General features: G+C 42.6%; 1 protein-coding gene across 1 annotated transcript; it reads left to right on the forward strand.

Moving 5' to 3' along the window:
• Positions 1-2423: 2423 nt before the first annotated feature.
• Positions 2424-39851, forward strand: LONRF3 (LON peptidase N-terminal domain and ring finger 3). The gene is made up of 11 exons (XM_066356226.1): positions 2424-3626; positions 6313-6431; positions 8702-8824; positions 16296-16542; positions 17321-17411; positions 28363-28477; positions 30861-30982; positions 33848-34006; positions 34662-34824; positions 35806-35955; positions 38849-39851. Exons 1-11 carry the CDS (start codon positions 2819-2821, stop codon positions 39002-39004), a joined length of 2253 nt encoding a protein of 750 aa, XP_066212323.1. The 5' UTR covers positions 2424-2818; the 3' UTR covers positions 39005-39851.
• The last annotated feature ends 32238 nt before the right edge of the window (positions 39852-72089 follow it).

Raw genomic sequence — 72089 nt, forward strand, 5'->3', positions numbered from 1 at the left:
AGTTACTTGCTAGCTTCAATTCCTGTAACAACCAAAAGAGGGAATAGACTCCAATTTTCAAATATGCTAGCTTCAGAAGATATGTGGCCTTCAGTCTGTTACCTGGAAACTCTGAGTTAGTTTGCACTAGCCCCCAATGAAGAATTATCAAACCCCTCCTTTTGATTCTTTTGTTCTTGTTTTGCTTATTCCCCTTTCCTCCCCCCTCCTCCCCCCTCCTCATAAAATCCCCTGCCTTCACCAGAACGGGGAGATAGGATGAGGACAGGACCCCCCATCTTCTCAGGTGGCCTGCACTTGAATAAACCTCTCTCCTTTGCACCAACACCTGTGTCGTATCATTGGTTTTCACAGCAGCAGGCAGCCGGACCTGGGGATCATTTTTCCAGTTTCAAGTTCAGACGGGCCACTGAATCTGCCAGAATTTTGGTCTTGAACATCCCAGCCTCCAGAAATAAATTTTTATGAGAATTAAGTTTCTGTTTTTTACAAGCCATCCAGTCTATGGTATTTTGTTAAAGCAGCCTGAATGGACTAAGACACCACATTCAACAGCAGAGGAAACTGAAGGATGAAAGGGCTCACTTTAGACAGCGAGTCACCAGTAGCTCAGCCACCTTCCACCTCTTGGCCAATCCCATGACTTCCTTATCTTCAAAATCTAGCTCAGGCCTGACAGACGTCTGTCCACCCCTACCCTTCTATTGCTACTTCAGACTTCATGCCCTGTCCAAGTCCTCACCCGCAGTATCCAGCCTTATGTACCTAAGCAACTGAGCTGGTATCATTAAACCTGGTCTTAGGATAGAAGCCACTCAAAGTTAGGGCTGGAGAAAAACTTGGAGATTAGGCGAAACTAATGACTCCCCGGAGGTCTTACCGAAGGTTATGAAAAAAATAGGGCGAGGAGCCAAGTTTTCCTATGTGTGCCTTATGCCTTCCTGGCGACATCCTGAGTTCCTCTATTCCCTTGGTTTCCTTCCCCTGTGTGCCAGCTTTCCTTCTCCCCTCTTACGCCCCCCCCCCCCAGTCTTCTGGGCTCACCGGTGGGAGGTTCTAGGGCTTGCTGCACAGCACCTATTCTCTGTGACCCACTTAAAGCAGCACAGAGCCCTGAGGGAGCCTATAGTCTCCAGCTCTGAAGCATGACCTGGTCCCTATTAAGATAATCTCTGACATTGGTTCAGAACCCCAATGATGGCTCCTAGAATTCAGGTCACTTGCCCAAGGTCATTCGGCTAAGAAGTGGCCACAGCAGTTGCCAACTATAGGTTCTCAGCCCCGGGGGCAGTGTTCTGCACGTGTACTGCTCCAGGCAGTGCCCGGAGCGCGCAGATCTGGAAGCCCTCTCAGCCACAGGCAAGCCCAGACCCCGCCTCCCCGCTTCGAGCGGCGTGACGGTGGGGGAAGTGCGTTATTTCTTTAGGTCTCTAAACACTGCCTGCCTATTTGTGCCTGTGGCTCCCGTCTGAAGTGTGGGAGTTGGAATGAGACAGTGTGGGTGGTTCACACTGGCCTTCTGGAAGTAATCGGGACACCCTCGAAGGCTCCTAGCGTTTGTAAGCCAAGCCCCCGCAGCTTGAGCGCAGCCCTACCCCTTGCGGGAAACCCCTGACTGTGACGCGAGGTTGTCTGAACTCAGGGCTCTGCATCCGTGAACCTGAAGGCAGCTTGGCCCGTAGCTGAAGAGCGCCAGGACTCGCGGACTTTCTCCGGAGTAGCGCTCTCACGTCCTTCTCTGCTTGTCCTTCTCCCATGGCCCCCAGAGTACCCGGTAACCCCCGCAGACCGAGTTCTCGTGGCCACGACCATCTGGCCGGGCGTGTCTGCAGTGTGTAGCCTGTCCCAGCGCAGGTTCCGGCGTTGGGGGAGGGAGAGGTGAAAACCCGGGCTTACCGGGTGCCTCCCCCGGGCCGGAGCTGGCCAGCTCATCTTCTCCGTGCGTGCCCTACCGCTCAGCTCGCGCCGCCCCACTTCTACACCCGCCGGGATACTACTCCTTGTCGCTCCCAGAACGTTAGACCAAGCGCCCTCGGAGAACTGCATTTACTACTTTTGGAGAACACCCCGGGGAAGGTGGTCGGAGCCCCCAAGTGTGAGGAGCTGGGGCGGGGTTTCCAGGGTTCGCGGGCAGAGACTGGGACCAGAGTGGGGGGCTTCTTGGAGACCCTCCCAAAGTGCTCTCCTTAGCTTACAGCAGTGGTCACCCCCAGAGGGATGAGACTTGGGCGTCCCGAAAGACCTGGCCGACTGTGCTCGTCAAGGTACCGGCTTCGGGGGTGGTGGGGGGGTTGGGACGGGGAGAGGTCCGTTAGCGAACGCTGGCAGAGGGGACGGACCTGTTTGCTGGCCGGTTTGGAAGTGGAATGGAGTAGGGTTTGGAGACAGAAGAGCCCGAAAGAAGACACTGTTTTGTTTTGTTTTTTATCTAGTCCCACTCGTCCGAAAAGGAAGCACATTACAGGGGCAAATAAGGAGTGTAAACACAAACAACCTCAAAAAGAAGCCAAGAAAAGCGAAGCCAAAAGAAGCAAGCGCAACACTGTTACAAAACTGTCTGGTTTTGTAACAATTTCCCCGCCGCTGGCCAATGAGCAGCGTGACGGTGCGTCACGTGGTGCCGTTTTATATAACACTTTGCTGAGACAAGACAGTTATTAGGAGGCGCGGGGTGGCGGGCATGGAGCTCGCGGAGGCGCGGCAGGGACCGGTGTGTGTCCGCGCGGCCGCGGTGGCAGCCCCACTCTCCTCCGGCCGCCGCTCCCTGCTCCGGGTCCCCAGCCCCTAGACGCCCCTTCCCGCAAGTGTCCTCCCCTCTATGGATTCATTACAGACTGGACAGATGCTGAGGTTGTCCGCCGAGCTCGGCAGCAACAACTTAGAGCTGGCGGGGCCGGCGGCATCAGTGACCCGCGTAGATACTGGCCCCCACCCGGAGACGGCTTCAGAAGGCCCCGCACTCGTACCGACGCGGGAGCCGGAGCGGGAGCAGTCCCCAACGGCCTCGACGCCGGAGTGCAAAGTCCTGCTCATGCAGGCCGACGCCCTGGCGTCCGGGGGGCACCTCCGCGAGGCCCTCGAGGTGTACAAACAGCTGTCGGAGCGGCAGCAGCTGGTGGCCGAGCAGTTGGAGCAGCTGGTGCGCTGCCTGGCCGAGAACGTACCGCGAGGAGGGGCGCTGGCGCGGGCGCCCGCGGACGGCAGCAGCGCGGTGCTGGTGGAGGAAGAGGCGGGGGCGGCCAGGGCCGCCGAGGCCGCTGAGGTGTGGGACGGCTTCAAGTGCCGGAAGTGCCATGGATTTCTCTCAGACCCCGTGTCCTTGTCGTGCGGCCACACCTTTTGTAAACTGTGCCTGGAACGCGGGCGGGCGGCCGACCGGCGCTGTGCGCTGTGCGGGGTCAAGCTCTCCGCGCTGCTGGTGGCCACCGGGCGGGCGTGCGGAGCCCGGCGGGCGGGGCAGCAGGCGTCGCCGCCGCTGCGGGTCAACGTGGTGCTCAGCGGTCTCCTCGGCAAGTTGTTCCCAGGTCCCGCACGGGCGTCGCAACTCCGGCACGAGGGCAACCGGCTGTACCGCGAGCGCCAGGTGGAGGCGGCGCTGCTCAAGTACAACGAGGCAGTCAGACTGGGTGAGCCCGCCGCGCCTCCCGGCACTGAGCCCGCAGGATCCGGGGGAAGGACCGGCGCGGAGGGCCGCTAGGGGGATCGTGGGGCGGACCGGGCCGGAGGGGGGGAGGGGTTTCTGGAGTTCGGTCTGACTTTTTCTCCGTCCCTATCATTTTCTCTTTCTTTCTGTGTCTCCCTGTCTCTCTGCCTCTGTTGCTCTCTGTCTTTTTCTTTTTCTCCTGTTAACTTCTGTGTTTCTGCATCTTTGTGACACTGTTTCTTTTTCTCTGTCTTTCGCCTTTTGTCATTCCGTTTGTAGCTCGGTGTCACCAACTTTCTCTGTGTCTCCTCCTCTCTCTGACTCCGCACGCCTGGTCCCCCTCTTACACCTTCCTACACCTTCACTGCCTGGAGGGGAACTTCGCACCCTTCCCACCCTCTCGCCTGTTCCGTTGGGTTCCCGCCAGCGCGAGGTGTTCGCTAGGCGCCTGCGTCTGCTGTCCCGTCTGGCCCGGGGCGCCGTTGGGTGAGGAGGTGTCCCTTCTGGGGCCGCGGCTCCGGGTGGGGTGGGTCCGGCGTGGAATTAGGTCAGGAGAGCACTGGTTGCATAAGGGCTGCGAGCGGCCCGGGCCGGGCGGCCCCTCCTTCGCGCGGGCGGGCGGGCAGGCGGGCGGGATTGTGTAACCGAAGTGGGCCACGCTAGCCTCGGAAACCGTCCCGCGAGCCCGCGGGGGGGGGCAGCAATCGCGCCCCGCTGCCCTGTGACTCATTGTCACTGCTTCCTATCACACGATCCTCAGCCGAAATAGATGTCCCCCGCTTCAGCCCATTGCCTGTGCCCTCGCCCGGAACCCTAACCTCCCCAGCCGGGTAGGCAACCGGCCCAACGACTGCTCAGGGATCCCTGGGGCTGTGGGCAGCTGCGAAGAGGACACGTCTCTGTCCCGCTTTCCCGTGCTATCTATAGACAGATGGGTGGGATCTGTGGGTTCAAGGACAACGTGGGCAACCCCACTCCCGAGGCCCGACTAGGGCGCCAGAGTTCCCACAGGGAGAGGCTCCATCAGCTCTCCTCTCCCAACATCTGGACCCAGGAAGTGGCTGCTGTGCCTCGGGCCAGTGCTGCCTGGTTCGGGCCGGCTGCCAGGACGTAGGAGGACTGTGGGCGCGGTGTTTGGTGAAGCGTGCTGCCCGCTATGGACGTAGGAGGCCTCAGGGCTGGCACACAGGGCTCTGTGATTCTACGGTGCGCTGAGCCGGACTCCTGTGGGTGGAGAGGAGGGGGTGGCTTTGAGTCTCCACGTGTTGAACCTCCACCAGAACTGACAACAGGTAAAGGAGGGAGCAGAGGAACTAGAGCTGACTGGACGAGACTGGCATCTGAGGGAGATGGGGACTGCCCACACACACACACACACACACACATACACACAAACTTTGCTTGCACAAACACACTGTGAGCTGCCCTTGGGCTGGCACATGTTGCAAAAAGAAGGGACAGAGAAGACTGTAAACTCTGCTAATATCTTAAGAGCAAGTAGTGGGCACCCAAGCAAACTCTTAGCACACCCTCAGGGGAATAAAATCCCCAAACCAAACAAACAGAAAAACAAAGCCTGTTCCCTCACCAGAAGCTGAAGCCCAGTCCCTGGGGAAGAGCGGGACAGCAGGAAGGAGACAGGTGGAAGCTACTTAAGCCCAGTTCTCCAAGGGAAGTTCCGTAGTTCCATTCATTTCAGCCATGGGGGAGGGCACTTTGCCCTGGTCTTTTTTTTTTTTTTTTTCATTGTCAGAGTGAAAATGTCAAGACCACTTTACCCTTCTAGGAGGAAAAGCGCTTCCCCAACAAGGCGTATCCTTGTGCTGGAAGATGGCCAGGCTCTCCTTCTCATTATCTTAAATATCGTAACCCTCTTCAGAAAAAATAAACCTGTCCCCACAGCCCAGATTCGAAGTATGGCCAGTTGGCAATGCCTCTGGCCCCCTAGCTGTGTAACTATCACCAGGTACCTTCTTCGCTGTAGGCTTGATTCTCCTCACTTGAAGAATGGGTTTGTAGAGCCAGATGATTTCTAAAGGCCTGTCCAGCCTTGACATCTAGTGCTTCAGAGTGTTAGTGAGAGCCAGCCTCCCTTTATTCTCAGAAGCCCTGTCCGGGTTCATTCACATTTGGCCATCTGTAGTGAGGAGATGGAGCCTTGCAAATACATTTCCATTTTCTTGGACAAACTTCAGATGTGCTGAGTTTCTAGACAGAGATGTTGCTGTTACCACCAGCAAACTAACTTGAACTTGTCTTTCTGGTGGCCAGGATGGGGTTCACATCTGGCCACCTCCCTCCGCCCGTTCCCTGGCCTGTTTCCTGGTGGTTGATACCTCACTCAGTAGCCAAGCTGCCAGTTGCTAACCCCGCATAGCTATGAAGCAGGGTTTTCTCTATGTCAAAGTCATTGATGCACCCCTGACACCACAGGCCTTCTAAGGAACTCCTTGAGAAAAGGGGTAAAACTTACTTCTTTATAGCTGGTTCATCTCAAATCCAGAGTGGCTGGGGATGGGGGTGTGGGTCGACAGGACAATATTAGAGCTAGAAATTGCTTAACCTTTTGGATCCCAGAAAACTTGCCGTCTGCCCAAGATCCACCCTCAGACACCTATTTTGGCTGGGGGCCACTAATGAGGTTTTTTTTCCCCCTCTCATTTTGGCAGCTCCAAATGACCACTTGCTTTATAGCAACCGATCTCAAATTTACTTCACCTTGGAGTCTCACGAGGATGCACTGCATGATGCAGAAATAGCATGTAAGCTCCGCCCAATGGGTTTTAAGGTGAGTGTGGGATGGGAGGGATAGGAATCGGCAGGAAGGGCTGCCACCCTGGGGGTCAGGGCACTAGAGCTCAAGCAGAGCCAGCAGAAGGCTTTGCACAGGACTGGGAGTCCCTTGACAAAGGTTGATTTAGGGGTCTTCAAGGGAAATGGAAGCAGACTATGACTCCACAACATGGACTTGGGAGCCTAAATGCCTGAGTTTATGTCCCAGCTTTACTACTTTTATAAGCTGTGCGACCTTGAGCAAGTACTTAGCCTGTCTGTGCCTCATCATCTTATCTATAAAATGGGGATATTCAAAGCACCTACTTAACAGAGTTTGTTGTGGAGATTACATCAGCTAAAACATGTAAGATGCTTACAATGCCTGGCACATGGTAGCATTGTGTGTTTGCTGTCATCGTTATCGTCATTAAGTTCCAGGAGCAATAGAAAGTGGAGGGTAAGAGAAGTACTGCTGTCTGGTTGTGCCATTTCGAGTCCTTAATATACTCGGTCAGCCTGCCAATATCCACAAACATTTAGGTCACATGGAAGGGTGGGGAGAAAGATAGGTTAGTATCTCTCGGGATGCCAGAATTGCAAAGTGTCCCTTTTTGCATCTCTATCTGGCCTCAGGTCTGGCCCTCAGCCACATGTCAATATTTGATTTAGAAGATTAGATTTGAGCTTGGGATCTACTACTTGCCAACTAAGTGACCATGGGGAAGTCGCTTCACTTTCTGGACCCCAAGTGTCCCTGTTAGCAAAATGAAACTATTGCTACTGTCCTAATTGCCACAGAGGCGAAGCAGGGAGGCTCACAGGTGAGCATAGCCAAAGGGTCATTTTGTCAGCTATAACACTTGAGTACTGGTGTGGTGCTCTCCCTACACAACCCCAGGATGGCTTCTTCGGACGCCCATCTTATCCAAGTCCAGGGCCATGACCCCTTTATTAATTTCATGGTGCCTGCCTGATGTGTTCAGAATCCAGAGTGTTTCCAATTTCAGAAAGACCTTATATGAAGTAACATTCTCAGTGAGTTTTAGACAGGTCCCTATAATCAAACACTCATATTTCTCCAGAATATTACATGAAAATGTATACTAAGTGGGATGAAGGATATATTATACTTTATATTATTTTAAGTCAGGTTTTGCCACCTTGTGACTTTTAATATCAAGCTTAGGAAAATATCGTATTATCAGACATTTTTGGTTTTGGGAACTTCAGATAAAGCCTTGTAGACCTGTGTACTGGACCACTGCTGTCTAAGTGAATTTTGTATATTCTTTCATGGGAAGATTTTTCAGGGGTGATGACAGATTATTATGTTCTCTTTTCCAAGGGACAATTTACAGTTTACTAAAAAGTCACCAATGTCTTAACCCAAAGGAGCTCCAGTGGGAGCATTTCAGACTTTGTAGCAGTGCCAGTCAGGGAGCTTCCCCGGGCGAGAGGACTTTTCTTGCAACTTTTCTGTTCCCACCCTTAACCTAGGGCCTAAGGGTGGGTGCCTTGACAAGCAGTGGTAAACAGGGCTGAGTAAGCAATGGATCCTTTTGGATGAAATAGAAAAAGTGACTTCCTCAGTGAAGGAAGAGTTGATGGAAGTATTAAACGGGGGTTTTAATTCCCTACAAGTAAGTGGACAGGCTTACGTCTCCACCCTTGGTTGGCCCTCTGAAGGCCAATCTGCTTTGTGGGGAAGAACTTTCTGGGGGTCCTAGACCACAGTTCTAGTTCTAGCTTTGCTGTCATGGTCTGGGAGAAGTCTATCCCTTTCATTGGGTGTCTTCTGAAAAATAATCAGTAAGTATAGGTGGTCACTTAAGCCAGTAATGTGGACTAGGCCTCTTTGACAGACTAGTTAGTAGGAAGGCATATCTAGGTGGGTCCAGAAAGCTGGTTAGTGTATGTTCCAATGGAAGTTTTTGCTACTTGGTGATCCCTCCAATACAATGATGAGGGTGGGGTGAAGATGATAGTACTACGCAGTGGTAAAGAATTTGGACTTTGATTTCACTTAGTCCCAAACTCCAACCCTAATTCCAGAATTTATCAGCTGTGTTACTTTGGGCAAGTCACTTTTCTGGCTCTTAGTTCTGTCTTTTTTAAAAAAATGGGTTTTGAAACACTTGCCTACATTATAGGGCTGTATAAAAGATAATACTTTGAAATGCCTGAGACACTAGTAAATACCCATTAAGTCTTTAGCTAGTGTTAATAAGAGCAGTGTCAAGAAGGTGAATAAGAGTGGGGCTGAATGCTAACGTTTTCTTCCAGGCACACTTCAGGAAAGCACAAGCCTTAGCCACCCTAGGCAAGGTGGAGGAAGCACTAAGGGAGTTTCTATACTGTGTGTCCCTGGATGGAAAGAACAAAAAAGCAAGATCTGAAGCCCAAAGGGTAAGTTGAGATGACATCAGGTCCAGCTGCTCAATGGGCTCCCATCTCACTGTCTTCACCAGAAGGGGTAGTGAGGGAAGTGCCTTCCAGGGCATTTGAGGTTTTGAGTGGGTGGCTCCCTGGGTTGAGGTTACATAAGGGAGATACAGGTGCCAGTTGATTACCCCCTTAAATCACTGTCTTGTTGGTGTGCACAATCAGATTGAGCAGTTGCTGCATTTCTGTAAGCGCCTGTGAGGAATTTTCTTGCTTCTTTGACTCAGGGTCTGGGTTGTTAGTGGCACAAAAACAAACAAACAAACAAAACAAAAAACAAGACAAATTAATTTAAACATATTAACATGGGGATGGAGGCTCACTGAGGAGATTCTGGTTGTTGAGAAGAGGTCAAGGATGTGGACGGGAGGCTGCTTGCAGTTGTAGAACTTTGTTTTGACCGAATCACTTCTTCACCAGCCAAATAGGGAAGCCAGATCCTCAGAAAGGATGCTGGTTCCCACTCTCCCTCACCATATGCACAACTCCAACTCTCAGCTTTTTGCTAGAAATAAAACACATACACTGTCTCACAAATGTAAGTCAGGGGCCATTAAAATATAATCTGAACAGGCATTCTAACTCTTGAGTCCCAGGAGAATGTGGTTATTTTAAAAAGCTGCATGAAATACTGAGAGTATTAATGAAGACTCAAGCTTTCTTCTTCTGCAATGTGCTCTCAGTGTGTCTGGCTAATTGGTCTGAAGTTGGGTGCCAACAGTCAGTAGTGTGGTCTCTGCTCTCCTTGGGGTCACCCCAACTTACCACCACACCCCAAGTGCTTTTGTTACAGTGTGGTTTGGCGGAGCAGCAGGTTAAGAAAGGGAGTAAGAGACAGGACTGTTTTTGAAGGCTCTAGAAGTGAATCCTTAGCAAAATCAACGAACTAGGCGAAGCGGAGCTTGAGGGGTTCTCTTAATGAATGTAAACGTAGTGCATGGTGTGGATCAGGCTTCCCCAAACTGCGGCCTGTGGGCAGCATTTATCCGCCTCCCCCCCCCCCGCACTTCTGGAAAGGGCACCTCTTTCATTGGTGGTCAGTGAAAGGAGCACTGTATGTGGCGGCCCTCCAACGGTCTGAGGGACAGTAAACTGGTCCCCTGGGTAAAACGTTTGGGGACCCCTGGTGTGGATAATGATAATAGCTAACATTTACTAAGAATTTCCTAAGTACCAGGCACTGTGCTAGGGCTCTCTGTGGAAGGTATAATTTAATTCCCACAGTATTTCTATGGGGCTAGGTATTGTTATTCCCCGTGTTACAAATGAGATGAATGAGGATGCTGAGGCATAGTGACTTTCCAGAGGTCATGCAGCTAGTGACTGGTGGAAGAGCATTCAAACCCTACTCCACCTACTTTCAGATTTTGCCTTCTAGCCATTTCACCATCTTGCTGTCCTTGGAGGACATGTTAGGAGTCTCGCTTAGTATTCATTGCTGGGGCTGGGTGGAAAGTAGCAATAAGACCGTCCAGTTCTGGACTTGGATGGACAATGTCAGTTATAACACTGAATTTGGGGATAGAGTGTGTAAAGGCCAACAGAGGCAGGTGTCAGGTTCAAGGATGAATGATTTCTTCATTCCTGTTTGCTCATTTTCCAGGTGGTTTGAGAGGCCCTGGTGTCAACAGTTGGGTTGACCTGTCTTTCCAGCTGCTTCTGTAGCAGCTGCCTAACTAAATGGAGCAAGGCATTGTGCATATGCCACAGTGTCAGTCCTCAAGGACCTTACAGTCCTGCGTGTGTTACACAATGCAATATAAATGCCAGACAATATGAGCACATTTCTAATGAATGTTCTGAAATTCTCAGGTTGGGGCAAGAATTTAGAGGCAAATTTCCACTGAGTGTGACAAGGATATGGCAGCCATTTAAACGCGGGGGGCCCTCGGCAGTCCTGAGTGACTGGATTGTGCCATTTTCAGATTTGACAGAGATAGTCCATGTTGGCATTAAATTAGTTATCTCAGACACTTGGCATAAATTAGTCACTTGGCATTAAAGATAGTCACTTGGCATTAAATTAGTTACCTCAGACACTCTCAGACCTCAGATGCCCCTCCCCCTGACCCATTTGGGCCTTTTTTTAAAAAAAAAACAAATTTATTTATTTATTATTTATTCATTTTAGAGACGAGAGAGAGAGAATGGGGGAGGGGCAGGAAGCATCAACTCCCATATGTGCCTTGACCAGGCAGTGCAGGGTTTTGAACCGGCGACCTCAGTGTTCCCAGGTTGATGCTTTATCCACTATGCCACCACAGGTCAGGCTCCATTTGGGCCTTTTTAAAGCTGATACTGAAGTGCATTTGATTTTCATTTATGTGGAATGATTATTCTCATTGACAGTTGAGCCCAGCTTTTGTTTTCCAAAGTCACTGGGATGGCCTAGAATGAGATCTTAGGAAGTAAAGGAGAGAAGCAAAGTGCTGCTGCTGTTTCTGCCTTGTTTCTTTCAATTTTCCCTTTTCTGCCTCTGCCCCCTCCCACCACCCTCTGCCCTTTTATCTTCATACTTCAGGATGCTGTGTGACTGCCACAGAAGGGTACCACACTGTTTGGGGGAGAATGCGAGGGAGATGGCTTCAGAAATGGGTTGGTGTGGTTGGGCCATTCAGGAGGGTTTCTGAGAGCCAATTTTGACTTCGGTAAAGGAGAGCCCTTGAAAGCTGGCATTTCCTGACCAGGCAGTGGCACAGTGGATAGAGCATCAGACTGGGACACAAGGGATCCAGGTTTGAAACCCCAAGGTCACCGGTTTGGGCACAGGCTCATCCAGCTTGAGTGCAGGCTTACCAGCTTGAGCACAGGGGTCATAGACATGACCCTATGGTCACTGGCTTGAGTCCAATGGTCACTGGCACGAAGCCCAAGGTTGCTGGCTTGAGCACAGGTTGCTGGCTTGAGCAAGGGGTAACTTGCTCTGCTGTAGCCCCCTGGTCAAGGTATATATATGAGAAAGCAATCAATGAACATCTAAGGTGCCACAACGAAGAACTAATGCTTCTCATCTCTCTCTCTCTCTCTCTCTCTCTCTCTCTTACACACACACACACACACACACAAAAGTGAAAGCTGGCATTCATGACCCTACGTACTGACTGACTCCCCATTTCACTCTTTACCAACTTAGCCCTGGGAAGAGGGTGTCCCAGAAATAGAAGGAAACAGGGATCTGTCTGAGGACTTTGGGCCTGAACCCAAGGCCTCTCCCAGGGCCCTAGAATGGATAAGGGTCTTAATTCAATTATATCCACTGTGATGAGTATCTGTTGGACATCTGTAATGTGCCTTCCAGAAGCTGGCCATCTGGTTAGAGAGAAAAGCTTACATCTATGATAAAATTTGAGGCTAACACAAGACTGTGTTGTATAGGGCAGTGGTCCCCAACCCCCGAGCCGCGGACTGGTACCAGTCCGCAGGCCATTTGGTACCGGTCCGCAGAGAAAGAATAAATAACTTACATTATTTCCATTTTATTTATATTTAAGTTTGAACGATGTTTTATTTTTCAAAAATGACCAGATTCCCTCCGTTACATCTAAGACTCACTCTTGACACTTGTCTCGTAAGTTCGACAATCATATTTGAAAATACCACAGTTTTTTACGCCGGTTGCATAATTTTATTTTGTGCATTTATCTGTCCCACCCTAAAGGCCGGTCCGTGAAGATATTTTCTGACATTAAACTGGTCCGTGGCCCAAAAAAGGTTGAGGCCCACTGTTGTAGGGTGTTATCTCATCATGCAGTGGAGAACATGAAAGGAGGGGCGACCTCAGGGAGGCTGCAGTAGTAGGTGAAGGCAGCACTGGAGCTGAGCCTTGAAGGCTGAGCAGGGTTTGGCTATGAGGCGAGTGCTGACATCTGAAGGAACATCGTGAACTGCGAGGGAAGGGCAGCAAGGGAACAAATCAAACCGCAGAGAGTTTGGTCAGTTTCCTTCAGATTCTCTTGACTACGTATCCTGACTACGTACCCTGACTGAGCAAGGGGGTGGAGCATCCTTTAGTGAATCTCTAAACAGTGCAGAGGCCTCTCACTGGTAAACACTTTAATATGTTTTAAAAGCCAAGTGGCCTGACCTGTGGTGGCGCAGTGGATAAAGTGTCGACCTGGAAATGCTGAGATCGCCGGTTCAAAACCCTGGGCTTGCCTGGTCAAGGCACATATGGGAGTTGATGCTTCTAGCTCCTCCTCCCTTCTCTCTCTCTCTCTCTCTCTCTCTCTCTCTCTCTCTCTGTCTGTCTCTCTCTCGCCCTCTCTCTCTCCTCTCTAAAAATGAATAAATAAAAAAAATTATAAAAAAAAGCCAAGTGACCTGCCCCGTGTAACATATTACATACAATATACACACATGTGTATTCACAGTCCCTGCTGGCCTGGGTGAATTGAGGCATGAATGTGGGCAGTCAATGGTGCAGCCCGCACTAGGACAGCCATCATTGACAACCAGTCCCTCCTGAATCTTCTCATTCAACCAGCTTGTCCAATTGCGAGGGAACCAGCCATACACTGGAACCTATCTGTGTCAGTACTAGTACTTGAAATTACTTGACTTTCTCTGGACAATGAAGGTCAGAATGGGAGAGGAGAGGCTGGGAAAAGAGGGAGGGAGGTTGGTTTCTGCTTATTCTAACACTTCAGTGTAGAAGGGATTAAAGATCCAAGGGTGATGGTTAGGGAAAGAGGGAACAAAATGAGCAGGCAGAGGAAAGAAATATGGGACCCTAGAAGACAACTGTAGACTTCTGCCCACTGGGGGGGGTATGGACATGACTCCAGGTCCCCCAGCAGATGTTTGTCCTCTGCCCTCACCTCTGTGTCTCTTTCCTCCTAGGTAGGTTTTTAAATCCTACTGCACACATTTCTATGGAATGGTAGCACTGGAGTGATAGTTTTTAAGTTTGACTAGGGTGACAGAGGCATCTGTGATACCTTTTCAAAATGCGGATTCCTGGGCCACACTTTGGACCTGGGGAGCCAGACATGAGATCTAGGAACCTGGATTTTTAATAAGCTCCTGGGTGATTCTGATGCATGTTGAAGTGAGGTTCCCTGCTGTGGTCCGCCTTGGTCTCTCTGGCCCAAGGCTTCCTTCCTCCCTGGAGCTTTGCCTTGCAAACTTTGTCCCCTGCCTTTCCTCCCCCACCCCTTCACCTGAGCACTTGTAGAAACTCAAGTAGTGAAGTCTTCTGTTTTATGTCACAGCTTCTCCTTAGTCTCTTTTCACCATCAGTCCCGGGGGATTCTCAGGAACATTCTCCCGATATCCTGAAGCTGTTGGCACCTCACCCTAGATTAAAGGAACACGTAGAGTCAATGGCTACTGAAGGCACCAGCCATAATCTACCAAAGTTGTCACAGGTAAAATTGAATTCACCAAGCTCGTTTGTGACGCTTTGTTTGGCTGTTTTGTGGGTAAACCTGGGGAGTGCACCCTACCTCTCCCACTTCAGTTCCTGAGATAGAAGATATGGAGTTGCCAGTGGTTTGTTCTTTGCTAGAACGTTATTTCTTAAAGAGAAAACTGGATTTGGGGCGTGGTCCCAGGGTTTATGATTTGTTCCATTCATTTTTCAGTTCTTGGTCAGATCCAGCTGAGAGAGATTTGACAGAACTAGAAAGGAATTGGCCCACTTCCCCTGGAGCTATTCAATGAGGTGGCTTTATCAGCCTAGGGGTGAAGCCTGGGAAGAGGGCCTGACAGCTCCTCCTTTCCTGCTTTTTGTTTGTTCCAAGTTCTTGAGCACCATCTCAATTTCGTGTGTAAAGACAACTCCATTTGATGCCCAAGTGGAGGTAATTTTCTAGTCCTGCACCATGTCTTACACATAAGTGGACTTCTGGTACGTATTTGAGGCTGAGGGAAGCGATATGGGAAGGGTTACGTTCCTGGAAGGAAGACAGATATTTGTGCCTTTCTTTGCAAACAAGGGAACAGAACCATGGAGAGATGGGCTCCAGGCCCTGGCTTTCGCAGCAGAGGGCAAGTGGGCAGCAGCTGGGCTTCAGAAGTCCAAACCGGAAGGCAGAGTTTGGTGCTGACTAGTGTGGCTGCTTGAGGCCGTAGTCCCCACTCCATCGGTGCCCTGTGTTCTTCCCCTGCACATAAGTCCTGGGGCGTCCCTGGCCTCTTGGATTCTCTGGCAGGTGGAAACCTTACATTTTTTCAGCTTCTCTCCCCACTCAGGAGAAGGAATAAAATGCAGATGTGTCCAGCCCCAAACTCGAGGGTGAAGGCAGAGCTCAGAGTATCTTCTGAAATCAGAGAACCCCTAGCGCATTTCAATAATTGTTTGAGATCATGTTTACATGATTGAGAAGAGTAACACTGAACCAAAGTGCCTGGAGTGACTTCAAATTGCAGCTGAATTCAAAATGAAGAAAAAGAACACTCCTGGCTTTCCAGTGAAAGCTAGCTGGGAAACTGGGTTGGAGTTTTTACCCAAACTTTGCTTTGCAAAGCAATGCACTTCTCTGTAGACAATGCCTGGGGCTCATGGAAAGTTGAGGACACAGTGTTGTTATGGTGCTGGAAACAAACGAACACCTCTAACTCCCCAAGTTAGATACTGAGAAAACCCACATCTTTTTTTCTCCTCGCCTCATTGTTTTCTCCCAATTGTATGGCTTTCCTTTTTCATTTGTCTGCCAATTCTTTGGTAGGGTTTGGAGGGGAAACAAGAACATGGTCACCTTGACCTGTAGACTGGGGATTTAGAATTGAGAGGAGTTCTCCAGGTAAATCTGCATGAACACCTTGTCATTGGATCTATTTCTGGATCCATTTTCAAATATCCCTCTCCTGGACAAACATTCTTTAGAAGGCTAGAAGCATTATTGATCATTTTTGCCAAATGATTTTCTCTTTTTCAGACTTTCCCCCAAAAATATAGTAAAGAGATTAGTTTGGCCTTGGTTCATTTGACCAGTCCAATATAACATAGAGCTCTGGAGCATGAGGTAGCTCTGCAGGTCTATGGATACACCTGGGGCAGGGCTGTGGGGCTTACAGCTGGCCTAGAATGGCAGGTCAAATGAGAGGAAGCACTGAGTGATAGGATTTACCCTCATGGCGTGCCTTGATTTCCCTCATGTAGTAACTGAGGAATGCTCTGGATAAGAGTGGGGGCTGGTGCTACATCTTACATTGTCCCTCTTTATCACTGCCCAGGTATTATCTTTACCCACAAGCCTTTCTGTGCTTTCCTAGGGAAGCCCCCACCCACTCTGCCCAAGCTGGGCATGCCTTTGTCACTGATGCTGTGCAGACAGAAGCGGGAAACATGCCTTAAGACTGCCCCCCAAGTTAAGCTATGTGTCCACTAAATGATCAGGGCTGTGCAGTTCTCTCTTTGTTCCCTGTGGTAGGAACACCAGAGAACAGTGTTAGTCCTTAGTAGATTCTGATGTTTGGCTCTTTCTTCCTCCAGGAAAATCCAGAGCTGCCACATTGTTCTAGTCAAGAGGAAGCTGCAGCCACCGGGGACTACAACAGCCTGAAAAACCCAGCAGAAGTAAGGGGGGATGGGCAACAAGGCAACATGAAAGACCGAGAAAGAGAAGAGGAGAAGGGGAATATTGCCTCCATCAAGACTGGCAAATGCCAGGAAAAGAAAAGGAAACATTGTCAAGTTGAACCCCAAGATCCAGAGGTGCCTAATAAAGCCTTTAAGCCAGGTACCGACTCTACCCAGGGGGAAGGGACTTGGATGAGATGCCTGGGTTCCCCGGTATATGCAGGTCACTCACTCTCCAGATGAGGGCTCCTCAGGCTCTGGGTGTGTGGCCCAGCTCTGGCACTTAACTGTGGCACCTCAGGGGTTGCTGTGAAGTTTCCGTGAGAGCATGCATATTTCCCAGTGTACTGCCAGTGCTCAAGAATAATTATAATGGAAAGCCAAGGCATAAGGTCAAGCACAGTCTCAAGTAATGATATCCAATGCCCTTGATGGTGTCACTTCCTGCCAGGCCAACTTCTCCCTACCCACACCCCTATTCCAGGAATGGAGGACCGGAGCCGTGTGATCAGGCCACCCTCTGTTCATTCCCAGTTATGTTTCTGTAGGTAGGCATCTGAGAAGCAGCAGCTGCAACTCGATAGCTTTCCAAGTAAGTGGGCAGTGCCAACATTCAGTGTCGGCTTTGAAAGCCTGGCTCAGTCCATGGCGTTGCTGCTGCTGCTCCTACTGCATGAGGTGCCTGTTGCACTTGAATGCATTCCTCGGCTCCTGGACATCCCCTGATTTGCACTTCTCTCTATGTGGGGGGTGCTAGATACCTCAGGAGTCTACTGCAGGGTATCCTGTTCTCCATGGGTCAGGTGGCCACTGTATCTACTCTCTGGAAGGGGGTGAGAGTGGCAACCTGAAAAATTAATTGGGTTATTTTGCCTCAGAACTACTGTCTGCGAAACCAAGGTTGGTCCAGCTCTGACTTACTGTTTTCTAAATTACAGATTCTCCTGCAGATCCGGGGGCCAAATCTGCTCTCAGTGTTCCCCTTGCATCTTTTGACGCATCTGACCTTGAATGCTCCCTATGTATGAGGTATGTCATGTGTGCTGTCACTTACTGCCTGAACAGTCCCTCTCTGGTGTGTGGATCTTTCTGCTAGTGACCTAACTGCTCCGTTGATCAGCACATAAAAACACTGTTCTACCAAAGTGGAAATTATTTTGCCACACAGGCTAGCTTGTGTCCCCTGTTTGCAGATTGCATACCCTTTACCCTGACTTGGAAATACTTAGTGGGAAGGAAACGGTCTACTCAGAAGTCACAAACTGATGGCCCACAGGCTGAATGTCTTGTGTTTGGACTTCATGGGATTTTTTGTTGTTAAATGTGAATACCTTGAGACAGGACACACACTCTCCAGTTGGTCAAACCCCCCCCCCACTGTCTTACATTAGCCTGCACCTCACATTTGCATCACTTTCCTGGCCTTTGTAGGAATCTAGTTGGTGACACTAAAATTAATGTCAACTACTGGATCAAGATCTCAAAACTCAAGGCCACAGGTCAGTGCCATAGGTCTGTTCTTCAGAAGCAAAGCAGAAGGCCTGCCTAGTGCTTGTTTTGTGTCATGAAGATTACTAGTGAGCCTGTACTACTTAGCCAAACATCTTTCCTTCACCTAATGTTTTATAATCTCTACTTGCTCAGATCTCTGGAGAGGCAAATTATCCATATGCCTCCCTCCACCCCTACCCACCCCTGCCAAAAAAAGGAAGCTGCTACAATCATGGTCTATGTGAAAATATTACTTACATTTGTTTGATTTCACAGCTATGATTTTGTGGCTAAGAGGAGAAGTTCCAAAACCAGATGGCCTGGGTTTGAACCCTGGATCTGCCTCTTATGGGTTGTTTGACCTGGAGCAAGTGACTTTCTCTGCCACTGTTTTCTCATTAGTAAAATAGAGAACCATAGTTCCTGCCCTGAGGGGTGGTTATGATTGATTGAGAAATTCTACTTAAAACACTTAAAATAGTGTCTCTCATACAGCAAGTACTCAATGAATGTTCATTTTTTTCTCCTAGTCCAGAGGTTCTTTACTTTAAGTCCATGAAAATATTCCCTGTATACATTCTGATAGATCTATGAATTCCCTGATGTTTCATGTCAAAGTGTGTGTGTGTACTTGTGTGTTTCCAAGACAAGGTCCACAGCTTTCAGCAGATTTTCAAATGTGTCTTTTTTTTCCAAAACAGCATTAAAAGGAGTCTGAGATATTTGCACAAAAGTTATTCAGGTGGTTGAGCCAAGAGAAGAGATGTCAATAACAATCTTTTGGTTCACCACACAGTGGGATCTGGCTAGTAGAGGGTCCTCAGATGTTTTCTTGCCCTTTGCAAGCACATATGCCTTCCTTATGAATCACATGCATTTGTATTCAGAATGACTTTACTTGTCATCTGAATAAAAATGAGTAAGGCAGCCATTACCTGAACATGTACTTTTTCTTTCTCTTAAAAAAAAAATCAGAGTTGGCAGATTCGCTCATAAGCTTGGACAGCTGTGGTAACGAACAGTTCGACAGATGGAATGTAGAAGCACTCACAGAAAGTCAGGAGTTTGTTTCCTTTTACCATTTCCCTCTCCTCCACAACGAAGTGGAAGTTGGGTCATATCAGAGCCACAGTGTGGGATAGTCAGACTCTGCTTCCAAGCAGAGAAGTGTGCCTCCACAGGTAATGTCATGGTGGTTCTAATCCTGTGACGTGAGCTGTGGTCTCTCAGATGTCAAACTTTGAGAGACTTGATACAGCTTGCTCAGAAAGCCCAGCTCCTTGGTGTACTTATCACTCTTCCCGACATCCAGGGGATGCAAAATCAAACACACAGACTCATCCTGTTTGTGTTTTCCCTATGTACTAAAAATCCTGAGGTTGAAGTTCTTTTGTTCCCTTTCCTCTGCTTTCTCCCTTTCATCTTGTTTGTCCCTGATCTCAACAGGGGGCTTCAGAGAAGGGTTAGAAATCTGGTCCAAGAAATAAATACCAAGCGGATAAGACCCCTTTTATTTGCTTGCTTTGACTTTAAAAAGCCATTATTTCCCTATCCTGCCCCTCTGTTCTAATCGAGACTTCAAAACGAAAAGCCATCTTTGCCTGGATTTGCTATTGTATAGTTCGGGAAGTTATAGGGAGACTCTAGCTGCTTTATGACAAAAAAGAAATCTACAAAGTCCAGAGGATATTTCTGATGTCAAGACTCTTAAAGCTGTAATTCTTGGTCAGAAGGATGTAGTTCCTCTTCCAACAAGTTTGTTTCTAAGTCAGAAATCAGATGATGATAAAGGCTATTTCATCTACATCAGTGGTCCCCAACTTCCGGGCCGCAGACCGGTACTGGTCCGTGGGCCATTTGGTACCAGTCCACAGAGAAAGAGTAAATAACTTACATTATTTCTGTTTATTTATATTTAAGTCTAAACGATGTTTTATTTTTAAAAAATGGACCAGATTCCCTCTGTTACATCCGTCTAAGACTCACTCTTGACGCTTGTCTTGGTCACGTGATACATTTATCTGTCCCACCCTAAAGGCCAGTCCGTGAAAATATTTTCTGACATTAAACCGGTCCGTGGCCCAAAAAAGGTTGGGGACCACTGATATACATGCTTTAGCTTGAATTATTGCATTTGAAAAAGTTCCTGTTTTCATTTCTCTTTAGTGATTTTTTTTATTGTTAGGATTATTATTAGGTTCTATTATGACCTTCATGTGTCTTTGGAAGAGAGAGTCTAAGGGTATAGATAATTTTAAACAAGCTACTGAGTCATAAACTGGACATTTGTATTTCCTCTGCAAGTTTCTAGAATGAACTCCAGTCCTATGGTGCTGCATTGGTAGAAGATAAGTTAGAGTGTGAATTTATCTATTCTGATTCTAAGGAGAAAATAGGGAGCAGCTTATAAATTCCACGGGAAAGGATGGAAAGAGTGAATGGAGCAATAATTGGTGGCTGCATTCATGAAGAACTTTCCAGGTTCCAACTCTCCTGAGTTGGAGCTCTGCTGAAGGAGGTTTCTTTCTAATTCCAACCTCACAGAACTCTGCTACTCAATCTTTAGTGACCAAAATTCTCTCCTTGAGATTTACCTGGTATGGATTCCCACCCTAGCCATTGGGGGCCACCTCTGGGGCTGCTGTGGAGAAGCAGCTTTGGGGTAACAGAATATTTTGAGACATGGAGCAAGAATGATTGATATTTGAACCAGTTGCTTAATGGCCCAATGACCTCTTTGTCAATTGAAACAAAAAGTTTTATATTTAACCTAGGTTTAGCTACTGAACTACTTGGGAGTTAGAGAATCAGTTCATTCTATTCCATTCCACTCCACTCTACTCCATTCTCTCTTCATCTGTCACCCTTCTTCTCAGTCTCTCTTTGTTTTCATTTGATAGCAGCAAAATAACACAATACAAGGATGTAACTGGTGGGACAAGATAGCTATTTTCAGATAAGCCAAACATTTTATCCAGGCTGACATCTAACTGAAAACATTCATTATTACTATTGTTGAATCCCTCATGTGACAATGAAAGATGCTTTCTTATGAAAAAATCCGGTCCTACTCTGATTTATAAATGTTTTCCTGAAGTGTTTCCTGAAATCACTTTCAAAAGTGATAAATAAAAGGGAGAGGAATTTGAATATATATCTATATCTAGCTCTACCTGTCTATCTATCTAGTTGACAGTTCTCTTGTGAGGGGAGAGGGGAGGGAGAAACACTGAGAGGGAAGAAGGGAGAAAAGTGTGTGTATGAGTGTGTGCTTCTATACACACATGGATGCTGTCTGTTCTAGATATAGATGCACATACAGTTGTAGCCGCGTCATATAATAGCGAAGGAAGATGGGCTTGGGAATCAGATGTGTCTTCACATTCAAGCCCTAGCCAGCAGCGTGACCTTTGGCAATTTATTTGACCTGTCTCAGTCTTAATGTTCTCAGTAGTAAAATGGAACTAATCATAATTACTGCTGATTAATATATAAACTTAATTTATTTTGAAAACAGTAGTACACAGAATAGCAAGAGAAATATATTCCATTGGTTCCTAATCACTTTACTCAGTCAGCCTTTGCACTAGAGCCATCCAAAATATAGAAGTGACTTGAGTATTGGAAAGTTGTATATTCTAAGTATTTAAACCTTGAATTATTTCAAAGCAATAATTACGCACCATCTGTGGTAGCACTTTTGTTTGTGACCACTCGGGGGCATTTTAATTATAGTTCTTACAAAGAGTTGCCGTATCTTTTTTTGTGTCTGTTTCAGTCATCTGCTCATTCGGTGTCAGTATTTATTGCAGTGAATTAACCAGCTATATTGATATTTTATGTGGATTACATTGTTAAATGAATTAAAGTCTCAATTTTGAAAATCTCAGGAAAAGTAAGTTTGCAGATACAAATTCATCAATCATCTCCATTATTAGTGTAACTGAATAACGTATAAAAAGCATTCAGATTCATGAGACTGACATTACTGAGGATATAGGATATTCTGGTTTGGTTGCTGTAACACAGGGGTCGCCAAACTATGGCCCGCAGGCCGCATGCAGCCCCCTGAGGCCATTTATCTGGCTCCCGTCACACTTCCGGAAGGGGCACCTCTTTGATTGGTGGTCAGTGAGAGGAGCACAGGATGCATCCACATCCTGTGCTCCTGGAGTACTGTATGTGGCAGCGCCACAAAGCACGGTGTTGTACAGTACTACTTCTAGTGACGTGGGACGCACGCGTCACAGCTCTGGAAGCGCATCATATCACTTGTTATGGCTAGCAGTGACAAATATGGAACTGGACATTGACCATCTCATTAGCCAAAAGCAGGCCCATAGATCCCATTGAAATACTGGTCAGTTTGTTGATTTAAATTTACTTGTTCTTTATTTTAAATATTGTATTTGTTCCTTTTTTTTTTTTTACTTTAAAATAAGATATGTGCAGTGTGCATAGGGATTTGTTCATAGTTTTTTTTATAGTCCAGCCCTCCAACAGTCTGAGGAACAGTGAACTGGGCCCCTACGTAAAAAGTTTGGGGACCTCTGCTCTAGTAGTTAGATCACAGGGTGGTTCCCCAATCAGCCTGAAAATCATACTTTTGAAGAACATTTTAATTGTGAAATATACACAGTAGGAAAAATACACAAAGTATAAATATATTCCTTTTTTTTTTGTATTTTTCCGAAGTAAGAAGCCGGCGAAGTGGGGACGGGGAGGTAGACAGACAGACTCCTGCATGTGCCTGACTGGGATCCACCTGGAATGCCCACCAGGGGGTGATGCTCGGCCTCTCTGGGGCATTGCTCTGCTGCAATTGGAGCCATTCTAGCACCTGATGGGGAGGCCATGGAACCTTCCTCAGCACCTGTGCCAACTTTTGCTCCACTGAAGCCTTAACTGCAGGAGGAGAAGAGAGAGATAGAGAGAAAGGAGAGGGGGAAGGGTAGAGAAGTAGATGGGTACTTCTCCTGTGTGCCCTGGCTGGGAATCGAACCTGGGACTTCCACATGCAGGGTCTACGCTCTACCTCTGAGCCAACCGGCCAGGGCCTATTCTTTTGTTTTTTTAAAGATTTTATTTATTCATTTTAAATAGAGAGAGAGAGAGAGAGAGAGAGAGAGAGAGAGAGGAAAGAAAGAAGGGGAAGGAGCAGGAAGCATCAACTTCCATATGTGCCTTGACCAGGCAAGCCCAGGGTTTTGAAATGGTGACCTCAGCATTATAAATATATTATTTTAACAAAATATTGTAAAGAGGATACCATGCAACCCCTCTCAGTTCAAGAAATAAAACTGTCAGAACCCCAGAAACTGCCCAGATGCTACTTCCAAATCACGGCTACCTCACCCACCTCTTGAAACCACTATCTTGACTTTGTTCTCTTCTTAAAAAATGTTTTACCACCCATTTATGCATCTCTAAACAGTATAATTTAGTTTTGCCTATTTTATTTTATTTTATTTTATTTATTTATTTATTTATTTATTTATTTTTCCAAAGTTAGAAGCGGGGAGGCAGAGACAGACTCCCGCATGCGCCCAACCAGGATCCACCCGGCATGCCCACCAGGGGGCAATGCTCTGCCCATCTGGGGCGTTGCTCTGCTGCAACTGGAGCCATTCTAGCACCTGAGATGGAGGTCATGGAGCCATCCTCAGAGCCTGGGCCAACTTTGCTCCAATGGGGCCTTGGCTGTAGGAGGGGAAGAGAGAGACAGAGAGAAGGAGAGGGGGAGGGGTGGAGAAGCAGATGGGCGCTTCTCCTGTGTGCCCTGGCTAGGAATTGAACCCAGGACTCCTGCACGCCAGGCCGATGCTCTACTACTGAGCTAGCCAGCCAGGGCCTGCCTATTTATTTTTAAAAAAAACCTTTATGTAAATGGAATTATCCAGAATACGTTATTTTTGTGTGTGTGTGTGGCTTTTTTTCCCTCAGTATTAAGATTTATCCATGTTACTGCAGTTGGGTAAAATTTCATTTTCATTAGTTAGTGTACATATAGTGTGCCATTGTGTCAATTTGCCACAATTTATTAGTTTTATTATAGATGGCTATTTGGATAGTTTCTAGTTTGGGGCTATTATGAAGAACATTGCTATGACCAGTTTTTATGTATACTGGTGCATATATGCCTTTGCCTATTTGAGATTGGGTTCTCTCTGTTTAGGTACTCTATGTATGTTCTAGGTACAAGTCCTTTGTTAGTCATGTGTGCTGTAGCTTGCCTCTCCCATTCTGTGGCTTGCCTTTTTGCTTTTTTTTTCCTTGAGAGAGAGAGAGAAGGAGAGAGAGATATGAGAAGCATCAACTTGTAGTTGTGTCACTTTAGTTGTTCATTAAGAGCTTCCCATATGTGCCTTGACCTGGGGGCTCCAGTCCAGCCAGTGACCCCTTGCTCAAGCCAGTGACCATGGGATCATGTCAATGATCCCATGCTCAAGGCTGCGATCTCAGGGTTTCAAACCTGGGATCTCAGCGTCTTACATGGATGCTTTATGCACTTTGCTACCACAGGTAAGGCACCTTTTTTGGTTTCTTAATGGCATCTTTTGATGAGCTTAAAAATTCTTAATTTTAATGAATTAAAAATTATCTTTTTAGTTATAATGGGTTTTTTTTTGTACGTGTCTTGTTTAAGAATTTTTTTTACCTGAGATCACAAAATCATTTTGTTTGTCTTCTAAAAAACTTTACTGTTTGCCTTTCACACTTGTTTTAACAGACCACATGGAATTGATTTTTGTGTATGGTGTGAGAGATGGTTTAATTTAAATTCCCCATGGATAATCAACTATCCATTTATTGAGAATGCTATTTCTGTACTGAAAATCTCCCTTCTGTTTTGAAATGCCCCATGTGTCATGAAAAAAAAAATCTGCGTCTGGGTCTATTTCTGGGATTTCTATTTTACCGCACAGATCTATGTGTCCTTGAGCTAGCCCTATACTGCTTTAATCACTACAGCTTTATAAGTTCTGACGTTTGTTAAAGCAAGGCCCTCCCACATTGCTGCTCTTCAGAAATGTTTTGGCTCTTTTTGGCCCTTTGCCTTGCCTTCTAAAGTGTAGAAGTCAGCTTGTCAAGTTCCACAAAAGCAAACGAACTAGTGAAATAATCTGTTGGGTATTGGTGTTTTTTAAGATCTTTACTTTCTTTCAGTGAGGTGTTTACATATTTTTCGTTTGTTTGTTTTTCCAATATAAGTCTCATAGAACTTTTGTTAGATTTATTCTTGGGTACTTGTCTTTTAAAAGCAATTGTAAAAATCTATTTTCTCATGTTTGTTGTTGATATATAGAACACAGTTGTGTGTGTGTATTTATCTAGCATACTTGCTAATTCTATCAATTTTTATTAACTCTAATAATTATTATGTAGGTTCTTTTAGATTTTCTAAGTTCACCATCACACCATTGTGAATACTGACAGTTTTGGTTTTTTTTTTCCTTCCCAATCCTCAAACTTTTATTTAATTTTCTTGCTTTAGTCAATTGGTTAGGGATCTCCATCATAGAGCTTTTTTAAAAAAAGTTAATTTTATTTTTGGCCAATTTAATAACTAAAATGCATTAATTCTGTTAACTATTTTTAAAACAGGATTAAAACATTCAAAAAGTAAAAGAAATGAATATATGAAAAATATCTCTCCTACTTCAGACCTTCATTGACTTGTTAAAAATATCAAATCTCTGCTTCTCCCCTTGACCTACTGAATGAAAAGCTTTATCCAGTGGGGCTTCGCCATGTCTGTATCTTTAAAGCTCCACAGGTGACACTGACAATTAGGTTTGGTGAATACAGAAGATTCATCTCTGCAGATATTAGTAAGAGTGTGTAATACAGTGATTCTCAACCTTTGTTGCCCATTAAAACTTCCAAGGAGAAAGGTCTTAATGCCTGGCCTTTACCCTTAGTCAACTAATCTGATCTCTGCAGGTGTGGTCTCGGGCATCTGTAGTTTTTAGAAGTCCCTCAGGTGATGGGTGTGTGTGGGGAGGAGCAGGAAGGAAGGTTTACAAAGGGACATGAGGAGATGTTTGGGGGTGATGGGTATTTTCACAATCTTGATTGTGGAGATGGTTTCATAGATGCGTACATACTGTATTTCCCCTTGTGTAAGACGTTCTCATGTATAAGGTGTACATTAATTTTGAGGCCCAAATTTGAAAAAAAAATGTATTACATAAAGTTATTGAACTCAAGTTTTACTCATCATAAAATTCATACCACTCCTCATCACTGTCAAAACTCCCATCCATTAGGTTGTCCTCATCTGTGTCTGATGACAAATCAGTCTTCATATATTGCCTCCTCCTCAGTTCCATCTATGGCATTTGAAATGTCACAACCACTGTATAAGACGCACACAATTTCTGGACCCCAATTTTTTTGGAAAAAGGTGTGTCTTATACATGGGGAAACATGGTATATTAAAACTTATCAAACTGTACACTATAAGTATGTGCAGTTTATTACACATCAATGAAGCTGTTTAATGAAAAGTCTCCCCAGGTGACTCTCACACACAGCAATGGCTGAGAATCATTGTTCTAATAGCAAGTGCAAGGTAGAGAGACTTTTATCTGCCAACTCTTCATTGTTTACATGTAGATAATCGACTCAATCCCTCCTAGACCTCAGTTTCATTCTGATTGATGGGTTTAATTTTTTTCTCAAGTACTTTTAAGCTCTGACACTTTGATTCTTCTGCTCAGTCTGGCAGTGCGGGCCAGGCTGCTGATGTACCTCCTGGCCACAGTCACATGAGGGGGGTGTGCAGCTGCCTGCCTCTTGCTCTCAACTGATGCTCTTATGAGGTCGAAATAGTCTAGTTAGGGTCTTTCCCCTCTTTCTGTCCTCTTGGTGAATGGGGGCCCCGCTTCTGAACCATAATTTTCAGCTGCCCAGTCTAGTGGTTTTGCTGCAGGTGAGCCTTTCTTTCTTTCTTTCTTTCTTTCTTTCTTTCTTTCTTTCTTTCTTTCTTTCTTTCTTTCTTTCTTTCTTTCTTTCTTTCTTTCTTTCTTTCTTTCGGGGGACAGGAACAGAGAGAGAGACAGGGACAGATAGGGACAAACAGACAAGAAGGGAGAGACATGAGAACCATCAATTCTTCGTTACAACTCCTTAGTTGTTCATTGATTGATTTCTCATATGTACCTTGACTAGGGGGCTACAGCAGAGCGAGTGACCCCTTGCTCAAGCCAGTGACCTTGGACTCAAGCCAGTGACCTTGGGCTTCAAGCCAGTGACCTTTGGGCTCAAGTCAGCAACCATGGGGTCACATCTATGATCCCATGCTCAAGCCAGCGACCCTGCGCTCAAGCTGGTCAGGTGTGCTCAAACCGGATGAGCCCGCACTCAAGCCAGCGACCTCGGGATTTCTAACCTGGGTCCTCCGCATCCCAGTCCAATACTCTATCCACTGTGCCACTGCCTGGTCAGGTGTAGAGTAAATCCATGAATCTCTCAATGTACAGAATAGCTTGTAAAAGACTTCCAGACTTCTTTGGAAATAACTAGCTCCTGCAAAAACAATTAAAATAACATTTAATCAAAGTATATATATATGTGTGTGTGTGTGTGTGTGTGTGTGTGTGTGTGTGTGTGTGTGTACATAGGTATGTATGTATTTATCAACAAGCACATTAAGAATACTACTCTACTGCCCCTAGGAAAATGATTTATCCGTATAAAAGACAGTTATATGCTTATCACTGGTGCAATTTCAAGATCCTTCAAAGAGTAAACACTGCTTAGATGAAAAATAAGGTCAAGTTTAACAAAGAAGCTAAGTCTTTTTTCATTGGAAAGTGACATAAGCAGTGTTTTTCAACTGCTGGTCTGGGGAATGGCCACCGGAAATTTTGTGCTGGTCCAAAAAAGAGTTAATCACCCTGATGTTGTATAAAGATTATAGACCTAATGATCTTAGTTGAATTTACTTATGCTTAGGGTGATTTTTACCTTAGTGATCTCCCAAGTAACTCTTCTGTTTTCACTGGTTCCTAGGAGTAAAAAGGTTAAAAACCACTAATATAAAGTACTCGAACTGGTAAATGTGTGAATGTGTGTGTTTATTTATATGTATGTTTACAGACGATGAGGTTGGTAAGTTAGATACTGTTTTAAAATAGAATTTATTTGAAGATTTTGGGTATTAATCTTTAAACAGTAAAAAAAAATAAAATCTGGCTCCCCCAGAAGAGACTGACTAAAACTAATGTTACAGAATGATCTAACTATGTTCAAAACTTGAATAAGTGCATTACTTTACAATTCAGCTCAAAAATGAAAAGCAAATGCTTTTCTGAAGTGCAACAATAGCATGGATGAAACAAACAACAACAACAAAAAGCAAGAACAGAATTTTCCCCAATACACAATATTTTCCAAATAATATTATAAAACCTTAACATTGAGTAGCTCGCTTTTATTTTTGGTCTTATTGCAGTTTTCTTCTATTCTGATTCCTAAATTTTAGATTATTCTATGAGCCAGTCACAACACCTTGTGGACACACATTTTGCTTAAAATGCCTTGAAAGATGCCTAGATCACAACGCGAAGTGTCCACTGTGCAAAGATGGTCTTTCACAGGTAAAACATTCTTTCTTTCTTCATTGGGTTAGCTTATTTGGAATTGGGTACTTAAGAGAGTTTCCCATTGGACCCCAAGCCCCTGCACTGTGCCAGGGCAAAATACCCCCTCAGACCATCTATCTCTTTCTCCTGTCATATAGCTACCACTCCTGTCTCCACAAAATCCTTCAGAAAAATGAAACACCATCTAGGCTTTTATGAACTGTTGGTAATGAAATTAATTTGAGTTGGAAACGAAAGTATTAAATTGATGATAAATGTGGATCCTGGTTCTAATCCCATTATGGCACCTGATTCACATGTTGGGTGACTCTTATGTCCTCGCTGGGCTTGGACTAAACAAGCTCTGATGTCTCCTTATTGTCAATGTTTATTCTGTGGTTTGAAGAGGTCACTCCCAAGGCTGCATATACCTCACAGACCTTCAATGTGGTCCTTGTTCCGGCCATCAGAAGCCAATCTATTGATTAGCAGATCCTTGGCTACTTGAAAAGCTCCAGAGCTTCCAGGTCCCTTAAAATGAATCACACAAATTGCCACCTTGGTTTTTCCAGTGGACCTTCTAGAATTTGTTTTAGCACAAGAAGACCCGGAGTCCATCTTTTCTTCCCTCCTCCAGGGGCTTGTATGTCAAATTTTACAATCAATATTAATGTTACTTGACCACAGCCATCCCTGAGGAGAGGTTGGAGACACAAGACTATCTCTAGGTGAACACAGGTCCAGAGGAATCACATGTTGAGCTTGCCCAACACCCCAACATTTAAACTAAAGGAATGGAATGAAATAATCATCCAAAATAACCCTGAGGGTGTGTGTTGGGTTGGGGGGATTGGTCATTGTCACACCTTGCCTAGGTAAAAGGGTGAGATTTTATGGCCTGGTTGTAAATGAGAAGTCCTTATATTTAAATAATAAATTTGCGATATGGTAACACTGCAACATTCAGATAAATAGGAAAAAAATGTCTACCATTATGCTCATCATCTGGAGAAAACTGCCGTTAACAGTTTAGTATGTGCTTTTCCTGGGTTGTTTTAGTGTCAGCTGATGAGTCACCTCCTTAGACTGGCTACCCCCTGAGTCATTGCTCTTCTCCAAGACTGAGATTGAGCAAAGCAGTTGGTTCTCCTGCAGCCATGCAATGGCAGTGGCTGATAGCCTGCCATCCTGGAGGCAGATGCTAGGGGGTCCCAGACTTAGGGGCTAGCAAGTATTCTCATCTATTTCTTTGTACTCACACAGGGTCACACTTAAACCAGAGAGATAAATACCTTATTCCAATCATTCACTGCAAAATAGACAGAGAGCATACTGAGAAAGGAAAAGTTGTTTGAAGCCAGCAATTTTATGCTAAGGAGCTCCTCCTACTGGGCCTGTGTAGGTTTCTTTCATAGTAAGCAGTTCTGCGCAGATGGTTTATTGCCAGGTCCACACAGTTAAATGTCCCTTACTTGCAGATGCCTGGATATGCATGGGGTAGGGGTGTTCAGAAGGAGAGTAATAGTGACAACTGAGCCTGAGTTCAGTTCTGAAATCATGGTTTATAACATATTTCAGTGATTCCTAGATAGTATATTAAAGAAACAAGTAAACAAAATCACAGAAACAGTATTTAGGTGTCTTTCTTTCTTTCTTTCTTTTTAAATAGAGAAGAAAAAATATTTAGACTTGAAATATCCAGAATCCAAGCATTGAGATGGGGTGGGGGTGGGGTGGGGTAGGGCAGGAAAGGATCAAAGATCGAAAATTACTTTTTAGGTCCCTACACCTTTTCATGATAGACATTCAGCATGTCCCAGATGGAGACCATTTCTGTGAGCTTGTAAACATCATCACAGAAGGGAAAGGGAAGGGTTTCTCCCCTTTTTTGACAAGAACATGATCTCAATTTCACTGTTTTGAGACACCTATGAAAATTTTAAACCATAAATGCAGGTCTTTTCCCTTTGTTAGAATGACTTTTCTGATTATAAGAATAATCAATTGCATGTTTTTAAAAAGCTTTTTATTGAATGTATTGGGGTGACATTGGTTAATAAAATTATACAGGTGTACAATTCTATAATACATCATCTGTATATTGTATTATATGTTCACCATCCTAAGTCAAGTCTCATTTCATCACTGTTTATCCCCTTTTACCCTCTTCTACCTGTTCCTATCTCCCTTTCCTTCTGGTAATCACCATACTATTGTCTGCTTTTCTAAAAAACTGTAACATCCATAGAATAAAGACATTATAATAGTATCAGCTGCTGATGTGTGAGTCCATGTTACTCTAATCTATGTGTCATTGACTATTCTACTGATTGCATAAGAAGTACTTTGTGTTTTTCTGATGACTGCATAATATCTAATTGTCTCATTCCTTATACAGTGCTTGGCATCAAGAAAATATAGCAAAAATGTCATAATGGAAGAGCTAATAGCTAAATTCCTTCCAGAAGAACTTAAGGAACGAAGGAGGCTTTATGAAGAGGAAATGGAAGAACTTTCTAAGTATATATATATATATATATATATATATATGCATGCTTCTATTTTCAGTTTCACCCAGCTCATAAAGTTGAATGTGCACATTTTTTCCTAACTCCTTGTTCAGTTATTTCATGTTGGTAGCTTGAAATTTGCCATAAGAGTATTTACACCATGGAAATTGAAAACCGCTATAAACCAGGGATTCTTCCCCCCAAAAGTCAGTTGTTCAACATTTACCAGCATAGCATTGAAGAATTATAAGCCAAGCTACCGACCAAGTTAGATCTTGACACTAGTAACTGGGTGTTGCTGGCAGGAGTAAGTTGGTTGAGCTTAAAGGTTCAGAAGTGTCCAGTTGACTCTTCTCAAATACATAAGGATGTGCTGTGAGGTTAAGAACTTTGGTGTCAAGCACTGGCCAAGCTCAGTGGATAGAGCATTGGCCCGATGTGCAGACATCCTGGGTTCAGTCCCCAGTCAAGGCACACATGAGAAGCAACTGTCTGTTTCTCTTCCTTTCCCTCTCCTCCTTCTCTCTCTCTTCCTCTCTCACAGCCAGTAGCTCAGTTGGTTTGAGAGTCAGCCCTGGGCACTGATGATAGCTCGGTTGATTTGAGCATCGGCCCCAGACGGCGGTTGCCAGGTGGATCCCAGTCAGGGCACATGCAGGAGTCTGTCTCTCTGTCTTCTCTCATCTCATTTAAAAGAAAAAACAAACAAAACCCCCCACAAACTGGTTTCACCAAGACACAGAATCACAAAATGTGAAGTATAACTGTCACCTACCATGTTAATGTACTAGAAAACTTAGCCAAATTAAATTGTGTAGAATGTCAATTTTTATACCTGAGCCCTTAGGCTAACCCCATCATGGGACAGCCACACCATCAGTTGCAATTTGGTATTTTGCCACAAAGTGAATGTACTTCATGACCCTAGTCAAGTCACTTCACCTCTCTGGACCTTAATTTCATCATCAGTAGTTTGGGTATGATAATAGTTCTTCCCTGAAGGACTTGCTATGAAGATCAAATAAGCTAGTACCCATTAAGCATTTAATAAATGGTAATGGTAAGAATGCTGCTTCCTCTGCCATGCACAGATATTGTGAGAAGTGAAGGGTAAGGATGGGGATGCCAGTAAGGCTCCAAGCTTTCTGCCTGGCTGTAAGAACAGCTCACTTAGTAAACAGAGCAGGAGGCAATCACTAATTTCTGCCCTCCCATCTCAACCCCAGGGGAATCCACACAGCATTCTGGGAGTGAGTTCCCAATGGCAAAAGCTTTTCTGGTTTAATGCCCACCCTGTAGAGAACCATTTCTAAATCGCCACCAGTTTTCTGAATGTCTCTCTCACTTTGAACAATATGTTTTCCTGGGAAGCTAGAAATGAACCCCTCCCCCTTTTTTCCCTGTTGACTTATCTTAGATATCCTCAGGGCGTCTTTAGTTTATTTCTGATTCTTAAGTTTGCTTTGAATCTCTCTGAGCCCTCCTCTCAAATAATTATTTAATGTCAAATTAACAAACACTGGAATATGCTAGAGGAATTTCTATTTAAAGGAATCCTAAACTTAATCCTCTTGAGATTTTTGCAAATTGTATAATATCTGTTGATAGGCTCAGCTGTTTCTATATTGGATTTACTAGTCAAATCAGAAAATAGGGATCCATGAGGAGCTGGCCCCGTTGGCGGCACCCCCTCAGGCTGTGTGTCTGAATCTTCCTGGGCAGTTGCTAAAGGCATATTCTGGGGTCCTGACTCCAAAGCTAACGCACTAAGGTTACTGGGGATGTTGCGGCCTGATTGTCTGGATTTAAGGGCCCTTGGTGATGCATGGCACAGGCATGCTTGAACATTACTAATCCAAATTACTCTTGTCTCCCCATTGCTCCCTCTCCCTCCCAGCTGAATCCACCATGCAGATCCTCTAGGGACTTTGCAAATTTAAGGTGCTTATGGTGACTCTGCAGAAAATTTCCCACCACACCTCTAGAGCAGTGGTCCCCAAACCCTGGGCCACGGACCGGTACTGGTCTGTGGGCCATTTGGTACTGGTCTGCAGAGAAAGAATAAATAACTTACATTATTTCTGTTTTATTTATATTTAAGTCTGAACGATGTTTTATTTTTTAAAAATGACCAGATTCCCTCTGTTACATCCGTCTAAGACTCACTCTTGATGCTTGTCTCGGTCACGTGATACATTTATCCATCCCACCCTAAAGGCCGGTCTGTGAAAATATTTTCTGACATTAAACCGGTCCGTGGCCCGAAAAAGGTTGGGGACCACTGCTCTAGAGATATAGGTAGGTCTACTTATACCACTTATACCCATCTCCATACTGCCAGAAAGACACCTGGAGAGATTGTTTGAGTAGAGAGCATGAAAGAGAGAAAAAAATACAAAATATAACTGTCACCTTCTATGTTAATGTACAAGAGAACTTAGCCAAATTAGATTGCATAGAATTTCAATTTTTATCTCTGAGCCCTGAGGCTAACCCCATCATGGGACTCAGTCTACACTATCAGTTGCAATTCAGTATTTTTAAAAAAGTTTTTATTCATTCACTGATTTTTAGAGAGAGAAGAAGGCAGAAAGACAAAGAGAGATCGATTTGTTGTTCCACGTATTTATGCATCTGTTGATTGATTCTTGTATGTGCCCTGTAGGGATCAAAACTGTTAACCTTGTTATATCGGAATAATACTCTAATCAACTGAGCTACCTGGCCAGGCAAATGCAAGCCTCTATTTTTTATCACCCATAAAAACTTGATGTTTCATTGTCTCCCTGTGGGGAAACCACATGGTGACATTTGACCAACTTTTTGTGTTGTATTCCACTCCATTAAGAACTATCTCATTTGCTCTTCTTGACAGCTTAAATAAGAATGTGCCTATTTTTGTGTGTACTATGGCTTATCCCACCGTTCCTTGTCCCCTACACATCTTTGAGCCTTGTTACCGTCTGATGATTCGTAGATGCATTGAGACAGGCACGAGACAGTTTGGCATGTGCCTTGGAGATCCCATCAAAAGGTAAGTGAGGAGCTATGGAGTCAAGGGATTTGGGTGGAGAAGCTTTTTGTTTTACCTTGAGCTTCTCTCAGTAGGTTTGGAGACACAGCCCATAAGACTTAGCCAGCCAGATTTGTGAGGATCAGGGTCCCTCTAACACCTAGTTTATCATGTGAGAGGCTGCCTACTTAAAGGAACCCCATGATTATTCCTTTGTTAAATAGGTAGTATATACTATAAAACTCTTCTATAAGAGTGTGGACTCTGGAGTCAAATTACCTAAGTTCATATTCTGACTTCAGCCTTGTAAAAAGTTTGACTTTGGGCAAGTTATTTAACCTTTCTGGGACTCAGTTTCCTTGTTTGTAAATGGGCACAGTAAGAACACCTACATCTTTAGGTTTGTTGGTAAAATTGGTGAGTTAATAATGCACACAAAGCATTGAACACACTACTTAGCACATAGTATGTGTTCAATAAATGGTAACAGTTATATTAATACATCAATATTTTTGCTCACACAGGCACTGCCTGCTGTGTAGCTGTAGCTGTAGATCCTAGGACAGGTGAATAGGCAAAGTCTCCACGCACAGAAGTGCTTATAGAAATGGCCTGCTGAGGCCAGGGAAACAACTCATGAAGATTTCTCTTTCTTGACTTTTCCCCCAATAAACAGGTTTGCAGAATATGGCTGCATCCTTGAGATCAGAAATGTTCAATTCTTTGCCGATGGCCGCTCAGTGGTCGACAGCATAGGCAAGAGGCGCTTCAAGGTCCTCCATCAGGGCCAGCGGGATGGTTACAACACAGCCGACATTGAATACATTGAAGACCAAAAGGTAAGGGTAACTAGTGCCAAAAATCCCAAAGCCGGAATACTCCTGTGGCTTGGTAGACAGAGATGGTTGCAAAAATATTCCTCAGTACCATTGGGGGCCTTGGGATTTCTCATGAAATTGTTCCACCAACATTGAATGCTGCCGATTGCTATTGGATTGTGGCATAGCATTGAGAACGCCTCTTGTTCTGGCTGTCCATGTATAGTTGCTGAGTTATATTCATGGATAAGAAATGCCAAATCAGATCAACACTGCAACCCATTCAACTTCAAGTTAGGTCTGGAGCAGGGTCTACAATGTATATAGTTTTTATTGATTTATTTACATTTTAAAACTTTTTCTTGTGTGATAATTGGAGAGTCACACACGCATCTGTATTTTTAAATGGGCAACCTGGCCAAGACACATCATCCCACAAGGCAGAAAGAGGGCATATCCAGTTAATCTTTTCTTTTCCTGTCTAATAGGAAGAAGAGTAGGTAAATAATCCCATGCTCACTTATATTTATGTTCACTACATAGAACACTATTAATAAATATTTGAACAATGAAAAAATGTATTCAACTTGGAAGATAAGAGTTTTACATTGAAAAACAGATACATTTGTGCTTTGCTTCCCAGTGATCAATGAGAAATAGATGTAAAAAATGTAAAGGAGAGTGGCATAAACCAGCATAACAGCACGCCTGGTTTAAGAGCATGCCTCCACTCAGGCCAGTTTGCATTTATGTTTTTCTATATATGCTGCTGTATTAGCTAATTCACCTAGCTGAATCTTTCTCCTTCCTCCACCCTCAGCAGTATTTACAACAGTCCAACATCTGACTGAGGAGCCATTCACATACCATAAGAGAAAGATGGGTGGGTGAGCCTTCTTAAAGGGGGACAAGATAGGTGCTCAAAAGAGTCAGGTACCAACAGTGGTTCTTGGAGTGATGGAAAAAGTACAAACTGTTTCACTTTCACTTTGATACTTTCAGGTTCAAGGAGAAGATTGTGCTGAGCTCATGGGATTACATAACTGTGTCTATGAGCAAGCGTCATCGTGGTTTCATTCACTCAAATCATCTCTGAAGAATCGGATACTCAATCACTTTGGTCCAATGCCAGAGAAGGATGCGGATCCTCAGGTATAGAAAGTGTTTCTTTGTAATCAGTTGCCCCTAGCAGATGAGAGAGCCTAGGGCTTGTGATTAGGTATATGTGTAGTCATCTAGCAAATCAAGTGCAGAGAGCAAGAATGATCTAATCTGCTATTGTATGGCTGGGAAGTGGGCATCTGGGGTAAGTCCAAAAGGACCCCAGGTCAGAACTGGAAGAACTAAAGTACAGTCATAAGAACTTGGATCCAACTAGGATTTGAAACATAAGTCAGGTGACAGATGAGAACACAGACATTATCAACAGGAGAACCTTCAGTGGGAGTCCAGATTCACACCATGGTAATACGTTATGGTAATCAGATTCATACAAAGTCCAGGCTTAAGAGATGGGTATCCTGGAAGCTGAGACCAAAGATCGTCACTTCCAGGGAGCTTCATAACTCTCTCCCCCACTGCTACAGGAGCCAGGAAATAGGGCCAGCTACCTTAAAGGATATCAACTGCAAAACCACAGGTACTTTTCATGCCCAGGTCCCTCCGTGCTTAGTCCTGTAGGTCTAGATCCTTGTCACTGTCCTCATCCGGGATGAGCAGAACCTGAGAAAACTGACCCAATAATAGTTAAATTTACTGTTGGATGAGTTATACTAGAAAACAGTTCATTGGGTTCTACTGGGTCAGTCTATTTCTTAGGGAGACAGATCCCTTTGAGAGATCAAGCTACAGATGAGAAGCTCTCCAGGAAAGTAGAGAGTTGTTTCACCAAGCTTTTGCTGGCCTGGTATAAATCAGAGAACACTCTCTTTCTAGGACAAGGCTGGAGATACCCTGGCCAAATATGTCCCCACAATCACCTTTCTCACATTCTAAGCTGGCTCTCTTACATCATCACTTCCAGAACTTTCTGGATTCTTCACTTACACTCATTCCTGACTCTGTCACAACAGTTAAATAGAATATATATATTTATATATATATACTGATTTCCCTGCCCAAAGACTGACCCTGCTTATCTCTCTAGCTCGGTGACCTTGGGTAAGTCCCTTCCCCTTTTTCCTCTTTTCTCCCATCTATCAAATGAGGCAGATAGATGAGAAAGTCTCTAAAGTCTCCTTTCCTTCTTACATTCTGAAGCTTAAAACACCAGCCTGTGCTTACTGGGCTGAAATGTCTTGCTTTCTCCAGACCACAAAAGTAGCTCCTTTCCTCATACAAAAGTATCGTGAATGTTGAAGGGAGAATGGCCAGTTATTGCTTCCCATAGTGTGGGCCACTATGACTCAGGACTACAGCAGAGCTCTGAGCAAGCTCAGGATCAAGCTTTAATGTTCCCCTTCACCTTCTGGAAAACATTCTTCCCCAGTCAGGCAGAAAACAGCGAACAGCAATGATAACAGCATCTTGCACAAGAAAAAACACAGATGCCACAGAGTGATTCATAAGGGCTCAGTAACAAAAAGCCAAAACTTGGATTTCACTTCCTTTCTTATTAGGACTGCTATCATGTTGCTTTGGCAGCAGCAGCACTAGCGAACAAACAAAATTTATCCAGTTTGATCCAGTCAGTGCTGCAGCCCCAGTGGTCCCATTCATAAGCATGGTCCCTTGGGAGGAGGCTTCTTAGAAACAGCCACAGATATTAACATCAGCTTAAACATCTTGGTTAATTATCCCAGGAAACAAAGTTCAGAATATGTCAATCTAATATCAAAAACTGATAATAGGAAGAAGAGCATATTGCATATTGCAGTGAGGAACAAAAACAAATCTAAATGAAGTTGTAGACACAGAAGCCAAGAGGGCCGTGGGATTTGGAGCAGAATTATGAGGCAAATAATCTCATGTGTAGATGATTTAACCAGAATGCGATCCTCTATAGCCCTAAAACCGACCTTCAGAAAATTGGACACAGAAAGCTCATGTCGGGTTTAGTAGGAAATAAGTCACCAATGTCTAAAATGTGTGCCTGGGAAGCTGCTGATAAACAAGGTTTTGGTGAAAAGTTTGTGTGGGATGGAAGAGCTCTTTAGTGAAAGGAGGGGGGATGGATGGGATACATTTCTCGTGTGAATGTGTTTTCTAATTGGAATTTTTGCAAAGTGGGATGGCTGGGCTTGGTTTCAAGGGAGAAGCTAGCTATGGCCCTATATAGCGACGTAGTATATGTGGACTATAGTGCCTTCAGCCAGAAGCACAGAAACAGAGTTAAAGGACATGCAAAGCCTAAGGGGTCATGAGGATTGAAGGCCCACAAGTTGTATGTATCAGTCCAAAGGGCTTTAAATAGAGTCTTAGAAGTGGGAGAGACTGAGTAGTGGATAATTCTGGCTTTTAAAATAATACTGTCTAGTAAGTATAGTGAATCTGTTAGGATATTGGCTTGCATCCTTTAACAACTATTACAGAAAATAACTAGCTTAAATAACATAGCAGGCATCCATATATATATCTCCTAGAGGCCTAGGATATGAGATCATTCAGACACCACGTTCCTTCCTCACAAAATTCTACCATTCTTTGAATGTTGCCCTCACCCTCCTGCCTGAAGAAGGCTGATCATTACCATGTCCACGTTCTAGCTAGGGGAAAGGGAGAGAAAGAGGAAGGTGGAGGTCATGTGCCCCCTTCCCAGGACATGGCCCAGAAGTCACACATATCACTTCCTTTTTCATCTCATTAGGTAGAACTTTATCTCATGGCATCACCTAGCTGCAAGGGAGGCTGAGAAATGTAGTCTTATTTTTCCTGGTGGCTATATGCCCAGCTAAGATAAGGAAAAATAAATACAGGGGCAATTATACCAGTCTCTGTCACACAGAGAAGCAGTTTCACCTGGGATATTTACCTTGCTACTTTAAACCTGCACACTGATATCACTTCCAAGGGAATAAGATGAACTCATTTTGTTTCTCTGTTGCAGATTAACCCAAATGGTCCAGCGTGGTGCTGGTGGACATTAGCAGTTCTTCCGTTGGAAAGCCGAGCTCAGCTCCCTTTCCTAGCAATGAGGTCCTTAAAGGATAGGCTGAACGGTATTCGGCGCGTCCTGGCCTTTATATCTCGAAACCAAAACTAGTGAGTGTGGATTGCTGAAGAGGAACTTCCACACTCCCCACTGACTAAGGGAGTCGTCTTGTAAATATATCTAATTGCAATAACATCTTAACAGAAGGAAGTATCAAACAGAGGCATTACTGTGCTGTAGATTACAGAGAGAAATTGAGTAGAAAGACCAAAGAATGTGACCTGGTAGAAACTTTCTGTCTTAAGATACTTCTTGACATACTGCAGAACTACACGCACAGCAGAGGTGTTCAAGAGCCCAGAAAAAAAAATGCTTTTGACATAAAATCTTCTGAAAGTTTCAAGTGGTTTTGCTTTAGTTTTCTTTCATCAGTGAAGGACTGTGTGATTGAAATGTGAAGCAAAGATACTAATAATGTTGCTGCATTATTTCAGACTTGAGGTCCTGTTCCATATGGTTTGGATTTTATAAAGCATTGTGTAAAATAATGTTTATACTTCTTTCTGTTTTAATAATTTATTTTTTGCACTATTGTATCCATTTTTTCTACATGTATGTTTGTAACTATTTAAGTGTACATTACTAAAGACAGTTGCTTTATTTATTGATGCAATTTACCGTGTAACTAGAGGGAAGTAACTATACTAGAAATGTGCTGTTTTTGCTTTTAACTATTTTTTACTACATGTGATCCCAGTTCTTGAACCATTTTTGTGTCTATCCAATTGGATGCATAAAGGTATTTCAGAATTATGCTAACTTTAAGATAATCTATTCTTACAGATTCCATTTGCTTTCAGTTTGAACTCAACAATATAAAATACTGAAGGGATTTGGCACAGATTGTAGAATAAGCCATGAGAAAGTAAAATGTTCCATTCTCTATGTGTCATACAGAGCAAGGCTGAAAGAATTATTTTCCTGAAATGAAGCAATGAATCAGAGGAGTGTCCTTTATTACAATCTATTATAAGCATTTATCTCAGCAATCTAATTCTAAATGTTTCTAATTTCTTCCCAGTTTAGTTAAGAATGGGATTTGTAGGCAAGATAATATTTAACCCTTCAGAGGGAATGTTGTTCAGCTTAGCACATCACACTAGCCTCCATCCCCTACTCTTCTCGAGGGTCTGAGGATCATAGCCTGGCCAGCATGTGTGGGCACTCTTGATGAAGGACAGTTTACTAGTAAAAATATAAAGAAGCTGGTACAAAAGGTAGAATGCTTTAAAAAAAACTATCATTTTGGCTTTTAAATATTTTTAAAGGAACCATAAATCTAATCTATGATTTTATCTAACCACTGCCTTTCCTCCTAGTTGAAGTGGGCCAACAATTTCATTATAGGGGAAGAATGGTGGGTAAGGAGGTAAGAATGAGCTCTGGTTTAGCTTGCTTAGAGTTAGTGGTATTCCTTAGTGCCGGGCAAACCTGAAAATAGAGTGAGTATGGCAGTGTTATAATGACAGGGTGAAAAAAATAGGGCAGGGAAGAAGCAAATCACGCCATTTATACTTTTACACGAATGACCCCCCCAGTTCACCCCGTGACACTAGACAGCTGTAATGCGTTATTTACTTGAAGTTCATCCACTCTTTTAAGGTTAGAGGTTAGTGCTTCATAATCACTCTTAACTTCTTCTATCACCACCTGTGGCTAGAAACAGAAAAGGCAGAATGAGATGATCTGCACTTTCTTTTTTTTTTTTTTTTCAGAGACAGAGAGAGAGTCAAAGAGAGGGATAGATAGGGACAGACAGACAAGAACAGAGAGGTATGAGAAGCATCAATCATCAGTTTTTCATGGCAGCACCTTAGTTGTTCATCGATTGCTTTCTCATATGTGCCTTGACTGTGGGGCTACAGCAGACCGAGTAACGCCTTGCTCAAGCCAGTGACCTTGGGTCCAAGCTGGTGAGCTTTGCTCAAACCAGATGAGTCCATGCTCAAGCTGGTGACCTCGGGGTCTCGAACCTGGGTCCTCTACATCCCAGTCCGACGCTCTATCCACTGCACCACTGCCTGGTCAGGCATATCTGCACTTTCTTAATGGGTGCTGTTGTCAAAGCATCATGCTACTAGCTTAGCTGTTTGGAACCAGACTGAGCTGGTGAAAAATGGAAGGAAAGGCATGGTTACTGCCCAAGCAAACTCTGTAAGACTCAGGGAGCATGAAATCACAGGCTCCCCCTCTGACTTGGTGCAAAACCATGTGGTTATAACACAATCCTAGTATAATAATTTTCTGTTATCTAGTGTAAATACAACCCCGCAAAAAGGGTCGTAATTGTCTCCACTTCCTAGATGTGTTACTTTTGTGATTTGTTTTTTTCTGAGCCTTAGTTTCCTCATCTGGCAAATAGTATGATAAATACCACATATAGGGTTGTTATGAACATTAAATGAGATAATATATGTAAATCACTTAGCACAGTGCCTAAAATATAAGAGACATTCAATAAATAATAACTGTGATTAGATTATGCATTGTTATGGAATATCAGGGCCCTACACTTACATAAAATGCTGCCTTTACACACAATACCCATTTTTAACCCCTATAAACTAGTTTGGGGGAATCCACACCACCGAGTTTCCAACCATAACTTGATGCTTTATAGATAGGTAAATCCTTTTGGATTCAACTCCATTTGGGAAAGTGAAACGACTGGAAAACAAATAAGGGTCGGAAGTGAGGGAGAATTCTGTGTCAGCAAATTTTTCTTATTTCAATAGGGCTATAAAGTAGTGTTGTTTGGAGGTCTAAAATTTCTGATAAAATAGAAGCCTTAAATTCTAGCTCCAACTCGTCACTCCCTGCCTCCAAAATGCATTGAAAATCTCAGCCCTGCCAGGATGAGCAAATTTTACAATCTATGACTTTTGCACCTAGTTCACAGTATTTCTTTATGTTGCCCCAACAAAAATTTATAGCGAACCTACTACGTATCAGTTACTGAGCCAGTCAATTTCACATACATGAGCCTGTAAATCATTTTATTTCTCACATCCACCCTGTAAGGTCACTTATTATTCCCATATTATCAGATGAAAAAGCTGAGGCTTTGCAATGTTTAGTACTTTGGTTAAGGAACACAGTCAGCCAGTAAGTAGCCAAGCTTGTTTTGAACTCATTATTTTGCAGATTTAAAAAAAGATTTTAAATAGTTTGCATTATACATAATTTTATTAAATAGGCATGATAATCAAGTCACAAAAGCACACCAAAAACACAATGGGAAGTTGAAGGTTAAGTAAAATTAAATTACCCACCACATCATAGACTGCTTCATGTTAAGTAAGTACTTAACTCCAGCAAATGTAGATGTTGGTGAGGCAGAATAGCACTTTGCTCTCAGTAGCTTAGGTATATATTTGAGTGGTTTTGGAGAAAGCTTTTTTTTTGTTTGTTTTAGTAGTGGCAAGAGGCAAGATGCAAGGCAAAGCCTTGGCTTTCTTTGGGATGTACTTGAATGGGCTAATCAGTTAGATGTAACCATTTTCATTTTCACCTCTTGTGAGTTGATTTTTACAGCAAAGCTTGGGAATGGAGGAGAGAAAGCTAAATCTAGGCCAGAACAGCAAGATTCCTCCTTGGTAGACAGTGCCATTGTTTTCATTACCTTTCTTGTCTATCAGGACCCAGTCTTTTCCTAGTAGATTATTTTGTGTGTGTGTGCGTGCACATGTGTGTGTGTGTATATTAGGTACTAAGTAAACATTATGCCTTTCTGCTTTGTACTGTACTACTGCTGCTAGCTAACAACCAGCAAAGTGTAAAAAATGGAAAATTATAACAATTTTCTGTAGACAACTTGGAGAAAAAAAATGCTTGCTTCTGACCAACGGGGGACAGGGCACCGATTATTTCAACAATTTGCCTTTTCTGAATACTTATAGCCCCATGGGGCTAGTCGAGTCACCATGCATGTGGCACTTCCAGCACTGCTTGTGATATTTGCCTTGGCTCAGATAATCCCCTGTGACTGATCATTGAAGCAGTGGAGCTCTTGAGGCTGGTTCACAACACCCATAGGTCTCTTACTGTCAAGAGATTACATAATGTTGATGGATTGGAATTCATTGGGGACCATGTTTCTCCATGCTGACTCTATTTCCAAGATGGAGTTTTATTCAGAGACTCATTCCTTGAGTTCCCAACATGTTGACTTTGCATCTATTTCCGTTTACCAAGGCAGAGTCATAGCAGAGGTGTGTAATAAAGATGCAAATGGAAAGCAGCTAAAATGATGGGAAAGGACATATTTTTTGTGCATTCTCAAGCTTATAAATTGATATTTGGATTTATGATCAAAGAAAGTTCTGAAAAGCAGCTGGCTGCATGGGCTGCAATTTGTGGCCCTTCCTGAGTGCAGAAAGGAAGAAGCAAAAGGAACCATGTAAAGCAGGGGTCCCCAAACTACTGCCTGCGGGCCGCATGCGGCCCCCTGAGGCCATTTATCCGGCCCCTGCCGCACTTCCAGAAGGAGCACCTCTTTCATTGGTGGTCAGTGAGAGGAGCATAGTTTCCATTGAAATACTGGTCAGTTTGTTGATTTAAATTTACCTGTTCTTTATTTTAAATATTGTATTTGTTCCTGTTTTGTTTTTTTTTTTACTTTAAAATAAGATATGTGCAGTGTGCATAGGGATTTGTTTATAGTTTTTTTTTTATAGTCCGGCCCTCCAATGGTCTGAGGGACAGTGAACTGGCCCCCTGTGTAAAAAGTTTGGGGACCCCTGATGTAAAGTATGTGCATTCACTTTTTCTTAGAATGATTGCTCCTGCTGTTCAATTGTTTAATAACCTGGGTTATACATAACCAGAGGTGAAATGAAGGCGTTTTCACTTACAAACAGGTATTTGCAAATGCACTAAGTTAACCTTGAGAGAGAAGTGCCTGTAATTTCTGTTCTTGGTGTTATTTTAAAGCTCTGCTTCATGACTTTGTAGCTTTTTAAAAAATTTTCGCTGCAAATGTGATTAGCAGATGTTTACAAAGCAACACTGTAGCTTATATATCATTTAAAAAGTTGCTTTAACATGCATCTATTGTCAAAGCAACAACAATAAACAACAAAATAAAAGGAGAGCAAATCAGTCAATGTGGCAGTACAGACTTATCTTAGATAAACTAGTTCCATCACATTATGCAGTTCTCTCAAATGCCAGGAGTAAAATATCAAGAAAACCATTTAAACAGCAGCAAATATGTCTGTTTGTTATTCCAGTTGTTTGTAAAGCAGCCATTTTACTCCCATACTGTAATGAACTGAAAGGGGAATTAAGATAGTGCTTTTTTCCCCCTCATATTGCTATTCAACTACCTCTATATGCTTGATTTCTATTTAGGATTTTCTTTCTTCAAATCTATATAAAGAAAAGTTTCAGCTCATTTATGTTATAATAACAATGTGATATAGACAGTCTCTGTGAAAGCTGTTTGTTAATTAAAAAAATGTTTTCTATTGTGTCATTTTGTATCTAACCCAGTTTTACGTATACTTTAGGGCAAGAATAGCCCAAATTCTTTCATTTTGTTGGCAGTATCATTTTGTTGGAAGCCAAATAGAAAGGAATGCTATTGACATCTATTTTGTTCATGTTCCTGTTGGTTATATAATACTCTTGACCAGAAGATGTTTAAAGGAAGATGACCTGCATCAGACAACAAGCTCTTATATTATGTGACAGTAAAGCAGGTGTGAACCGATTAGTGTAACATGGGTTCTGAAAACCTAGCCATAATTATTATAAAAAATGTACCAGACAACCAAAGTGTCCTTAAATAGAGGATTGGATAAAAATGTGGTACATATATACTATGGAATACTACTCATCCATATGAAAAGATGAAATACTGCCATCTGCAACAACATGGATGGACCTTGAAAATATCATGCTTACCCAAATAAGTCAGACAGAAAAAGCTAGGAACTATATGATTTCATTCATATGTAGGCTAAAAAACTGAGACTCATAGACACAGACAACAATATGGTGATTACTAGAGGGAAGGGGATGGAGAGTAATAGGGGTAAAGGGGACCAAATATGTGGTGACAGAAGATAGTCTGACTTTGGGTGGTGGGTACACAGTGCAATATACAGATCATGTATCACAGGAATGAATGCTTGAAACCTATATGATCCCCTTAACCAATGTCACCCCAATAAATTTAATTTTAAAAAATAAAATATAATTCACACACAAAAAGAAATGGTTTTTCAAGGCAAATTAATGCTTTTTTTGTGACAGAGACAGAGAGAATGACAGATAGGGACAGACAGGAAGGTAGAGAGATGAGAAGCATCAAGTCTTCATTGTGACACCTTAGTTGTTCAGTGATTGTTTTCTCATGTGTGCCTTGACCAGGGGGCTACAGCAGAGCGAGTAACCCCTTGCTCAAGTCAGCGACCTCAAGGTTTCGAACCTAGGCCTTCCACATCCCAGTCCGACACTCTATCCACTGTACCACTGCCTGATCAGGCCTAAATTAATGCTTAAAATAGCCTCCAGTTGTCTTTCTAAAATAATTAGGAAATCAATATTTTTTGAAATAACAATTAATTTAAAAAATTAAAGTACCAGAAAAGGTTGTAGTTTAAAGAATTATGTTGAAGCTTTTTGCCAATAATCTACCCTCAGATTATTTGTAAATTCTTTCATAAATTGAGTTTGCTCAAAGAAGAACATATTACTTACTTTGTTTTCTTTGGCATCAGAAAATGTTCATGAAAGCAAATTACATGTTTTTATTTCAATTAAACAGTTTCTCAACACTAGGCTAAAGCTAAAGCCCAAAGTGTGAACCTTTTGACAGAAAAATTGGTAACACTAACTGTGACAATGAATGACATTGACTAAGCTGACTCCAGGAAGAGAGCTTCAGCAACAACTCATCTTATTTACAGGACCCGTTTTAGTTTCATGTCACCGATGACTTTACACAAGTTCTATTTTACCACTGAAGAAAAAAAAATGACGTGGGAGTGGGGCAATTAAAAAATGAAATCATAAAAAATTCTACTTGAGTCAGACCTTGTTCTTTGTAACAGGAACTTTTTGGTAACAGAAAAATCAGAACTCCAACCCAACTAGGCCCCAGAGGGAATTCTTGGCTCTGCTGAATGTTGCCCTTCTCTGCCCACTCTGCCATACTCTAGCTCTTGTATGATAGAGCACACTCTGTCCAAAGGCACAATCTTCCATCCAAGGCAGTCCTGCCCAGAATCCTGGCATAATACTCTCTGGAGAACTGAACTAGATCATCCCAAAAGTAGGGCTTGTTGCAGTTGTCCCCTAGGCCTTGAACAAAGCAAAAACCAACACTTTTTTTCTCCCCTCTGGGACCCACCCTGGCAAATTTGAGATCTCGAGGGCTGAAGAAGCCTCTCTAGAAACAACTGCCAACCTCAAAATGAGACAGATGGAAGAGAAGGGAAGGAAAAATGCCCTGGGCCTACAGGTTTCCAGATACTTAAACTTTCCCTTCCTCTCTTATGTTTGATTTCTTCACTCCCAGGAGGAGCTAAGGTGGGATGGGAAGGGACTAGTGGCGATAATCCCCAATATTGACTTCATTCAGGTAATTCAGACAGTTTCCAGCCAGACTTGACCGTGGTCAGCCCAGTAGACACATGCCCTGGTCAAGGTGGATAGTGCAGGCTCCAAAGAGCCCTGGCTCTAGATCTCTGAACCCACTCCCTCAACTCTTTCCAGTTTTCTGTTACTGGTTTCCCCCTTTCAACCTATGCTAACATTGACTGGCCTTCTGTGTTTACTGTCCACTTATACACATGGAATAGCAAATGTCATTGTTGCATTAAAGAGCCCTAAAAAACCCTTTCCTCCACTTACTGAAATGCTCCCTTCTAAACCTGCCAGAAGAATGCTGCCTACCTTCTTTCCAGTAAGTCAATGGCAACAATTTCTGGATGCCTCAAGTGCAACAAAATTAAATCTCAAAATAGCCCACTTACACTAAGTTCAGTTTTGCTCTAAAAATCTTGCTTCCTTTGGATTTTGGAGGTGCATCATGAGAGTATTCAACACAGTCATGGGAACAGAGAGATCACTACCCTTTGGTCCATCAGGAAACCCATTGCCACTAGCATGCAACTACTTTCTCAGGACCACGTGCTCTTCCTACAAGCCCAAATGAGCACTTTTATCAGAGCAACAGTAATTAAGGTTGAAGGAACATTATGTCCACAAATGGAGTTAAATTCTTCTGTTTAAGCAGTTTACAGGGAATAATTCCAGTTGGAGGGAAGGAAGAAGGAAGACAAGAGTTGTGGAAATGGATAATCATGACAACTGAAGTGGCATCCTTTTTACCTCCTTCTGGGCAGAACTCCATGCATCGTCTTTCCTGACTGGATTTGATCTTCTATTCCAATTGTGAATGCTACTTATGCTCACACCAAGACTGCAGTCATGTCTTCAAAAAATATGGATCATGTTCTTGCACTCTTAGACAGCCAAAGGCCCAGCTAATGTTCGTTTAGTGTTCACTCTGTGCCAGGCTCTTTTCTAGGTATATATGTATCAGTGAAGGCACACATGAGAAGTAATTGCGAGTTGATGCTTCCCACTCTTCCCTGCCCCCTACTTCTCTCTCTCTCTCTATCCCCTCTTTCTAAAATCAATAAAAAAAGAATTGTTAAAAAAGAACTAAATGGGCCCTGGTCAGTGGCTTCATGGATACTGTCAGCCCAGAGTCTGGATGTCCCAGGTTCGATTCCCAGTCAGAGCACACAAGAGAAGCAACCATTTGCTTCTCCCCCCCCTCCTTTCCCCCTTCTCTCCTTCTTCCTCTCCTGCAGCCAGTGGCTTGATTTGTTCGAGTGTGTTTCTGGGTACTGAAGATGGCTAGGTTGGTCCAAATGCCTCAGCCTCAGGTGCCAAAAATATCTTGGTTGATTGCAGCATCTGCCCCAGATGGGGTCGCCAGGTGGATCCCCGTCAGAGCACATGCAGGAGGTTGCCTCACTATCTCCCCTCCTCTCACCTAAAAAATATAATAATAACTAAATGAAAATATGGGTCAAATCAATACCCATATATAACATTTAGCTTCCCATTAGCCCCTCACTATGAATCTATGAAGTAGATCTCAATTTCCATTTTGTAGATGAGTAAACTGCAGCACAGGGTGGTTGTTACTTGCCTATGATCATGCGGATTAAAACATGGGCAGTCTGATTCCAGAGCCCACACTCTTAATAGCTGTTACAGCTGCCCATCTTGCAGTGTCATAGACCCAGGAGAACAAATCAGCTCGTGGATTGCCAGTGAGAGACTTCCAGGAATGATGACAGCAAATGAGCAGCAAGTGCAGCTCCTAGTGAATATAAACTCTAGGCTGGGCATTATGCTCAGCGTGGTCTTGATTAGTACTGAGGTAGGTGCTATTGTTGCCCAGCTTGAATAGAAGAGGATGCTGTAGCTCACAAAAACAAAGCAAGGAAGGCCACACAGACGGGAAGTAGGGAGGCTGGGCTTGGCATCCAGGCTGTCAAGCCCCACAGTCATTCTTACTCTGCAAGTTAAACAGACTCTCAGGAAGCCCACCAATTTCCTCACTTCTTGGGCCTTGATTCCTGTGTTCTAACATAATCTTTTCTCATTCAAGTTCCCCAAAATCTTACCCTTCTTTGAGTTTTGGAACCCTCCTCCATGATGGCCTCTGTCCTTAATAAATACAAACTCAGGGGCTTCATGATTGTCAAAACAGCTTGCCCAACTCACTCTTCCCCTGAGCTGTTTTGAATATTCTTGTGACGATTCAAAGTGTAAAATGTGTAAGAATATTGGAATGTTGCAACTTTGTAGTTCTACAGTTATACATCCCAGAGGTGGAAGAGGCCTTATGACAGGGTCCCCAAACTACGGCCCCCTGAGGCCATTTATCCAGCCCCCGCCGCACTTCCGGAAGGGGCACCTCTTTCATTGGTGGTCACTGTATGTGTTGGCATCGTTCACGTACAGTACTACTTCCGGTGATGCGGGACGCACGCGTCATGGCTGCAGAAGAGCGTCATATCACTTGTTACGGCTAGCAGTGACAAATATGGAACCGGACATTGACCATCTCATTAGCCAAAAGCAGGCCTATAGTTCCCATTGAAATACTGGTCAGTTTGTTAATTTAAATTTACTTGTTCTTTATTTTAAATATTGTATTTGTTCCCGTTTTGTTTTTTTACTTTAAAATAAGATATGTGCAGTGTGCATAGGGATTTGTTCATACTTGTTTTGTTTTTTTTTATAGTCTGGCCCTCCAATGGTCTGAGGGACAGTGAACTGGCCCCCTGTGTAAAAAGTTTGGAGACCCCTGCCTTATGATATCATCAAGCCCAACTTCCTGCTCTTGGTTGCTATTGTTCTTTTATTCTTCAGATAAGAGAACTGTAGTTGTGCAGTGTTCAAGGTTATTCTATGAAGTGGTGACCAACATAGAGCCTAATATTTGATGTACACTCTGCACTCAAGAGGAGGCTGACAGCTTCCCCTTCCTTGCTCCATGAATGTTCTGATGGGCTGACTTAGAAATGGGGCTCTCATTGGGAAGAACATTTTTTTTAATCAGCAGCTGAGTATTTGGTAAGAATTCTATGTAAAAGTAAAGATTTTAACATTTTCTTCCTATACCCAAATGGATTTAAGCACTCTACTTGGTCAACCATTGACTAAGCTGATATTCCTGCTTCAGCTCATAGGTTTTCTTTTCATTTATGTATAATACAGTTATTTTTACTAAGTTATAACCAAGCTGCCTCCTTGGTATCAGACCTCTGAGACTTTCATTGGAGTTACATGATGAAGTGAAGTTTTAGATGCTCTCAAGGTCTTCATTCACAAAAAACTTTTATTTTTCTCTCAGACAGGACTAGTATTATAGGTTGCAATGATGACCTCCATTCTTTGCTTCTCTGTATATCTATACCTATTTCTGCTTAGCTTTGTAAGCAAATTTAACTACTCTTTCTCTGACTCCCCTACCCTACCCCTTTTCTATTTAAGTTGCTTCTCTATTCAAGGAGATTTTCTCTCACACAACTTGCTGCATGGGAGAACTTTACACCCTCCCCAGAAGTTTGGATTCAGTAGGTCTAAGGCAGGCTGCTTTAGGATGAGCAAGAGGGGTCCTTGAGAATCACGTCTGGCAGTTGAGACACCCTTCCACTCCCAATCATTCAGGTAATCATGGAAAGAGTTGAGATCTACATCCCAGTAACGAAGAAAATTAGATTTTGGGATCCTGATCCAGTACAAACATCCCAGCAACCCACAGTGCTTTCCTCCAACATTAATTCATTTATCTATTCATTAAATATTAGTCAGTAAAGTGTAGTGGTTGAGAACAAACTCTAAAGTCAGACTTTTTAGGTCCCACCACTTATCACCTAGGTGACTTTAAAGAAATTACTTCAGGTCTCTATATTCCAGTTTCCAAAGGTGTATAATGATGTTAATTAGACTATACAGCTTATAAGATTGTACAAGTTGAGGCTTTTCAAACTCTGGCACACAGCAAGCACTCAATAAGTGCTAGCTTCTCAACCATTAGTCACCTGCTAGATCGCAGGCTTTTTCTCATCATTCTGACTTGTCAAAGTATGGATCTTTCCAAGCAGATCATCAAAACACATTCAGCCTTGCTTTCCAAGGGAAAGATCATCAAAAGGCTTTTTATATCCCTTCCCCCGCACCACACACAAATAGACATTTATTATCTTGTTTAGCAGGAAGACCAGGAGCAAGAGATTTCAGGGTTGGTTCATAGGTCCAGCAACCCCATTGAGTGGTCTGTTTCCATCTCTCCTGAATGTCTTTAAAGCCCCTTAGTTAAACAACTTCACAAAGAAAAGGAAACCATCAACTCAATCTTTCCTGCTGAAGGCCAGATGAGATCATGACTATAAATCCATATATGAAATAATTTTTAAAGTGGAAAAGGGTTTTCCTTGAAACAAGTTGTGACATTTTACTGGTTTCCCCATTAATTAATGAGTTGAACAAAATGTTTGACATGTGTGCAAAAACTAAAGTGGAAAGGGAGTCTTCTAGTGCTTACGTTGACCTCAAAGTTCAGAAGGGCAGGTATCTCCCTATAAGAACTACCAGGAAAAAAAAAAAAAAAAGAAAAAGAACTACCAGGAAAACAGAGATTCAGTTGCAATGGTAATTCCTAGTCAGGCCCCATGAGGGGATTAACACCTTTAATTCATTCACTTATTTACAAATATTTACAACACACATGTATGCTAGCATTGGGCTACACAGAGGAATAAAACACTGCTGTTCCTTTGAGAAGCCTACAGCCTAAGAAAGAAAACACAGAGCATTAGAGAACATGGTAGCATCTCAAAAGAAAGGTACTTGATCTTGTTTGGGAAGGTATTCAAGGAAGGCTTCCTGAAGGAGGTAATACAAGAGCTGAATTTTGAGATGTAAGAAGAGTAAAATGTGCCAGGCAGAAGCAACACATGAAAAAAAAATCTGGTGGTCCATAGAGAGAGCCTTGGCCAGTTGTAGGGAATGTTGTGAGCAGTCATCCTGGCAGAGCACAGGGCTCAAGGGATGGCAGTCTCTGACAGATAAACAGGGCCCAATTTCTCACATTTGTTGTATCCAAAAAAAAAAAAAAGCCACCAGTTGGTCTCTGGGCAGACCTGTGTAACAAGTTTCTGGGAGACAGGGAGAGGGCTGGTGTGTGAGGAAGCAGCTTACTGACCAAGTCAGGTTCATCGGGTAGCCACTAGGGGAGTCCTCTTGGCATAGTCTGACTCTTGGTACTGGGCCCAGGAAGTGCCTTAAGTACCACTACCTCTGGTTGGACCAGAGGAAGAAAAGTGGGGATTGGGGTGTGGACATGTTTTGAGTAGTGAGTCAAGTGTTCAGAAATGGGGAAGCCAGTCTGTTTTTCTGTTCTGCTTGTTGGCTTATTTTGTGTTTTAGATTACACACATAAATGAAATCATAAGGCATTTGTCTTTCTCTGCCTGACTTATTTATTTCACTCAGCACAATACCCTCTATGTCCATCCATGTTTTGCAGATGGCTAGATTTCATTCGTTTTTATGGATGAGTCATATTCCATTGTATAATGTACCACTTTTGTATCTATTTATCCATTTATCATAGATACAGAGAACATGTTGATGGTTTCCATATAGGAGGGGTGTTGGGTGATTGGGTAAAAAATGTGAAGGTATTAAGAAATATAATTTGGTAGTTACAGAATAGTCACGGGGATGCAAAGTACAACGTAGAAAATACAGTCCATAATATTTTAATAACTATGCATAATGCCAGATGGGTACTAGATTTATCAAAGCAATCACTTTATAAGTTATAGAAATGTCTAATCAATGAGGTGTACACCTGAAACTAATATAATATTGTACAACAACTGTAATTGGGAAAAATTACTTTGGGGAAGGCAGGGGTAGAGTAGGGAAAGAAAGGAATTGGTGGGACTGGAGTAGAGGCTTATGATTTATAAAACTGAAGACTTTGGGACAATAGACCCAGATCAGTGTCCTCACATTGATCAGCGAAACATAAACCAGGGCCTTGACCATGGTGTGCCAGAGCTGGCAGAGCTGGCTCATACTGGCTCATGAAAGCCAGTTGTTAAGATTTCAGAAATGTTACAGGCTGGTTGTTAAACACAGCCATTATTTTTTTAAAAATAAAGGCTGTAAACTTACAATTAAATAAATTTCATTAAAAACCAACTAAGAAATACTCAAAGCTTGGCCTTGGCAGGTTGGCTCAGTGGTAGAGCATTGACCTGGCATGTGGATGTCCCAGGTTCAATCTGTTTCTCTATCCTTCCCCCTCTCACTTCTCTCTTTCTCTCTCTCTCTCTCTTCCCCTTCCTTCTTGCAGCCATGGTGCTAAGGATGGCTCCATAGCCTCTCCCTCAGGTGCTAAGAAGAGCTCGTTGCTGAGCAACAGAGCAATGCCCCAGATGGGCAGAGCATGGACCCCTAGTGGGCTTGCCATGTGGATCCCAGTGTGGGCATATGCAGGAGCCAGTCTCTGCATCCCTTCCTCTCACTAAATAAAACAAACAAACAAACAAATACTCAAAACTTGTCACTTCTTAATTATTTTACTAGTTTTATTATTATCTATGTTCTTGAAGTTATTTAAGTCTACTGCATCCATGCAGGGGAAATGGTATATTATAGTACGTTACTGAGCATCACTTTCCAAGTCCACGACCAGTGATGTCATGTTGGTAGGTGAAGGCAGCCATGGTAGGAGTATTTACACTACACTAGTAATCAGGTCTCCCCTTCCAGAAAACTAGTCACTGTGTTTGTTTTTGCCAGCACACCACATACTCTGGGTCTTTCTTCTTTCTCTGTCTCTAAACTCACCTCCAATGCCAATAGCCCTTTTCAGGGAAAATTATTCCTGAAAATGAACTCACGTGTACAATTGAAGTGCATTGAACTGCTAGGAGTCCAGGTTTTGGGTTCTGGCTCTTAGATAATTGATTTGTGCCTTTCCAGAGATATTCTGGAGACACCATGATGGTATGATTTAAAGAGCTTTTTTAGACCAGCCTTTTCAGAGGCTGTTGAAGTATACATAAGAGACAGCTATCTCCTCTGGCCAGCCTGTTGTTTTCTTTCTATCCATTGAAGGATGTCACACTTACAGCCTTAGACATATGGCTGACCCTGACTGTTAAGTAAGAAAAATCACAGAAGTTGGGAAAATCTCAGACCATTTCCATTTTATGATCCTTCCAATGCATTAAAACAAAACAAAACAAACAAACAAACAAACTAATGCCAAAAGTAAGGTTAGAAAAGCTGTGGAAACACTTTTGCACGTTCTATTACAGAGCAGTTTATCACAATATGGGCTTGCTATTCACAAGATGAATCCAGGATTTATATGAAAATTAATTTGTACTGCACTATATGTAGAGTGGTCTACAAATGCAACACAAACTTTAAGGTATGACAAATGTCTCTGTCCAGATTTATCAGTGAAATTTGGTGAATATATGAAAAATAGCTTTGTTATCAAATGGTTCTCTTAGCTGTCCATCCAAGTTTTGCCCTGACAGAAGTTTTCTGGCAAGAGAGGTCCTCTCACAAGGTTTCAAAGCTCTGAATCTCCCTGTAACTTCCAGAGAGACAGCACAAGCTTGAAAGTCTCTCCAGGCCAAGACAAGCTTCTCCTGACATTTTGGTCATCTGAGTAGCTAGTTTGGCCTCATTTCATTGTTCTTTTTATCACTGTATCTCAATGGTTATGAGAATTATTGTGTTACACACAAACATGGAACATCATATATCTGTTTTCTAGAAAAAGGTGCACAAATGCCCGTATACACAATTTTGAATACACTTTGCATGTAATTTACAAACCTCCTCTGAACCAATGAAGCTCTCTGTATAAGAACCCTTTACACACTAACACCCACAATCTTCAATAGGAAGTTCTAAGCCATAATTGTTTGTAGTTACCAAGGTTAACATGAGAGACCCTTAATATTTCGTTGATTTGGCGGTGGCTCAGCATATCAGGACAACATGTTAAATTTGGACATGATCCAAATTCCCAGCTTAGTCTTCCTGGAGAAATGGCTATTGGGCTACAGCCTAGAATTGACCCAGCAAACAAGAAAATGTAAATATTTATTGAATCTCTGTGGGACCATTCTGGGTAAACAGAAAATGTGTATAAATTGTTCTGCTTTTGAGAATCAGCTAAAAGCCATATACATGTACACATACATTGGGAGGCTCTTAGACCTCCTGACATGCATCCATGGACCATCTTGCTTTATTTGCTCTCAGCTTCTGACCTGGACCCTTCTTGTTAATAGTCTTTCTTTAACTAGGCCAAATCCAATTGGACATTCACTTCCTGTCTTGTTCCCTGTTTTATTCATGTGGTTTTCTCTGTCCTTGGCTCGCCACATTTGAGCTCTGCCATCTTGTATCCTTGGTCATATTTCCTCTTGGTTTCCCTCTTTTACTATTTCAACTCTTATTTTCTTGAACCTTGCATTACACTGTACTTACTGTTCTTTTGGTCTCAAGTTCCCTTTTCTTCCAATAGCCTCTGAATAGTTGGTCACTTCTGCTAACAGCCATTTATTAGTGGAAAATGAATGACTATCAATTTACAAAACAAGATTATAAAAATTTTCAAAATAGATGGAAGAACTCTTGGAGTAACTCTTCCCATTGACCTAGAACTACATGACAAAAAGAAATAGTGTACTCCTGGGAGTGAAAATATGACATCTGTACATAGCCTTTTTAGATTAACAGTGCTATATATGATCTTTATAAGGGCAGTGGGAATACATTCTAAATCATTTTCTCCAGAACTTAACTTGAGGGACATGATAGTCCAGTGTTTCTAGGTATCTCCACCCATCTGGTCCTTGGCACATAAGTTTATACTTGTACCGGAACTAACTGCAATTAGATGGACTGATTTGAAGTTCAATATTTTATCTCAAAGAATATGAGATTAGGAGGTTTAAGAACTCTGGATGTGTCCATTTGGGTAAATGCAGCTACAAAGGTTGCTGGGGCTTCAATAAAAAATTTGTAGAGCTTCAGTCAAAAAACTACTAGACCTGATAAATAAATTCAGGAAGGTGGTAGGATATAAAATTAATATTCAGAAATCAGTGGCATTACTATACAACAATAATAAACTGTCAAAAAGAGAAATTAAGGAAACAATCCCCTTCACTATTGCAACAAAAAATAATAAAGTATTTAGGATTAAATTTAACCAAGGAGGTAAAAGATGTGTACTTGGAAAATTATAAGACATTCAAAAAATCAAGGAAGATACAAACAAGTGGAAGCATATACCGTGTTCATGGATAGGAAGAATAAACATGATTAAAATGCCTATACTATCTAAAGCAATCCATAGATTCAATGCAATTCCTATTAAAATACCAATGACATAGTTCACATATCTAGAGCAAATATTCCAAAAATTTGTATGGAACCAAAAAAGAACACAAATAGCTTCAGGGATCTTGAAAATGAAGAATAAAGTGGGAGATATCACACATCCTATATCAAGTAATACTGCAAGGCCATTGTACTCAAAACAGCTTGGTGCTGGCATAAGAACAGGCATATAGATCAATGGAACAGAACAGAGAACCCAGAAATAAACCCACACCTTTATGGTCAATTGATATTTGACAAAAGAGGTAAAAGCATACAATGGAGTAAAGATGGTCTCTTTAATAAATGGTGTTGGGAAAATTGGACAAGTACATGCAAAAAAATGAAACCACACCACCAACTTACACCAGTCACAAAAATAAACTCAAAATGGATAAAAGACTTAAATGTAAGTCATGAAACCATAAACATCTTGGAAGAAAACATAGGCAGTATACTCTTTGATATCTGTTGTAACAATATTTTTGTCAATTTATCTCCATGAGCAAGTGAAATAAAGGAAAAAAATAAACAAGTGGAACTATATCAAACTAAAATCTTTTGCACAGCAAAAGACACCACCAACAAAATAAAAAGACAACCCACACAATTGGAAAATATATTCACCAGTAGGTCTGATAAGGGGTTAATAACCACAATTTATAAAGAACTTCTGTATAAGTACCACGTGCTAACCAATTGTGGCACTGGAGCTCCTAAATAACTTCTAAAACTCAACACTAGGAAGGTAAATACTCCAATTAAAAATGGGTAAAGGAAGGCCTGACCTGTGGTGGTGCAGTGGGATAAAGCGTCGACCTGGAACTGCTGAGGTTGCCAGTTCGAAACCTTGGGCTTGCCTGGTCAAGGCACATATGGGAGTTGATGATTCCTGCTCCTCCTCCTTCTCTCTCTCTCTCTCTCTCTCACTCCTCTCTCTCTAAAAATCAATAAATAAAATAAAATAAAAAAGTGGGTAAAGGAACTGAATAGACACTTCTGCAAAGAGGACATACAGATGGCCAATAGGCAGCTGAAAAAGTTTTCAACATCACTAATCATTATAGAAATGCAAATTAATACCACAGTGAGATACCACCTCACACCTGTCAGAATGGCGCTCACTAACAAATCAAGACACAATAAATGCTGGCGAGGGTGTGGAGGAAAGGGAACCCTCCTGCACTGCTGGTGGGAATGCACATTGGTGGAGCCACCGTGGAAAACAGTATGAAGATTCCTCAAAAAATTAAAAATCAAGCTGCCCTTGGACCCAGCTATCCCACTTTTGGGAATATATCCTAAGAATCTCAAAACACTGATTCAAAAGAAGAAAAGCACCCCCATGTTTTTGCAGCATTGTTTACAATATTCAAGATCTGGAAACAGCCCAAGTGTCCATCAGTGGACGAGTGGATTAAAAAGTTGTAGTACATATATACTATGGAATACTATGCGGCCATGAAAAAGAAGGAAATCTTACTTTTTGTGATGGCGTGGATGGACCTGGAGATTATTATGTTAAGTGAAATAAGCCTGGCAGAGAAAGACAAATATCATATGATCTCACCAATATGTGGAATCTAATGAACAAAGTGAACTGAAGAACGGAATAGAGACAGAGGCCGTGTCATCGGGAACAGAGGGACAGCTGTCAGAGGGAAGGGGGATGAGGGGATGGGATCAGAGAAGGTGAAGGGATTAGTGAATTATATATACATAGCACATAGATACAGATAACAGGACAGCAAATCCCAGAGGGAAGGGGGAAGGGATTAGGGGGGAGGGGGGCAAAGGGGGTGTAATGGGGGATACGTGGTTGGGAGGTGAGGGTGTTATATTGAGTAGGACACTTGAATCCATGTAAACACAATAAATTTAAAATAATTTTAAAAATTCAATTAAATGAAAAGAGAGAGAGAGAGAGAGAGAGATGAAAAAAATAATTTGTAGAGCTTGACCTGTGGTGGCACAGTGGATAAAGCATCAACCTGAAATCCTGAGGTCGCCAGTTTGAAACTCTGGGCTTGCCTGGTCAAGGCACATATGGGAGTTGATTCTTCTTCTCCTTCCCCACTTATCTCTCTCTCTCTCTCTCTCCTAAAATGAGTAAATAAAATCTTTAAAACATTTTTTAAAAATTGGTAGAGAAGAGAAAGTAGATAGTATTAGAAAACATTAGGGTGAGGGGAAGTTAGCCTTGTTTGACCTTAGAATGGTAGAGGGAATGAAGTAGTAAGCCATCTCAAGTCAGTAGTGCCCGTGGCAGGGTGGCAAACGGGGATATAAACATTTGTCTCTGCTGTAGGTTGAATTGTGTCTCCTGCAAAATTCATATATTGAAGCCCTAACTGCTTCAACTCCTGTACCTCAGAATGTGACTGCATTTGAAGATATGGCCTTTAAAAAGGTAATTCAGTTTAAATGACGTTGTTAAAGTGGGTCCTAATCCCATATGACCAGTGTCTTTATAAGAGAAAGGGCCACATAAGGCCACAATGAGAAGGTGACCATCTGCAAGGCAAGGGGAGAGACATCAAGAGAAACCAGAGCTGCCACACTTTGATCTTGGACTTCTAGCCTCCAGAAGTGTGAGAAAACAAATATCTGCTATTTAAGCCACCAATTTGTGTTGTTTTGTTATGGCTGCTTTAGCAAATGAATACAGTTCTTCTTTCTTTTTTTTTTTTATGTCCCAGACTCTAACCCCCCCTTCCAATATGTGGTGAAGTCCCCATTGATGAGTGTTGGTGGGAGACAGAGCCTCTCCAGCAGCAGCAATTGTTGCATCAAGAAGGAGTTCCTGATTCAATGTCACAAGTGTTAGAGGGCAGGCTGCCATGTCTAGTGCCCAGTGGTGGCAACTGTAGTAGTGTGTTGAGAAAGTCAGTAATACAAATTGATGGTCATTGTTCTGGCTTGCATTGACCTGGGTTAGGCTCCTGAGCTCTTCCAGGGACTCTGATCAACCAAAAACATTTAAATAAATACATTTTCTCCCTAAATCAGTTAGATATGGTTTCTGTGGCTTATGATTAAGGCCACTGACTACTACTGCATCTGTATTGTGAGAGTAACTCAAAGTTGGCTGCCTGTAGATAAAAGTAAAGTGGTTACCAGTAGGAGGGGGGCAGAGGGGAAAGAAATAAAGAGGGATCGATATATAGTGATGAAAAATGATTTGACTTTGGTGATGGGCATACAACACAATCAACATTTTAAATGTTATAGAGATGTTCACCTGAAACCTATGTACTCTTATTGATCAATGTCACCTTATTAAATTTAAGTTCTACATTAAAAAAAAAGGTTGGATGTGTGAAGGCCTCAGAATCAGGCAACTTTGATCAGTGCTCTAGCCATCAGAGATGCTGGGAAGAGAACACTTGACCACAGGATTTTTTGTTTGTTTGTTTTTCCCTTCCTTTTTGTTTTGTCTTCTTCTCCTTTTTAAAAAATTTTTTAAGACTTTATTTATTCATTTTAGATAAGAGAGAGAGAGGGGGGGGGAGGGGCAGGAAGCATCAACTCCCATATGTGCCTTGACAGGGCAAGCTTAGGGTTTCGAACCGGTGACCTCAGCGTTCCAGGTTGGCTCTTTATCCACTGCTCCATCACAGGTCTTCCCCGTCTTCTTATCCTTCCTTTTTGTTTCTCACCCTTGACTAATGCTTGGGCAAAGCCACTAGGCTCCACAGACATTGTTCAGCCCTAAGTGGGGCCCTTGGGAATAATGTATCTCTGTGAGCTCTACTCACTCCAGACTCTCTTGGGTATGACAGCTGCCTTAGAATGCATCCACTGGCACCCCATCTCAGGCTTTTTTGAACTCAGCCATGAAGACTGGAGGATAATCATAATACTATCTTATTTCTGTGCAATCTTTGATGTTCTATTACTTGGAAACCAAGAGTCATCCTGGGATGCAATGGCAGCTTTATAATATCTATATGGGAAGAATATTTATATATCTATAAAGGGCAGGAAGTAGTTACTTGTGGGAGGTGGGAAAATGGATCAAGAAGAAGGGCCACTGTGTGTGGTCAGGGCTTATCTTGAAGCTGAATTAACAAAGCAAGCAAGGGCACAACTTCTATTTATATGGTATGTGGTAGAGGAGAAGAAATAGAAAACATCTCTAAATATGTCTTTTTTCACTCTACTTAATATTTAAATATATATATATATTGTCCTTATCAAATAATGCTTTTTAATTTTTATTGGAGGGTAACTTTGAGAGACAGAAGGATATAAGGAGGTCTATGAAGCTCTCCCAAGCTCCTCCTTGGTGCCATCACTCCTGGGCAGGAGGCACCTAGGATCACAATCTTTTATCGGAAGCAGTTACTCAGCTCCAAGTTCAGTTTTTGTTCTTAGAGACTTATGTCGTCCTTCATCCTCCTGCCTGGGGCCTGACTTCTGGTTGCCCAGACACTGAACTGTGTTCAGTGTTCTCCCAGCACAGGATTTAGGACTTTTGTGGTCTCACTCCTTGGGTCTAGGGTATAGATATTCACTGATCATTTTTTAATGTGATCTCAGAATTACTTGACTTCTGGTACCACCAACTCTTCCTTTGCCTTTTCTCATCAACTCTCCAGTCTCCCCCACTCTTTTCCAGCCTGTGGAGTCTAGGCATGACAATGAAGCCAGTCCTTTAACAGCAGTGTGTACAACTAAGGGGTAATTTCCTTCTTTTTGGAAATTCAATAGGATTATTTGATTGCAAATATCAAAACACCATATTAAAAAAAAAACTCAGGAGACAAATTGAATTTCTCTGAAGTAGAAGGCTTTCAAGCATTCCCCAGTGAGAAAGAGCACATTATAGTTAAAATATACCCAATCCCACATTGAAGTTATTTAACTTCGTCTTAACTTTTTATTAGGGTGAAAAAATAAAGGTCAGTAGAGCAAAAGTTTCTATAGCAACCTGGCAGCCACACCTCTTATAACCTATGAAATCACTAAATTCTGAGGTGCAACTAGGTCAAAGAAGAGCCTTATGGGAATTGGCTGACCAATGGTTATATAACTGGAATAAGTGAAGGTTACAGCCTACTCATCAAGGAGGAGGCAAGTAGGTATTTACAAATGTCTGAAGCTGACTCATACTGCCCTTTGTTAGGAGAGCCTTTGGTGGAGAGTGGAGGTTGGGAGTATATATGTTATATATGTATCTTCAGGATAATTGATGCCCTAAAGAATGGAAGGAAAAAGCCTAAGAAAACAGACAACCTAAGGTTTAAGTCTGAAAAGCTTGGTGCTACTCAAACTGGGTGATCTCTGCTGGTCTGCTACCCTGGGAAGAGTGGGCAGACTTTTTTTGAAGGGGCAAGGGGAAGGATGGGGGTAGAACAGTACAAGCCAGCTGTATTTGAGAATAAAGTGATGTGTGGGCAATAAAACACAGGAAGACCAGGATGGGCATGGGGGCAGGTACCCAAACAAACAAACAAAAGCCCTCGGCCTAAGGACCTGAGGGTTTACCGAGGTTACAAAGGGCTAAACTACCCTGTATATGCGATCCTTTGCGGTCTCCATACTCCTTCATCCCATACTTTATGACAGTAACCATAAATTTTTACCTATGCCTCAAAACATCAGGTAGAAAACTGATGATTAATACAGAGACTTTTGGAAATGAATACCCACCATTAGTTTCTTTTATCTTAGTGCCACTTCTGCAAACCAGATGTAGATTAATCAACATACTTTCATTTAATGTGGGGAATTTCAGAGCATTATATAAGACAGCTATTTTATTTCGCACCTGCTGATGAGAACAGGGTTTGACATAGAGAAATTTATTTCCAGTTTGGGTCACACAATGAAGAAAACAGAGAGAGAGATGCATTGTATTTCCTCAGCATCCTGTGGGAGGAAAGCTTGTCACCTGGTCAACATCAACCCCATCAGAAGGGCCAGAGTCCCCATTGTCACCAACCACACAAATGTTGGGATGCTGCCCAATTCCTGGACCCTGGAAATTGTTTCTTTGCCAACCTCTCTTGTGTCTCAGAACCCACCTTTGTCCTCCCGATTCTCCATACAGCATGTTCAGGCACCTTCTTTGTTGTCTTTGATCACATTTATCTGAGGTAAGGTAGGAGTGGAAGACTGAAAATGTTTAACTTTGAGGGAGTGGTGGTGAGAGAGGTCAGTTTGGGATAACAACCAGAGCTACAGCACTCATATGTTGGCTCTAATACAAGTCCAGGGTCATTTCCAACTTGCTGAGTGACCTTCAGTCTTCTATGAGTCACAGCTGCAGCTGAGTCATAAGCAGAGAGAAACTTGTGTTTTCTGCTTATAAGCTTTCTTCCTGATTCCCTCCCCATATTCTTCCTAGTTGCTTGAAGAAGGGTTTGTGCCTGTTATTATATTTATGACAAATGTCATAATGTCTTTGGAGTCACATAGATCTGTAATTTACCTCCCGTAGATAACTTGTTCTGTATGAGGCTTAATTTCCTTGTCTAAAATGTGGGGAGAACATAGTACCTCATAGTATGTCTCAAGATTATTATGAAGTATAAATGTGATAAACCATGTAAATAAATTTTCAGTATCCATTTCACAAACTAAATACTCAGTGAGTATGAATCATTATTAAGTCATTCCCCCAAATTATTTTGGAAATATTTTTGGAAATCCAATTATCATGAGCTTGGTTAGTGAGAATCACTTCTTTAGAACCTCATCACCCTCAAGTAGGAGGGCAATGATCCAATCTAATTTCTTCATTGAAGGACATATATTCCATAAAGCTATGCATGAAAAAGTATATAGGTTTCTCTCTGAACCTTTCTTGAACAAGGTAAGGAGTAGATTATGCATTAACTACATTTGGCTTGTTAGACTTCTGCTAGGAGCAGAGGTATCCCATGATTCTCCATGTTTATGTTAATAGAATGGTTTGTCCAAGCAATATAGAAAAATGATGCTGTTCCTAAGTATAGGTGGAACCTGTCCTTTGGCTACCTGCGTGCCCACTGGCTTTCCTGCACACCTGCCATCTTTCGTAGGTGTCCCTTTGGCACCCTGACATCATTTTCAACCAATGGAACTGGCCAGCTCTCAAATAAAAAGATATTTTGCTAGTTTCTTTCTGTGGAAACAGCACATCAATCAACATGTTTGTTACCAGAGTTATTTCTTTGCTTTTTATTTATTATTTTCTCAAGAGAAAGGAAAGTCTGTAAATGAGCTTTTGTGAAGTGCTGTTAAATTTTTTCCACAACAGGTTCAGAGAGTCAATTTCATGGGTAGGTGTGATTTTAATACCCCTCCAAATCAATAAGGACCAAATTGCTACATAGCCTCTCAATCTTAGATTGTAATCATAAAAGTTGACAGGCTTCCAGGCTCCAGGGGCAGCCTTTTATTTTCTTTCTTTCTTTTTTTTGGAACAAAACTTTTGTAATGGTTCATACATACAAAGTCAAAAGAAAGATCAGTGTGCATGTTTAATCGTTCCAGATATAGTAATCAAAGAACTATTGTGTGGGCACTTCTGAAGCATCCCCATGTGTTCCAAATGCAAAATGTAGAGGCACATAAATGTCGATAATAAGGCATGGATTTGACAGCCTCATTCATTGTGCTAATGATGTACTTCTGGGCTGTGTCAATGTTCTACAGCACGTTATTGCAGGGCTCCTGCTGTAATCTACCATTCATAACAAACTACAGCTATAGACAAAACATGCTGCAGTACTGTTGAGGGACCAGCACAAGGTTTCTTCTAATAATTGCATGGATATTTATTTAATCCAGTGATTTATACATTTCAGTATTCTTCACCTTTGGGATAGTAAGAGGCAGAGGGAGTAGACTTCTCTATAGTAGGCAAGTTATGAAATTGTTGTGGAATGATATTTAAAATTGGACAAGCCCTTAGAAACCATCTGGTCAATTTACTCATTTTTCTTTTTTACAAGTGAATAAACTAAGGTACAGAGAGATTTTGTCACTCACACAAGGTCATTATGGGTATTTTGTGGCAGAATCAGAACTAAATCAAGGAATCTTGACATTCAGTTCAGTGCTTTTTCCAGAACAGTATGTTACTTTCCATTATAATAGCCTTTGTTTTACCTTAAATAATAACAACTAATTCTTATTGGCCATTCCCTATGTGCTAGGAATGGTGCTAAACTCTTAAGTGCATTATTGTATTGATATTTAATCCACAGAACAGTGCTAAGAGGCAGATACTTATATTTTCCCCACTTTATAGACAATGACATGGAGGTTTGCTTATCCTGTGGTGGTACAGAGGATAGAGTGTCAACCTGGAATGCTGAGGTCACCAGTTCAATACCCTGGGTTTGCCTGGTCAAGGCACATATGACAATCAATCAATGAAAAACTAAAATGAAGCAACTATGAGTTGATCCTTTTTGTTCACCCCCTTCCTCCTCTCTCTGTAAAATTAATAAAATAAAATCTTAATAAAAAAGAAATGGAGGCTTACAGAGGTCAAGTTACTGAGCCAAGGTTACACATAACACCATGCAATTCTTTTAATATTTAATGTACTAAACTAACTAATGCACTCCAAGTAGAAGGGTATTCAGACTACAGAGGATAATTATATTGACCAGAATCTATAAGGTAGACTGTCAGAATTATGTGTACATTTGTTTATTTTTTATCCCAAGAAGATAATTTCCTGAATGAATATTTATAAGTCAATTTTTGGTAGGTTTTCTCCCTACTGAATAATCTCACTTGCGTTCATCACTATGTTTAGGAATGGTAATGTAATGACCCTTTGCAAATGTGCACAGGTTGAAATTAAAAAAGAGAAGAAGAGAGAAACTTCAGCTGAGCTTTGTGCTGGGAGAATCTAGAAGAAGGCCACAGCCCTCTGAACCCTGAGCAGCCATGAACTACTTCAAGATATTGCCAGAAGACTTTAAGAATTTGAGGAACAAATTCTACGGCTTTTTAGACAAATTCTGTGGTAATCTCCAATTCAAGAAAGAAGACCAGGTGCAGTTATGCCTAGAAGAGCTGGAGAACAACATTAATGAGGCTTTGCTCAGTGCCGTATTTGCTTGCTGTCAGAACGACAACTAGAAAGAAACTTCCTTACTTCTGGAACAACAGCAGGAACTACGTATCAGAGTCTATAATGAAGACCACCCTGGACATGAGGGTCCAGGTTTTACCAAACAGAAACCAGGCCCAAAGCCTAACTTCAAAGAAGAAAGACACAACACGAGTCCAGGGGCTCAGAGCCTAGGGAGAGCTTTTGTGAATGGGTACTGAGGTTGTTCCAAAGAATGCTATAGCAACTGCAGAAGACTTGGCGGGACATGCTGGTCCATGAGCAGGAAAGGTGGCTCCCTTGCTTAGTGCAATGTAGTTTGTCTTTAGTGTGTTGAGAGTTTCTGCTCCTGTGTGGCATAGTTATTCCAGAGTCTCTTCCAGATCTAAGGAGTCCCAAGAAGTCCAGGAAGAGCTTAGCCACACCTACTAAAACTAGAAATATCGGAGTTCATGCTGCCTGTCACCATTTCAGCCAAATAAGTATAGGCAGAGATTGAATCTTTTTATGGGCATTTTATTCAGATGTCTGGTGATCTGAGAAGACAGGGGTTATGTTCCCAAGCTATCTCAACCACCTATCCCAAGCCAACCTTTTTATAAAAGGAAGAAAAGGGTAGGTATGGGTTTTGGAATTTCAAGGGAGAGTTAATCAGATCATAGTCAAAGTTAATTGGACCATAATCAGTGGGTGTTTTGTCCTTGAAGCACAAAAGATTTGCTTGCAATCCCTTGGGACACAAAGGTATATTACTTGGAGATTTTGCTAAGTCATTTAGGCCTGTTCAGGTATCCCAGTTCCTGGAACAAAGTTTCTATTTGCATTAACCATTAGGCTTACTGACCATACTCAAGCTAATATTTTAACTCTTGAGTTCCCCTTCTCACTACCAGTTCTTTGATTCCCCTTTCTCAGAAAGAATCTTTTGAAGTATCTTTTGTCCTGCTTACCCTTGACCAGTCTTTGACAACCTCCCTCACTTCCTCCCTGTTCACAGCCTGTCCACCCTGCCTGCCTGGGTTTCCTTCTCCAGATCTGACCTTTCACTTCCTCTGGAATTTTAATGAAAGTTGGTAGAGCCTGATCGTTGGTGGCACAGTGGATAAAACGTCAACTTGGGATGTGGATAACCCCTGTTTGAAGCTCCAAGTTTGCCAGCTTGAGTTCCGGCTTGCCAGCTTGAGTGTGGGATCATCTACATGATCCAAGGTCACTGTCTTGAGCCCAAAGGTCACTGACCAAGACCGCTGACATGAAGCCCAATGGGTTTCTTTAAGTGCATTTCAAAAAGGCTTGACCTCCCTCTTCATGCCAAAGGCATTTTTCTTGCCTCTACTATATTACTGTATCTCCAATTATCCAGCCGCTGGCATATTTCTGGGGCCTATCCAAAGTGTGAAATCTTCCATGAAACCATCTCTGACCACTTTACCCCAAAGAACTTTCTTACTGCTCTGACCTTAGTGTCTTTGTTGTTTGTTCTATTTCTTTGATACTCTCAGGTTACACCAAGACAGTCTTTCTCACTATCATATCTTGGGGCTTAATACTACATGCAATCTATACATATAGTGATAAGTGGTGACATGTACAGTAAATTGCCTTTTACTGCATTAGTCTTATCTCTCCAACTGAATTCTAAGCTACTTGAGGGCAGGAATTCAGTGCTCAGATGTTATATACTGTTTATGTCCCAGGCTCTGTTCTAACTTTTTATATTTATTAACTCATTCAATACTCACAACAAGCCTATGAAGTACTATTATTATCTCCATTTTTCAGATGAAAATAAAACACCTCTTCCTAGCCTTTTCTATTACCTTTTCTGTCCCTTCCCCCATCCAGTTCACTCAGAAGCTGGCTAATGGCATGTTGGAGAAGGCAAGGGAACTGTGCATGTGTATATTCTTCCCAAATACTATTCAGGTGTAACTCACTTTACATAATGCATGTTCTTAAAGATAGGCATCAATAAAACTGTGCTTGCTTAAACAGAGCAACTACCACTAATATGTGGATTAAGGTATTGCTGTGGGGGTCTATCAAGATATCATATGCCAACTTAGATCAATATAATTTGGCATACTGTATCTCCTTAGACATTCACTACAATGCTACCCTTAGTCTCATTTTACAAGTAAGGAAACCAAGGCACAGAGTGGTTCCTAGAAGAAAAAAAAGAGAAATACAGGATAAAGGGGCAAAAGAAAAGTGTAGTTACAGATTCAATTCAATCTATATTAAGATTCCAATGACATTTTTCACAGAAATAGGACAAACAATCCAAAAAATTATATAGACCACAAAAGACCCTGAGTAGTCAAAGCAAACCTGAGAAATAACAAAACCAGAGGGATCACACTTCCTGATCTCAAACTATATTACAAAGCAATAATAATCAAAACAGACACATAGATCAATGGAACAGAACAGAGAGCCCAGAAATAAACCCACTCATATACAGTCAACTAAAAGATACAGGAGCCAAGATTACTCAATGAGGAAAAGATAGTCTCTTCAATAAAAGAGTTTAGCAAAACTGTATATTTACATGCAAAACAATGAAATCAAACCCCCATCTTACACCACTCAGAGAAATTAACTCAAAATGGATTAAATACTTAAATGTAAGACCTGAAAATATAAAACTCCTAGGAGAAAATGTAATTAGAAAAGTTCCTTGACATTGGTGTTGGCAATGATTTTTTCGGATCTGACTCCAAAGCACAAGCAACAAAAACAAATTAGACTAAATCAAAGTTTTTAATGTTTCTGCACAGCAAAAGAAACAATTTTAAAAAGTGAAAAGGTGCCTTGGTTAAATAGCTCAGTTGGTTAGAGCATTATCCCAAAGAACAGAGGTTGCTCGTTTGATCCCCAGTCAGGACATATACAGGAACAGATCGATGTTCCTTTCTTTCTCTCTCTCTCTCTCTCTGTCTCTCTAAAATAAAAAAAATATTAATAAATAAAATAAAATAAAAAATTAAAAGGAAATTTTGCATGGAGGCAGTATCATACCAATGAGGTTTATCCGAGGCACAATTATTGCTAATTAAAAAAATAAAAAGGCAGTCTACAGAATAAGAGAAATATTTTCAAACTATATATCTGATAAGTAGTTAATATCCAAAATATATTTTTAAAAAATCTTCCACAATGCAATAGAAAAAAAATCTAATTTTAAAATGAGCAAAGGACCTGAATAAACATTTTCCCAAGGAAGACATACAGGTGGCCAACAGGTACAAGAAAAGATGTTGAACATCGTTACTCATCAGGGAAACGCAAGTTGTTTTTTTTTGTTTTGTTTTGTTTTTAGGTGAGAGGAGGGGAGATAGTGAGGCAGACTCCCACATACACCCCAACTGGGATCTACCTGGCAATTCTGTCTGGGGCCAATGTTGGAGTACTGAGCTATTTTTAGCACCTGAGGCTGACAGGCTCCAATGGAGCTATCCCCAGCTCCTGGGGCCATGTTCTAAGCAATCAAGCTACTGGCTGTGGGTGGAGAAGAGGAAGAAAAGGGGGAAGAGGAGGGAGAAGCAAATGGTCACTTCTCCTGTGTGCCCTGAATTGGAATAGAACCTGAGACATTCACATGCCAGGCCAATGCTCTACCACTGACCCAACTGGCCAGTTCTGGAAATGCAAATTAAACCATAGTGAGATATAACTTCACACATGGTAGGATGGATATCATCAATAAGACAAGAGGTGACAAGTGCTGGTGAAGACATAAAGAAAAGAAAACACTCACGGATTGTTGATGATACTGAAAATTGGAACAGCCACTATGAAACACAGTATAAAGGTTTCTCAAAAACTTAAAAATAGAACTACCATATGATCCAGCAATCCTACTTCTGGCTATACATTTAAAGGAAGTGAAATCATTATCTCAAAGAGATACCTGTACTCCCATGTTTATTGAGGCATTATTCACAACAGCCAAGATATGAAAAAAAAATTCTAAATGTTCATTGATGAATGAATGGATAAAAAAATGTGGGTAGTCCTGGCCGGTTGGCTCAGTGGTAGAGCGTCGGCCTGGCGTGCAGGAGTCCCAGGTTCGATTCCCGGCCAGGGCACACAGGAGAAGCACCCATCTGCTTCTCCACCTCTCCCCCTCTCCTTCCTCTCTGTTTCTCTCTTCCCCTCCCACAGCCAAGGCTCCATTGGAGCAAAGTTGGCCCAGGAGCTGAGGATGGCTCCATGGCCTCTGCCTCAGGTGCTAGAATGGCTCTGGTTGCAACAGAGCAATGCCCCAGATGGGCAGAGCATCGCCCCCTGGTGGGCATGCCGGGTGGATCTCGGTCAGGCGCATGCGGGAGTCTGTCTGACTGCCTCCCCGTTTCCAACTTCAGAAAAATACAAAAAAAAAAATGTGGGTATATATATATAATTCAGCCATAAAAAATAAGGAAATCTTGCCATTAGTGACAACATGGATGGCCTTTAAAGGCATTGTGCTAAGAGAAACGAGTCAGACAAATAAAGACAAATACTATATGATCTTGCTTATATGTGGAATCTGAAAAAGCTAGATTCATAGAAACAGAATACAATAGTGGTTGTCAGGTGCTAGGGTGGGGGTAATGAGATGTTTATCAAAGGGTACAAACTTCCAGTTATAAGATAAATAAATTTTATGGATATAATGTACAGCATTTTGACTATAGTTAACAATACTGTATTATATACCTGAAAGTTGTTGAAAGAGTAGACCTTGCCTGACCTGAGGTGAAACAATGGGTAGAACGTCAACCTGGAACACTGAGGTTCTTGGTTTCAAAACCCCAAGGTCAACAGCTTGAGTACGGGCTTGTCGGCTTGAATGCAGAGTCACTGGCTTGAGCGTGGGATCATCAACATGATCCCAAGATGTCACTGGCTCAGCTTGAGCCCCCTAGTCAAGGTAATCAATAAAAAACTAAAGTAAATCAACTACAAGTTGATGCTTCTCACTCTCTTTCTCCTCTCTCTGTCTCAAATCAATAAAAAAAGTAGATCTTTTTAAAAATTTTTATTTAGAAAATTAAATTTAGTGGGGTGACACTGATCAATAAGAGTACATACTTTTCAGGTAAACATCTCTATAGCATTTGAACTGTTGATTACATTGTGTACCCTTCGCCCAAAGTCAAATCATTTGCTGACACTGTATATTTGTCCATCTTTACTCCTTTCCCCCACCTCTGCCCCACACTCCCCTCTCTTTTGTAACCACTTCATTTTTATCTATATCCATAAGTCTCAGTTTTATATCCCACCTATGTGTGAAATCATATAGTTCTTAGCTTTCTCTTATTTACTTATTTCACTCTGTATAATGTTATCAAGGTCCATCCATGTTGTTGTAAATGTAAATGATATTATGTCATCATTTCTTATGGCTGAGTAGTATTCCTTAGTATTTATATATATGTACCACATCTTCTTTATCCAATCCTCTACTGAAGGACACTTTGGTTGTTTCCATGTCTTGGCCACTGTAAATAATGCTGCAATGAACATGGGGTGTCATGTATCTTTACATACCAGTGGTTTTGAGTTTTGGGGGTATATACTCAATAGGGAGATTGCTGAGTCCTTTGGTAGTTCTATTCTTAATTTTTTGAGCAACCACCATACTTTCTTCCATAATGGTTGTACTACTTTACATTCCCACTAGCAGTGAATGAAGGTTCCTTTTCCTCCACAGCCTCTCCAACATTTGTTGTTACCTGTCTTGTTGATAATAGCCAATCTAACAGGTGTGAGGTGGTATCTCATTGTAGTTTTGATTTGCATTTCTCTAATAGCCAGCAAAGATGAACATTTTTTCATATACCTGTTGGCCTTTTGTATGTCTTCTTGGGAGAAGTGTCTATTAAGGTCCTCTCCCATTTTTTTTTTTTGTATTTTTCTGAAGCTGGAAATGGGGAGAGACAGTCAGGCAGACACCCGCGTGTGCCCGACCGGGATCCACCTGGCACGCCCACCAGGGGCGACGCTCTGCCCACCAGGGGGCGATGCTCTGCCCCTCCGGGGCGTCGCTCTGCGGCGACCAGAGCCACTCTAGTGCCTGGGGCAGAGGCCAAGGAGCCATCCCCAGCGCCCGGGCCATCTTTGCTCCAATGGAGCCTTGGCTGCGGGAGGGGGAGAGAGAGACAGAGAGGAAGGAGGGGGGGATGGAGAAGAAAATGGGCGCTTCTCCTATGTGCCCTGGCCGGGAATCAAACCCAGGTCCCCCGCACACCAGGCCGACGCTCTACCGCTGAGCCAACCAGCCAGGCCCTCTCCCCATTTTTTAATTGGGTTATTTGTTTGTTGCTGAGCTTTGTGAGTTCTTTATATATTTGGATATTAACCCTTTATCAGAGCTGTTGTTTATTAAATGTCTTACCACAAAAAAGTGGTAATTATGTGACATGATGGAGATGTTAATTAACCTTCAAATAATAATTTCACAATATACACATATATCAAATGATCACTGTTTTATACCTTAATTTACACACTGTTAAATGTCAAGCATTTCAATAAAGCTGGAGAAAAGTAAAGTGGAGGGTTGGAGATGAGAGGATGGTGGCAGAGGTGAGTTAGAATGGTGAGGGAGCCTGACCAGGTGGTGGTACAGTGGACAGAGTGTCGGACTGGGATGCAGAGGACCCAGGTTTGGGACCCTGAGGTCACCAGTTTGAGCATGGGCTCTTCTGGTTTAAGTAAGGCTCACCAGCTTGAGCCCAAGGTTGCTGGCTTGAGCAAGGGGTTACTCGGTCTGCTGAAGGCCCACGGTCAAGGCACATATGAGAAAGCCATCAATGAACAACTAAGGTGCCTCAACAAAGAATTGATGCTTCTCATCTCTCTCCCTTCCTGTCTGTGTGTCCCTATCTGTCCCTCTCTCTGACTCTTTTTGTCAAAAAAAAAAAAAAAAAAAGAAGGTGAAGGAAGCTTTAGGTAGGTGTCTTTTTATTGAGTACCTGTAGGAAAAGGGAAAAAAACCAAGACTAGAACTAACCTCTTAGAATGAGGAGATCTGAGGTCAGAGATGTCAAAACAACAAAATCATAAAAACTTTTAATTTATCTTTCTTCTTGTAGCAAGGCCTGATCTCTATTATAAAACACA

Source organism: Saccopteryx leptura, chromosome X (assembly GCF_036850995.1).
Source record: "Saccopteryx leptura isolate mSacLep1 chromosome X, mSacLep1_pri_phased_curated, whole genome shotgun sequence".
Lineage (NCBI taxonomy): Eukaryota > Metazoa > Chordata > Mammalia > Chiroptera > Emballonuridae > Saccopteryx > Saccopteryx leptura.

What these genes read in the sequence shown, in the direction of transcription:
- LONRF3 (XM_066356226.1), top strand. Translation starts at nt 2,819, where the DNA reads ATGGATTCATTACAGACTGGACAGATGCTGAGGTTGTCCGCCGAGCTC. An exon ending in TCCGCCCAATGGGTTTTAAG is followed by an intron (nt 6,432 to 8,701) that starts GTGAGTGTGGGA and finishes GTTTTCTTCCAG; the next exon opens with GCACACTTCAGGAAAGCACA. An exon ending in GAATGCTCCCTATGTATGAG is followed by an intron (nt 17,412 to 28,362) that starts GTATGTCATGTG and finishes CCTAAATTTTAG; the next exon opens with ATTATTCTATGAGCCAGTCA.